General features: G+C 34.4%; 2 protein-coding genes across 6 annotated transcripts; both read left to right on the top strand.

Moving 5' to 3' along the window:
- The first annotated feature begins 9249 nt into the window (after window positions 1-9249).
- On the top strand, window positions 9250-48374 carry foxn2b (forkhead box N2b). 3 transcript variants are annotated; one of them, NM_001017555.2, is given in 6 exon segments: window positions 9250-9474; window positions 33240-33817; window positions 41948-42072; window positions 43623-43678; window positions 44005-44073; window positions 46242-48370. In NM_001017555.2, coding segments are annotated over 6 exon segments (1191 nt in total). In that variant the 5' UTR covers window positions 9250-9464; the 3' UTR covers window positions 46595-48370.
- A 4640-nt stretch (window positions 48375-53014) lies between these two features.
- Window positions 53015-55937, top strand: LOC108191718 (uncharacterized). Of its 3 annotated transcripts, none has more exons than XM_087276362.1 (5): window positions 53015-53421; window positions 53599-54221; window positions 54705-54833; window positions 54999-55090; window positions 55235-55937. In XM_087276362.1, exons 2-5 carry the CDS (start codon window positions 54056-54058, stop codon window positions 55880-55882), a joined length of 1035 nt encoding a protein of 344 aa, XP_087132488.1. In that variant the 5' UTR covers window positions 53015-53421; window positions 53599-54055; the 3' UTR covers window positions 55883-55937. The 3 variants fall into 3 exon arrangements, with proteins under 3 accessions (XP_087132488.1, XP_087132487.1, XP_087132489.1); XM_087276361.1 differs by having other exon boundaries at window positions 54996-55090; XM_087276363.1 differs by having other exon boundaries at window positions 53171-54221.
- Window positions 55938-59371: the final 3434 nt, after the last annotated feature.

The raw sequence follows: 59371 nt of genomic DNA, 5'->3' as shown, positions 1-59371 counted from the left end.
AAGCCCCAAGACGTCTTAGTTTAAAGTGAATTTATATTAGGGTGTCCTTGGTGTACAACCAGCTTAGCTGTTATAAATTCACTGTAAACAACAGTTTCACAGAGCTTACTGCTTTTATCAAACGGATCCATTTTGCATATGCATAGCAAGCTTTCACAAAATAAAGCAAATAGTTTCTTTGACTCAGTACAGATAGTAGTATGGTTGCCAAGCAACAGTCACAGGTATATGTAGAGTATTTTACTACAGCTTCAAATGCGGCTCAACCTGAATCAGAGGTGTGAAAGTCTAATGTCACTAAAAGAGTAACGTCTTTTAATGATAAAATACAATTATTAGATCATCTGTGAACCTTTTCAAAAATACTAGCAGTTCTGCTGGTATGGGTTTTTCTGTGCTATAAATGTTAGCGACTTTTTTTTTTTCTCATTCTCTCAATTAGTTCACTTCAAAGTCATCATGTCTTTGGGACAAGAAATCCCCTTCATGTTTACAAATAATACTGAGAAGCACAGCTGTTTAAAGGTCATTTTTGGTAATCATATCAGAATTGATCAATATTTTGTAAACATCATCGTGTTAAGAGCTTGTTTTTGTAGGCCTATGACTGGTAAAGTTGATCTGGTAATTTGACAGTAATTTATTTTTACTGTTTAAAAGGGGCTTTGTCACACTAGTGTAAAACTCTTGAATACTTTAATATACACTACCTGACAAAAGTGTTGTCACCTATCCAAGTTTTAGTAACAACAAATAATGACTTCTAGTTGATCATTTGGTTTCAGAAGTGGCTTATATGAAAGGCAAATGCCTCTAGATTACGCTTATTTTACCAAAATAGTTATTATTGTTAATTATTTATTAGGACAGTAAAGTCTGATTTACTTAGTCAAAAATCTTGTCATTTAAAAGAATTCATGTACTGTATAGAATGTAAAGTCATGGTGCAGTGGAGAAAGAATGAATATTGTGTACGAGTCCAGTGAGTTTGTAGGACTGCATCCATACATCTCTGCAATGACTCAAGTCAAGTCATCTTTAAAGGCAAAGAAAGCGTTCTGGCGGGATTCCCAGAGTTCATCAAGATTCTTTGGATTCATCTTTAGTGACACCCCAGACATGCTCAATAATGTTCACACTGGGGACTGGGCTGGCCCAGTCTTGGTACCTCAGGTCTTGATACCTCAGGCTGTTGATGTTGCCATCCACTCTGCATATCCCTCGCACACCCCCATACTGAAAGTATCCCCAAACCATGATTTTTTCAAACTTGACTGATTTCTGTGAGAGTCTTGGGTACATGGGGGTTCCAGTAGGTTTTCTGCAGTATTGGTGATGATTGGGACGCAGTTCAACAGATGATTCATCGGAAAAATGTATCTTCTGCCACTTTTCCAAATAATTAAGTCAAGTTATTATTTGTTGCTCTCATGACTGGGATCGACGACAAGACTTTTGTCAGGTAGTGTATTCTGAAACCCCCTTATTTGATGGGATTTATCAAAACTTTCAATGCAACCGTTACCTCAAAATGTCTGTAGTGACTATAGCTTTGTTTTTAGATGGAGTGTTAAATAATGTAACACTAATCTCTGAGAAATCCTGTATAATTCATCCAGTCAGGTGATGACTTTGAAATTTCTCAAGTATTTCTTGTTTTTTATGGGTCGGTTGTGAGGTCTGAGGTATACTTGAGTCCAAACAATACATTTAACACAATGTAAAAAAAATCTGTTAATGAACAGTTTTTGTGTTTTGTGATTCACAAGTGTTTTTCGCTCATTTATGGTTGTGAATTGCATTATGGAACGTTGATTTCTTTTTTTTGTCGACTTTTAATCTGTGAGAATCAACTCTAAAGTTGAACAAAGTGGCCTTTATTGCCATTTGAATTAATATTATGTTTAAGAAATAATATATAGAGAAGGGAGTCTGTAAAATAACAGAACATGTACTTGCAGTTTAATACAAGGTTTTAGTAGTGTAATATACAACAACACAGAGAATGTCTCACTTTAAACTAAAAAATGTTAATAAAAGTCCCTTTTTCCAACTTTTCCAGGCTAAAAGTTACTGGAAGAAAAATCAAGGTCCCATAATTAATTTCAAAAGCATAAATAAAAAATAAAACATGAATCAAAATACAGAAAACTGCTCATTTACGGATATTTTTTACAGTGTATGTTGCTTTAAACATCTGCTTATTGGTAGCGCAACCTTTTGATTACACTCTAACCTGTCCATAAAGCCGTGAAAACACTAACATCCGTCACTACGTCTGAACAGATACTACCTTCAAGAGCTTGTTAAACATGACTGGATTACAGTTATTATAAGGCAAAACCACCTTAATTGCAGGTGTCGCCTTCCTGTAATAACCTAATGCGGATACTCCACTTGTGCAAATAACCCAAGCATATCCTCAAAGCAGCCCCTTGGAGATTTTACAGCAGTGTGCTTTATCTAGTCTGATAAGAAGAAGTTGTTATTGACTAAATTCATAAACCTTTTGCTTTCTATGATTCGTAGGCAAATATGTGCCATCTATTGGCAAGCAATCTAAACAAGAGGCTTTTAAAGTCAGAAATCTGCAATGATTTAAAGGCCCTGTTTATGTCTGCTATTAAGAGGTGCTTCTGTCAATTGAATCACAAGTGATATATAAACAGGGATGCATGAATGAATCTAATAACTGTATTATATTTGTAATTAAAATTGTATCTAAATAAATGCAACCCAGGCTCATTATTGATATGTACCCCTATATACATTTCTGGAGATTGCAAAATACATCCAAGGAGGTACGATTTTATGTAGTTTTTTGTTTTTGGAAACCCACCAGAAGCTTTCTGGAACCGTTCTTCGCCGGACTTGAAGCCCGTCGTTGCGGTTAACCTCTCACTGTGTTTTAAGTCCACCAATGTATATGGCGAGCTACTGGGCAAACTGGAAACAGCGGAAAAGCTGTCCACAGGAAGGTAAGCGATGAGCTCTTAGCGGGGAAAGAAACAGAAGCCATCGGCAACGTCATACCGCCCCGTAGCATTTGCTTTAATGACAAAATGCTGCCAAATGTAGCTCTGGCTACATAATTTGTGCTCTCCAGAAATGAATACAGGGGTACGTTTTTACAATGAACCTGTGATGCAACAACAGTTGGCTTTATCCTCATTTTTTTTTTTTTACCCAACTTTGATCTCATTTATAAACATGTTGTATGCACAAAACAGGGGTGGAACTTTACCATGCAAAACTTTTGACACCAAAACAAGTTTGATTTGAGAGTATGCACAGTGGTCAGTAAAATCTAAATAAAAACTTTTATCTTAAATACATGACTTGAAACTATCCTACCAAGAAAAATTGTTTTGGATTGCATTTCTTAACTCCTAATGTTGCTAGTTAACACACTCAATGCATTTTTTAACACACGATTTCAGCCTCTATCAAATGGTTGATATGTCAGTTTGACGTAAAAGTTCCAGAATTAATAAATCTGAAAATATGAAGTGTAAGACCTATTTTTTTTATATATATATTTAAAATAAAACACTTTTGAATACTAAATCCCCTTTATTGATTTTTTAAGTATGACATAAAACATTTCAAATTCTTGTTGTTGTTGTTGTTGTTGTTGTTGTTGTTGTTGTTGTTGTTTTTACAATAAAACCAAAATCAAGTGTAGTGGTGCAACAGGATTATGTTTGTTTGCATTTGTTTTTTAAACCAACAGTGCTGTGTGTAAAGCATTATTTAAAGCAGTCATTATTAAACATAGTCAAAACATGGTCAATCGTTTGGTAGAGCAGCAGTCAAAGGGTTAATTTAATCACTTTTATTCCTCATATGAGCCATAATCACTATTAAATAGATTAACGTTTATTCTGTCATACTTTTCTGGTCTTTTAGGAACAATAATTTATTGAATTTACTTAATTTTACTCCGTTTTACTCAATTACTTAAGTTCAACGTTACTCAATTTAATTTGTTTGTTTAAATTCAGCCCATATAAATTGTTTGCAACAGTTTTGCAAAAATTAGTGAAGGTTTCTATGCAACGATTTACAAATGCAACCCCCCTGGTGTTTAATTCATCTCTGTTGCCCATATTCAATCAATTTGGTGATTTATAGGGGATGATCTACGCAATTAAATATATTTTCAAAAACCTCTGTTCAGAAAAGGACAAGCTGAAAACTTGTTATACTTTGAATTTAGCAATATCCAATTGTGACAGGACTATCAAAAGCTAAAAATAATCAATACCAGGTCTGTAATGTTAGCACAATATCTTTATATAAGGTGTAAACAGGGTTCTTTACTTTTTATTTTGCAAGCTGTTGCACTACTACACAAGATAATACATCATCCATAACTCTAAAAAAGGACTCATCTAAGTTCAAAGGTTGTCTGTTTAACTTTTAAAGACTTTTTTTTTGTAAAACAGTTCTCTTTGGTCTGTCATAAAATGCATATTAGATGCAGGAATTCATTCAATAAATTCAGGAATACAACACTTAAACAGAGAGATCTTATTATAATTTTATATCCATTATTTTAGCCTAAAGATTTGTGTAAATTAAACTGGCATTTAATACAAAACATTCGTTCTTACATTAACCAGAGAAGCTAAAGCTTGAATTCTTGCTAAAGGAATTTCAGGCACATGACTGGTAGGGAGTTCGGACTTTTAAGGCCAAATAAATGGAAACATGCAGTGTTTACACATACTTACGGCCTTGAACTGCTTATCTGTGGAAATGAGTGGAACTGGATTGTATATTAAACTGGACGGCCCATTTTAAGACAGAGAACAAGAAAACTGCACCTAGAATACAACTGAAATGACCAACATCTGCATCTTTAAACAAAAAATGTTAATTGTGAGAAATCAGATACAAGTAAAATCTAAATTGTAGCTATCTGGGATCACAATAAAATATATTCGTAGTACGATTTAAATTTTTTAAAAATATTTAATAAAAGCATTAAAGTTCATCCAAAAGAAAAAAAGAAATTGTGTCATTATTTACTCATACTCCACTTGTTTCTTCTATTGTACACAGAGAACGATGAAGAATACTAAAAGAAATACTAGTCATTGATATCCATAATTATTTATTTTTTTTTTTATCATTATACCGATGTCTATGGCTGTTTTTTTCCCCCCAATGTTCTTCAGAATATCTTGTTTTGTGTTCAACAGAAGAAAGAAAATCTAACTTAATGTAAGTAAATGGTTAGGAAATGTCAATTTTTGGTTGAACTATATTAGTTTAATGCAATATAACGATCTGTTAAACTATGATTACCATTTAATTCTTATAAGCTAACAGCTTCCTCTTGCTTAACAGTGTTAATTTTTGGAAGTCATCTTCTGAAGTCATTATAAATATTAATATTCATACATGTGCATTCATACAAGTGCTGTTCTCTTAAAAGAAGATTTTTTCAAAACATTTTTAAACATGAGTTTTAATGAGAATTGTCTTAATAACTTATTTATTGTTTTTCATGATGATGGTAGATACACTTTACTAGTTATTTTGCAAGATACAAGTATTTAGCCTTTAGCCTAAAGTGAAATTTAAAGACCTAACTAGGTTAATTGGTTTAACTAGGCAAGTTATTAGACAAATTGACTGTAAATTGTTTTTAACTATAGTCAAAAAAAAAAAAAAAACTAAGAAAAAGAATTTTAAGGGGGCTAATAATATTAACCTTAAAATGCTTTTATTCCAGTCAAACTAACAGAAATATGACTTTCACCTGAAAAAATAGACACTCAAAAAAATTGCTTTTTGTTCAAATTGCTTATTTAAATTGAGTTGTATGAAGTCAATCTAGGGCCACATATACTGGCAAAATAAAGCTTTGCAAACAAAAAATAAAGTATTTACCAAAATAATTTGAAATAAATGCAAATCTCCAAAAATCACAAAGCGAAAATTTATTTTTGAGCAATAAAAATTTATTTTGCTAACAAAAATAAAGAACAGCAACTGGAAAATTATGTTTTGAGAAATAAAAATAAAATTTGCAAACAAAAAAAGAACTACAAATAAAAATCCAGCAGTGCAAAAAAAAAAAGGGGGGGTATGGGGGCGGGCGGAGTCAAGGGAACTTTTGACTCCAGAAACATTTAAGCGACATTATCACATGTATGAGTGTGTATGAATGTTTCCCAGTGATGGGTTGCAGCTGAAAGGGTATCCGCTGCGTAAAACATAGGCTGGATAAGTTGGCGGTTCATTCCGCTGTGGCGACCCCGGATTAATAAAGGGACTAAGCTGGAAAAAAATATTTAATTTTTGAAAAATTTATTTTCGCTTTATGATGTTTGGAGGTTTGCATTTATTTATTTATTTATTTTTTGCTCAATACTTTATCTTTTGTTTGCAAAACTTTTTTTTATTTTGCAAGTATATATATGGCTCCATAGAGCTGAAACAACTCAATTCTTGAAGTGTTTTTGCGGACAACTTAATTGTTTTGTGTTCATCTATTAAAATTGGTCAGAAATAATAAGGTAACTTAATCGCTTTATGTTCCTCAACACAAATCGATTGTGTGGAACCCAGCATTTTTGCAGTGTAGAAAATAGTATGAAAAGTTGCACTGGTAAACATTGCTTGGGAAATATTTGAAAAATAAATCAATTTTCACACGCATAATTCTGCCTTCAACTGTATATCTATGGCCATATCCATACGTTAAAAAGTACATAACAGTTTAGGGGTTTCAATTACTTTATCTTGCATTTGTCCACACTTAGTCTTCAATGCTTTCACTCTTATCTTGGATTAACATGAGGCACAAAATAACAGCCCATGTGTTGTCACTGGACACATTACAACCCAAAAACAGTTGAAGAATGTTCTGGGGTGCAAAACTAACAGATAATAACAATAAAAGTTTGATAGTTTCATAAATTTCAGTAGTTGATTAATTAGAGTTGTAGAAAAAATGTTGGGGACATAAAAACAAAACATAAAACTTAATTGTGTAGGTCATATTTTAGAGCTAAGTTTTTATAGCTATAAGGTCTACAATATTTTGCACCAAATCTTAACCTCTGAGATTTATGTTGTGTCACAAACCTTAACGTAGTAGCATGCTGAATGTCCTCTTAACATTGTCCTCAGTGTCCTCTGAAGATGTAGACAGACCCCTCTGCCGGCCCACCATAAATCAATCCTGTGATAAGAAAGCAACACACAGGGTTACATTAACAACTCGCATAATGAGGCTGCAGTTGACACTCTTTTACCTTTTCTGTGTAATTTAATAACGCAAGCCTGCTGACTTGCATTTTAGTTTTATTCTATTTTGGTTTTTGATTTGTACTTTGTGCTATTGGTCTTCAATCATTCAATCTTTAATTATTACATTTTACTTATCATAATACCATTTATTTAATTTTTTTTTTTACATATTCATGTACTTATTTATTTAATCAAATTTAAATTTTACTCAACTTATGTATTTGAAACTTAATTTTAATTTCTTCATGGCATTAATCATTAAAATGTTATAATTATTTGATTATTTCTTCTTGTACACTAATGCATCCACTAATTAAAAATGTGCTGATTTTGTTGTTGACTGCTTATATTTAGTTTTTCATGTACAACACAAATTTAGTCTGATAATAGTTACTTGGTTTCGCAAAAAAAAAAAAAAAAAAAAAACTCACTCTTTTACTTGTTTCAAACCTTTATGAGTTCCTCTTTTTTCTAAGAAGAAATTTTGCTAATTGTTGAAAAGCTGTAACCAATGATTTCCATATTACAACTTTTCAGCTTTCTTGAAAATATCTTCTTTTGTGTTTAACAGAAGAAAGAAAATCATAAAGGTGAGTAAATAGTGACCAAATTCAACATTTTAGATAAACTATGCCTTTATTTGTACCCAGTATGATAATAATGATCACTTTTGATTAGATTAACATTATCAAAAAAGGAGGAGCATTTTTAATTTTTGTTTGGTTGCATGTTTTTTTTGTTTAGCTTTTAATACACAGTTGAAGTCAGTATTATTAGGCCACCTTTTATTTATTTTTTTACTTATTTAAATAGTTTCCAAATGATGTTTAACAGAGCAAGAAAGTTTTCAGAGTGTCTGATAATATTTTTTCTTCCGGAGAAAGTCTTATGTTTTATTTCGGCTTCAATAAAAGCCGTTTTACATTTTTTAAAAAACATTTTAAGGTCAAAAGTATTAGCTCTTTTAAGCAATTTTTATTCCGAATGTCTACAAAACAAACCATCGCTATACAAAAACTTACCTAATTACCCTAATGTGCCTATAACCTAATTAACCAAGTTAAGCCTTAAAATGTCACTTTAAGGTGTATAGAAGTGTCTTATAAAATATCTAATCAAATAATATTTACGGTCATCATGGAAAAGATCAAATAAATCAGTCATTAAAACTATTATGTTTACAAATGTGTTGAAAAAAAATCTTCTCTTCGTTAAACAGAAATTGGGGAAAAATAAACAGGGGGGCTGATTATTCTGACTTTAACTATAGCCTATATACATATTATGTATGTATATGTATGTATATATATGTATGTAAAATATAAATATAATGGCACAAAAAAGCTATGCCTTTATAAAAAATAAAGATGACAGTATAAAATGCAGTCACACTCCTGACTTCTCAGAGTCGAACATGTTTGGAGAGCACTCAAAAGAGTATTTTTGCTGCTTGTTTAAACTACTTATTTAAAATGAGCTGATTCAACACAATTTTGTGTTTTTGTTTTGGGATAACAATTGTTTTGTTCAATCCACTTAAATTTGTAAAAACCATTAAAGTAGCATAATCGATTTGTGTTGGGACAACATGAAGGAATAATGTGGAACCCAGCATATTTTACAGTGTGCCCAATTCTTATATAAGTTCGCCTGGTTAGTTTAGTTAAGAACCTCAAGACTTCACATCGCGATATAGCCTGGGATTGGCTCACGAGCTCCAGGACTCCCCCGCTGATGACGACACAACATCTGACCTCGTTTCCAACGTAAACCGGTCAAACACCCAAGTCACTAAAGCCTCAGAAAATGAAGCAAATTCTCAATGAACAAATGACGTCAGAATGACTCTCCCTAAAACAACAACAACCAATGTTTTCGCCACAAATCTCTTAAGAATGAATGAATGAGGTGCTGCGACGCGGAGCGCATGCTGAACGCGACTGCTTAGGTTTGCTAAAAAAGTGCCAATGCGATGCGGCAGTTGTCAGGGGGAGATCGGAGAGGAGGGGGTCTGATTGGCTGAAGCGGTGCTGTTGCCCCGGCGACGGCAGGGGGGGTACGGAAGCGTTGCCGTGCGGCGTGATCTCCTCCGCGCTGCGTGGATGGAGGAAGCAGCTGCTGATCTTTTGACACAGCGCGAGCGAAAGGCTACTGCATGAAAAAGCACGGCAGCTTTTGTCGTCGGACGCCACAGTAGAATGCACGAATGTAAGTAAACGTTTTACTTTATGATTTATATAACACCGAGGGGAAGCAGTAATGTTCGCCGCGCTTTTAACTGCGAAACGTGGCTCGTGAACGCATTATAGCCAATAACAAGCTATCGCTCTTTCTAGTTTTTGCTGTGTACGTTCTTTATTATTTTAACAAATGTATCTGAGTGTGTTGAAATATACACGCGTATTCCTTACGCGAATGATCTATTTCTAAACATTTTACACCATGTGATCCTTGCTAGCTAACTTAGTTGAGTGAAATGCGTGCGTTTGGCGTCGAGCTGACTCGAGATATTAAACCGACCACATTCCAGTCATATTTAGATACTTTTAAATGAATAAATACACCAACTAAAACATATCTCGCGACACTTTCTGACGTGTTTATACGCTTGCTTGCTTTAAAAGCCACGCATTAGCTCGGACGCTAACTGAAGATCCTCGTTGATATATAGGAGGCTCGCCAGTGATTCTTGTGACATTATCTGCGGAAGTTTCAGAACGCTCGACAAGACAAAAACCAATATTTGTTAACGCAATATTAGAACAATAACTCCATCTCTCACGTTATTAGCCGCGAATTTGCCCATTTAAATTCGAACACCGAACATTCGAATAGAACGTTAATCAAACGCGCGTGACAGAAAACGAGAGTGGTGCTAAAGGTTACAGTTGAAGGTTACTAATATGTGTATTCGGTTTGTGTCTAGTAGTGAGAATCTAGGACAACTATGTAACACGAGATGTGAGGGTGGGGGCTGTTATTTACTCTTGTTTTGTTTTGTATCTTATGTGTTGTTGTTGTTGTACATAAGCAGTGGTTGAGATCGAAAGCAAAGGGACTGGTTGCTTTGCTCGTGACTTGTTGATGAAATGGGATGTTCTGACGCGGACGTGCACTCATTATTTCCGGCGGTAGATAAACGTCTGAGTGACATTGACACGTGGTCAGAGTTGAACGCATAGCTGTGCTTGTGGAAGAGCAGGGAACGAGTACACAACTCCCGAGCTGCATGTCACATGAGCACATTATTTAGTTCTGCTGTCTGCTTTTGCACTTTAGACTGTAGACTCATTCAGGTCAGGTTGCGTAGGCAGTGAACAGGGTTGACATGCGTTTGCTTTTATTTGCAGGATGACCACATTAGCTGCAGGACTCTCAGATGCATGGCTAGGTGGATGCAAAAGGGCACAACTGCCTAAAGAGACTTCATTAGTAGCGAATCCTTTGCTAATGTAGTGTGCGGCAATAGTGTCTGTGCTGTGCTGTTTTCTCTGGAGGGCTTTTGTAGGACACAGCAAATGATCCCTTGCTTATTGCTTCTCTCCTGGCATTAAACGGGAAATTAATTAGTCTCATTATGACTCTCACAATGATAGATAAGATCTGGCTCTTGGCTGTGTGCACTTGCTGTCCCACAAATGCTGGAGAAATGCAGAGTGTACAAGTTTAAATCCCTGTTTTGGTTGCAGGGTTCAGTTAGGTTTGGATGATGTAGAATGTGTGCATCGTTTGTAGGTAATTTTTATTAAAAGTTTGTTAATAAATGTGGGTTAAATATTTATAAGTGTTTTACATGCGTGTTAGTTAAAGACATTTTGGGTAAGTTAAATTCACAAAATGGAAAAATAAAATGGAAAAAGTAAGAAATGCAACTGAAGTGTCAACTTTAACAGGTAAATTGTAAAATATTGGTGAAATAATTTTTCATTGTTGTCATACTGAACAGATGCAGTTATTAAAAATGAAACATTATACTTATTCTGACCTGTACATATAAAGATATAGAACATTTTTGACAAGTGTGTGAAATATTTGAAGACGTAAAATGACAATTATTTAGTATTTTGCGGCTGCAAGACTTTATATGTAATAAGATGTTCTTGTTGTAAACAGTCCAATATTTTTTTTCTTGTATGTAGACAACTTTTTTACAGATTTCAAATAAACTTTTGTGCAAAAAATGTAAGATGATAGTCGATATGTTTACTCAGGGAAGAACAGTTCAATTCGACATTTTAATACATGTAGAAATTCAAGCTGAATGACACTTGTATTGTTTTATGTACTTATGTTTTTGATCCATATTTATATTTATTTATGATCACCGTCAAGCTCTTAACCTATTTTACAAGATAAAGTTTGAGTGTTTGACAGAGTTAAAGCGTCAACAATAGTTTAATCAGTAGTCAAAAACTGGCTTCAACTACAAGAAAAAAAGAAAAAACAAATATCCACCACAGTTTGAGTACGTTTTCGCTACAAAAAAGGATGTCTTCATAAAACCACAAATTTGCATTTAGAAAACTTCTTGGTTGAGTGGCAAATTAAGTAAATGAACATGCAGTTGTTTTCTTCCAAACACTATTATATGCTTTATACAGCTATTGAAAAGTGTTTCAGTGCATTCACTAGATTTTTTAAGTATAAAAAAATGTTTCGAGTCTTGTTTTATTCCTTTTTACGCTGCACAAAATAATTTTTTAATGAAGTTTTAGAAAAAGTTTAAGAGTTAATTAATATTTGGTGGAATAACTCTGATGATAATATAATTAAATGGATAAATACAACAGGCTTCAAACACAAGAAAAGAGCAATTATCCACCACAGTCTGAGTACATTGATTTTTTTCTGTCTTCATAATATCATTGTTTTAAGAAATTTTAAGAAGTTTAAGAGTTAAGAGAAATTAATATTTGGTGGAATAACCCTAATGAAAATATTTGTTGAAAAATGCTTTAAATGACCATATATTCCAAATGTTATGACACTTTTATAAAATAAATTGAATATTAACATTTTTGTTAAACTTGTATTCAAAAAATTCAGAGACTGAGAACTTTCAATGAGTCCTAAACTCTTAAAACCGATCAGCTGTTCTGAACTTTAAACAGCAAATCAAACTTTCGTCCAAGTGTTTAAATGTGCTGTAACGACAGTGTCTTTGTTTGCTGGCCCCTCCTCTTTCAGTCCTCTCATTATTCCTCCAGCTGCATATATTTCTCATCTGCTGTTAGCCTCTTTTTGTTCCTCCATGCCCTCAACGTTAGACCAGGAGGCACAACTCTCATCCCCAGGAGGCTGTAACGCTGTGGTTGCCATGGCTACATGGTGTCACCGGGGCGTGGTAATCAAATATAGGCGACTGCTCTGGATTTCAGTTGCAAATGTGCACTCCCCCCCCCTCTTCATTTGCCTGGACCGTGTCGCACTTCGTGCCCACCCCAACCCCCAACTCAACCCTGTATTCTTAGACTTGGTCTGTCACACTTCTTCTTTTGGTTTCATGCCCCTGGCCTCTTTTCTGAAAGATTTAAGTCCATGCAGCAGCCGGCCGACAGTTAGGGCCCCTCTGTCCATTGACAGTGATGCTAATGTCAGGCAGTGCCTTGATGAGGAGAGCTTGCTCCCCAGTACCATAGGCTGTGTCATTCTGATCACAATGGACGCCATTGTGTTGGTCACTCCTGTGTGAATAAACAGGGTGTGTTTAATTGAGACTGTAGGGTGTGACAATGGCACGGGACGAAGTCCAGACAGCATGCTGTGATGATTGTGGGGTGGCTTGTATATGAATGACTGTATGATACTACCATATGAAAATGAAAGAAATGGAAACCCTGCTGATATTTTAGTGAGTTGTTGGCCTGTTTGATCACAATATTTTGGTCAAAAAGATGTTTTTTTATTAAATGTGTCATATCATTTAATGGTTTTTATGTTCTCTTTTGTTTTTGAGGCTTAAAGTTATTACTCTCAAAAATGATTTTTGCTGATTGTACAAACAACTTATTTAAAATGAGTTGAATACACAATTCTTAAGTTTTTTGGGACAACTTAAATGTTTTATGTTCATTCAACTAAAATTTGTAAAAACGATTATGTTAACTTAATCTATATGTGTTTGGACAACATGTAGGAATAGTGTGGAACCCAGCATTCTTTTTTTTTTTTACAGTTTACATGCCTTCGTAAAAATGCCCTGTTCAAGCACTCCCCTTCCAAATTTACTTCAGTCAATGAGAAGATCGTCAAAATTAGGGCGGCACGATTTGGGAAAAATATCACAAATTAAAACAAAATTGTTCAAAATTAAATAACAGTAACATCTTTACCTTACTGAATTAAGTTACATGAATTTAACTTTAAAATAAAATTAAAAAGTCAAATGTACTGATAAATAAAACAAATACACATTTTTTAAATTTTATATTACTACTCTTGGCTTTTATCGCCATGCATTCATCATACTTTTTCTCTGTGTTGCTTCAGGTGCTGATATAAATTTGTTGTGTTGCCACGTGATGTAGCAATTTTAGTTTGGAAAATTTTGCACATTACCTCTTTCTGCTCAGCGTATGATATCTTGAAGCCTGTTTCACACTGCAAGCGTCAGCAGCGCGTGAGCAGAGCTTGAGCAGAGGATGAGCAGTGCGTGTTTTTTCGGCGTCCGTCTTAACAGATTAGAACTGTCATACCGCACCCAGCAGCACGTCAGAGCGAGGAGTGAGCGTCGCTGAAGCAGCAGTGCCGCGATAGTTTTGGCGCTGGGTCTATTTTTTTCTGCGCTACTCATGCTCAGTTAAAGTGACAATGCATTGATAATGACCAAAACACATTAAATGACAGATAAAAGTAGCTATTTTACCCAATAAATACGTTAATCATATTAACTGACTTGTATATAGTCAATCAAATAAACTTAAACGATTAAAAACTACAACAAACATTTATTTAGGCCCGAACTACAAAACCAAATGTAAAACAATTTTAGTATCAGTTTTGCTTAATTTGCACGCTAGTGTTGCAGGAGAGGGGAAATAGAATATTTACGGGAGTTGTAGTCCATTGCGAAGTATATTGTGGGTAGTGTAGCTTGACACGCATGCTGGATGAGATGAGAGCGCTGTGTGCTGTGTAGCTGAAGTAGAGGAAGAAAGTTTTATTCGGCTGTTTTATGTTCACTCAAGTTATTCCACCGGGTGCTGTTTGAACTGTGAACCTGACAACACGAAAATAAGTAAAAGAAGGGCATTTATTAATTACTTTTGTCCGTCTCATCCTTTGCACGAGCTGTTCCTCTGCCGCTGGACATTACTGAAACGGAGAAAGTAACACTAGTTTGATCATGTATATCATTATAACTATATTGTATAAATTTTATTATAACTAGGCCTAAAACATGCTGACAATCTAAAACCAAATGACATGATGTCACAGGCGATTGTCTTCTGAGTGCACCAGACATGAATGACGCTCCTGATAGAGCTTGAGAAGCATACAGTACTGTATGATCTATATACTTTCTAAAATAAAGACTTGCAGGTTAAAGAAGCAGCATAGGAGGAGGTTGCCCCGGGCCTTAATGCAGATAAAAAGTTTTTTTTTAAAGGTGTATTTGTATATATATAGAGAGATATGTAACTAGATAGAATAGACAGAGATAAGTTGATCTCTGCAGCAGCTGCTGAAGAGCTGCGTGCTGCAGACACAGCTGGTGTGAAAGGTAAACGCCTGCGTGCTGCTTCTGCTCTCCATACATGCTGCGCACGCGCTGCTCACGCACTACTTTCGATTGCGTTATAAAACTGGCGTTAATGAATGCCTTGTTACGTCCACAAATGCATTTGTTTATTTAATATAATCACAAGATTTGCTGTAATGTAATGGCATAGGCTGACATCGCGATTGCCATATGATTAATCGTGCAGCAATAGTCGAAATGTAGCTCAAAATTATTAAGTGTTGTTGCTGCTGCCCCAAAGTGTCTTAAATATACTTAAATGTTACCTTGTGATAGGAAAACCAGATATGCTGGTTACAAAGTGAATCAATTATTTTTTTGAGCAAATTCAGCCTCAAATTGATATGATAGTAAGGTTTGTAATATTTACATCACACACTTGAGGTATTTGTTCAATCACAACACACTGGATAGATAGTCAATCAGCATGCACATCGCTTTTGTAAACATGGGTATGTTTCAATAAGGTGAAATGGAGTTGAGCAACAATAATGCACAGTAATTAAAGTGTAAATTACAATACAGTACAATACAAATCAGTTATTTCAGTATTTTATTTTCAATTCTATGAGTTTTGCAGTATTTTTAATCAAATGTATGCTGCTTTTGTATTTGTGCAAACAAAAAAAAAACACACCATCCGATCAACAAGTACTGATAATGAGAGCAAAATTATAATCACAAGTGCTTGTAATGGAATTTTAATTTATCATTCCAAACTGACGCTTTCATGCATTGCAGATGGAGAGTAAAAAACTTTTTAATTAATGTATTCACAGATTCATTTGCACATTTCAATTCACATTTCTCTTGTAATATATTTGAAGCAGACCATAAGGATATAGAATTGCGGTTCCTTAATTGCTGCACAGATGAATGTTGTTTAACTACAAAATTTTTAAATTAAAAATATAGTATTTGATATAGTTTGTTTCTAAACTCCTGCATCCAATTATAGATATATTTGTTTGGTGTGTGTTAGGGGTATTAGGTATATAAAATGTTTTGCACAAAGTAAGATGGAAACCAATAAGAACAAGTTGCATTGAAATGTTTATTGTTTTAAATGGAAGGTAATATGAAACAAACTCTGGAATTGTTCGTGTGGATGTCTTTACTGCTGTGGATTAAGGCTTGCAGGCTTCCAGAACCTTTGCAGCATATGAATGTGTTTAAGAAGCTTTAGCTTTGAAACGTGATTCAGAATGGTGGAGAAAACTAGCTCCAAACTTACTAACAACAAGAGGCTCTTTGTACTGTTTGGTTTGTTCTGAATTATCTTAGAGCTTTTCTGAAAGGACGTCTGTTAGTCTTTGTCAGATGTCTTCTTGACATCAAGCAGGATACCTGCATTCTGTATTAAACAGAGAAAAATAAAAAAGCAGTTAATCTCCAGCAGTTTTATAATATGGTTATGTGACCTTCCTGCTGGGCTTTTAGATCTACTCTCTCATACAGTGACGGAGATGCGCTGGGAGCCCTCGAGTCAGCAATGATACTTGATAGACCAATAGCATCCACTACAGGAATCAGGACGGAAAAGCGTTCTGCTTGGTTTTCAGCAGAGACCTCCAATTCAAACGGCTGTTTAAGCATGCTTAAACACGTAAAAGACCCCTTGATCTCCATCTCCAACTGTTTTATTACAGATGCACACTCTCTTCCCAGTACTCTGTTCTGCAAACATCAGCGGTTCAATACTGAATAAATCCTCCTTCAAACTTTGGTGGAAATTAGCTAGTGAATGGTAAAAATTAAAAGCAAAAGCAGGTTTTTCTTAGTAAAATCTATTAGATTATTTGATTCTCCTTTTGTGAGGAAAATATAATCAGTGCTTGCTGAAGTTGCTGCCAAAAAGTTACACCTAATTGTTTTTGTTGTTTTAAAGCGCATACATTTTGCTAAGTTTATGTCTGACATCCGCACTAGTTCAGCATCATTGATCTATGCTAAAGACAATGTTTTCGTTTGGAAATGCTGGTGATTTGTTTCAGAGTAGATGGACTGAAATGGACTACTTTTGAAAACAGAGGTGTGGCTAACATTTTCATTCTAAAACGCACTTCAACAAAAACCCACTGGTGTAAAATGAGGGTGTAGTCACAATTACTGATCAGTATAAGTGAGATACATGTCCTGTAGCAGATCTCGGCTAGTGTGCGCTAAACAAACATCTTTACATTTTTTTTTTTCTAAGCGGTTCAAGATTTTTGAGCTGATAAAAATACCATCACATGTACTTTCAACAGCAGTTTAGCCTAGTACACAGCGTTTTAGATGTTCAGTAAGTTCTGCTGCAAAATATCAAAGACATTTTTACATTCTTTCTTAAATATGACAGTGTGAACAAGCAAAATTAAAGTCTTTTTTCCCCCAAGTGATTTTCTGGTTTAGGTGTTCATTTCAAATAATAAAAAAGCCTTTTTTAAATCTATAAGATAAATGTCCAAATGCATCTTTTGTAAATCCGCTAGATGTAAATCATAGATTTGTTTAAAGTTGCACAGTTACACATCCTCTAATGGTTGTTATACCTCATATATTGTTATTAATGTCAGTTTTAGAAATTGTAACCCATTCATTAATTTTTTTTAGCCTCCTAAATTTGAATCAAAATATGACAACATAAAAGCATATTTTTATCCAAAAATAAACATTTTGTCACTAGTTACTTACTTTTTACTTTTTTCAAACCGGTTTGAGTTGCTTTCTGCTTTTTATTCGTAATGGAAGATATTATGAAAAATGTTGGTAAAAAAGCAACAATTGACTTCCATAGTATTTTTTGTTCTTGCTATGGATGTCAATGGTTGTTTATTTCAAACATTCTTCAAAATATTTCATTTTGTTTTCAACTGAAAATAGAAATTCATAAAAGTTTTAACAACTTGACTGTCAGTAAATTGTGAGTACATTTTCATTTATGTGTGAACTGTCCTATTATTCGTTTGGTGGAAGGCGAGGCGTGGGCGAGTAGGCTACTGGATGGGAGGAAAAAAACTGAAAAAAAAAAACTAAATCTGCAAAATTTTTTAACACGAGAGCGCAGTTATGGATGTTAATCTCTAAAACTGGATATGCAAGCTCTTGAATAGGCTTTTTCAAATGAACTGCAAGTCCTCTCATGATCTCATCATTGCGCGTGTGCTTAGACTGTATACAATCGCGATCTCTTAGAGGTAGAAATTATTTATCTTTGCTCCTTGACTAAACTTAGTCAAAAACTATCAAGTATTTAGAATTAGATTGATGCATGACCTGTGACAATACTAACAGACTTATTTGGCTGTATTGTGAAGTGAAACTTAGCCTACTAAAACTTTTAGCAAAGGTGGAACTTTTTTTCTCTTTACAACAAAAGAATTATGCTAGAAATGTTTCTGGATTAGGTATTTATGTGATTTATACATATTTTTAATTGTACAGGCATTACAGGTCTAAGCAATCTGTTACATTGATCTAAATGAACAATATTAAAGCACTGCATTGCGAAATGTAGTGTTGTCAGAAATGATGTAATTTGTTTTACTATTTACTACTGACAGTGTTCTTGTCTTTTTTTGTAAAATTATTTCAGTTTAAGATCAAGCATAAAATAAAGTATGGTTTAGACAAAAATTAGCAATTAAGAAAAATTGTGTAAAATATGTAACTAAACCCCCCCCAACCCCCCCCCCCCCCCCCCCAAAAAAAAAAAATCATCATATACTTTAATTAAACATTTCAAAGCTTGAAAGTATTGTTTAAAAATGAACAAAAAGTGTCTCTATGGCCTTAAAAGGATGTGGTAGTTTTGCCAGTGCTATTGAAAATGATTCATTGTCATGTACGAAAAAATGAACCATACTTTGTTAGTGCAAATTCTTATATGTAGCCTTGTGATTTAAGCAATTAAACCATTTAAATCATTTTATACTCAAAAAGGGCCATAATGAAAATCAGATTTTTTTGACTAGTAGTAGTTTTAGTAGTAGTAGTTTTTTAAAAGAAAATTTTGTAAAATATAAGTATTATTTATTAAAACTTGTAATATTTTAGCAGTGTAATTGTATTATAACTTGAGTACAAATATTTTGTTCTCTTTCCATCTGTGAGAGAACATCAACAAATAAAATAAAAAATAATAATTTAACAAGCACATTTACTGCAGGAGAGGTTTATTATATTGTTAATATTTGATTAATTATTATTATTATTATTATTATTATTATTATTATTATTATTATTATTAATAATAGATAGATAGATATTTCCTATGCAGTATTTTTAGGAATTGCTGAGTTGACATTTCAGGTGTTCAACACATTGCGTGTCAGTCTTGGTTTATTATATTCTTAATTATTAATATATTATTAATTAATGATTCTATTTTATTAATGTTTATTTTTGTATAAATCAATATATAATTCCTATGCAATGTTTTTATGGGATGCTGAGAATATATTTCAGGTGTTGAATATGTTGCGTCACGTGTCAGTTTCAAAGATAAAAGTAGGTGCTGGAAAAAGTGCGTAAAAATGCTTGATTTTTATTAGGCTGTGTCTGTATGAACCCTGTATGAAATCAGTGTTACATTTTCAATCGTGAGGTGATGGTAAATTAAGTGATGGTCAATTGTCTCTCTTGGTTATCAGGTCGTGTGATGTATGTTGCTGAACTGTATTCAAATGTTATAAATATAAAAACACCACATTTTGCAATTTTTTCCAACTGCAATGAACCAGCTTTGGGAGGGCCCAGCTTGCAAAAGGTTGAGAACCCCTGCTTTAGATAATCCCTAACATGCAAATATATCATCATATTCATTTATTCATTTTCCTTCGGCTTAAACTCTTTATTCATTAGGGGTCACCACAGCAGAATGAACCACCAACTTATCCAGCATATGTTTTGCACAGCGGATGCCCTTTCAGCTGCAACCCAGTACTGGGAAACATCCATACACCCTCATTCACACATATACTACGGACAATTTAATTTATTTAATTCACCTAAAGCGCATGTCTTTAGACTGTGGGAGAAACCGGAGCACACAGAAGAAAACCATGCGAACATGGGGAGAACATGCAAACACTCAGAAATGCCAATTAACCCTGCTGGGACTCGAACCAACGACGTTCTTGCTGTAAGGTGACAAAGCTAACCACTGAGCCACTGTGTCCCACTGCATATCATAATATGCATGATACACTTTTAAATAAATTTTTACTTTGGCTTTAGATAGTATATCTATCATAAACATTAAATAAATTAATTCCATAGTATTCCCGATAAGTAATACGATAACTAGCTTTCTTTATGTTTATGCAGCCCCTCCTATTGGCTAAGGCTTATATGCAGTGGCTTTGTTTTGGCGTATGTCTGTTTGTTAAGAGTGTCACCATTAGCATTGTCTGTCTGTGTGGACGGATGGTTATGTGGTGGGCTGATGAGCTTGATGGAGAGAGTTGGATTTGTCTTGCTAATGAGAGCCATTGTGAGTGTAGAGACGGGTCTCAGTAGTGGTGAAGGATGGGAAGCAGACACCACTAAATGTGCTATGAAGGACATGCTGCTGTCGTACCTGCCCTTGAGTGTTCACAAAGAAAGACATCCAGTGATGATTCTGTTGGAAAACAAAGCAGCCTATGGATATTTGATTTCAGGGATGCGTGATATTAGAACTTACTCTGTGGGTATTTTTTCTATTTATGTCTTGAATAGCTATAAAAAGAAACAAAGTATATTTCTATAGATATCGTCAATCATTTTGATGTGAATGGGCTTATTTAGTTGACGAGTGAATCGGAATTGGAAACCAAAATTATTTTCAAAAGTACTTTTATGATTTAATGGTTGATTTGAGAACCTCTTTAAAGCTACACTGTAAAAAATCTTATGTGCTATTTACTAAAAAATAGTGGTAACTATTGCATGTATTATTTTTAAGTAAATTTCAAGACTTGAGTTTTTTTTAGCAAAAACCACTTGAAAAAATCATGTGAAAATTACAAAAAAATTTTTTGAGTGTTAGATGTGCTTTTATAATGTAAGCAAATCCACCACCATTTACTCATATTTATTTATTTATTTATTTTTTCAGCAAAAAACACTTAAATGAATCATGGGAAAATTACTAGTTTTTTTGAGTGATATATGATGATTTTAATATTATTAGTGAAATGTGCTTTTATGAAATATGCAAATAAATCACCATTTACTCAAATTTATTAATAAAAAAATACTCATTCATAAAATGTAAAATATATAATGTATAATGAAATACACAATGGGGCGAAGCAGTGGCGCAGTAGGTAGTGCTGTCGCCTCACAGCAAGAAAGTCGCTGGGTTGCTGGTTCGATCCTCGGCTCAGTTGGCGGTTCTGTAGAGTTTGCATGTTCTCCCTGTGTTCATGTGGGTTTTCTCCGGGTGCTCCGGTTTCCCCCACAGTCCAAAGACATGCGCAACAGGTGAATTGGGTAGGCTAAATTGTCCATAGTGTATGAGTGTGTGAGAAAGTGTGTGTAGATGTTTCCCAGAGATGGGTTGCGGCTGGAAGGGCATCCGCTGCGTAAAAAACATGCTGGATGGGTTGGCGGTTCATTCTGCTGTGGCGACCCCGGATTAATAAAGGGGCTAAGCCGACAAGAAAATGAATGAATAAATGAAAGAAATACACAATGCGTTTTTGCCAAATATCATTTTATTAGATGTTCTACTGATAAAAAATGGCACAAGATGTTAAACAAATCTATATAAAATTTACAGCAATGTTAATCTCTGATAAAAATTCCTTTATCCATGTCATGGAAAAAATGTTCTGTCAAATTTCTTTGTAGGAATAGTCACATTTTAGACATAATGTGACAGAATTTGTGTTTTGCACAACATATAATACCAGTATAAAAGCTGTCAATGCAGTGAAATGTCCCCAAAAGTGTGTAGCAGTGAATTTGTGTCAGAAACTTAATATACATTTCTTTGTAGGTGATTTTAATTTGTGGAATACTTGTATCAATTCAGTTCAGCAATTCTAGATTTTCCAAGCTAGGCATGAATCGCTCATCCTCCAAGACAATGCCGAAGTCCTCATGGTTGGTCATCCCTCTGGCAGACATCAATTCTCTGTGCAGTGCCACATTGTAAAATTAACATTACGTTTAGAGACACATTGCACTCCTGCATGAGCTCTTCCTCTTATTCACACAGATAGACCAACAACAGAGGACGACTTTTCTCGTCTCATCCATAATTTAATGTGAGGTCTGTTGCAAATAAATGTTCAAATTAATAATATTGCCTAAAAATAATAATAATAATAATAATACCCAAATAACATTATTAAAAATACCTGATGTATGACACCCATTCTCTCTATCAAAATCTGCCTGAATAAACTGCTCCTCTTTAGTGGGAAAATACTGCGAACATTTTCTTCATTAATCTGAAAAATGAAGCAAACAAATATAAGTATTTATGTACAGTATTATATATAAACAAAGTTCATTACATTACATAATCAATACTGTAAAAGTAATCTTATAAAATTGAAAAGGACTAGCTGTGCATAAACCCCATTAACTAGCTAGCTAACTTAGCTTAGCTTAGACTTACCACTTAACAAGCTCACTGTTGTTCGTCTACACTGCTTAACGGTTGCCTGATCATGTTAAATATTACAATGCAAATAATTTGTTCAATTTCTTTATATAATTCAGATTGAACATTGAAGCAAATCAATTTCAAATAGGAATGGATGGTTAAAAAAACTTGTGTATTCCTAAACACATCATATGGCAAAAACTAAGCTCCTGAACAAGCTTGAAAGGCATGTGTTTTTTCTGAAGGAGCTTATTTAACACAAAAAAATGATAAACTGTTAATGCTTACCTCTTAACATGCTCGCTGTTGATCTGCTCCTTCAAAATGTCATCTGGTCACTGCCGTTGTTGAGATTCAAATGCAAACATCTCAGTCAAATCCGCATAATTGAGTGAATTCTCCTAAAATAAACGTGAAGCCATCTTTCCTCAATATTATTAGCATAATTGGTTTATCAAATTAAGCTTAATCATTGCACTAGTTAGTTTACTTAAAACAATAAGTTAAATTTAAATCTTATTTATATAAGCGAAATCTTCTCAAATTTTATAATAAATCCACAATATCAATTTTTTTTAAGAAAATATGAATATTATAACAATAAATATTATTTTTAATTACCACATACATTTTTAAATAAAAATTACAAGCCTCAAAATTCATTTTTACAGTGTACAGTGAAGTATAAAAATAAAGACATTTGTGCACTAGACTTTTTAAAAGTATTTGAATTGAATAAAGTTAGTTTTCTGGTGTTAATGAAGGGTCTATATCAAGCACTGGACTGCACTGTATGTTCCAGAACTCTACCCTGGATGGCCTCAGCCCTATTTAAACCATGATCCACGTCAAGGAATTAACTCTTGAATGAAATGTGAGGTTCCTGATGTTTGAATATCTTCTCCTCTCAGTGTTTCTTCTCTCAAACACCGTAATCTGTTGTTATACACGACAGATACCAACGGTTGTGAAAAGTTACTTTTGAAAGTAATCTATAGCAATATTGAATTACTCCCCAAAAAAGTAACTAGTTTTGTTACTTAGTTACTTTTCATAGTAAGTAATGCGTTACGTTACTTTTGAGTTATTTTTAAATGACTTTTTCTTACTTTTTCTTTTTTACATTGAGGAGCTCTGCAATTAACCACAAGGTATAACCTACTCCTTTATCTACCTTTCAAAAAAAAAAGTATAATTTCTGATGTTAGCTTAATCGCAAGCAATCACTGCCTTTTTTTAAACAGATTTTTTAAATTAAGGAAACTTCTTTTAAAGAAAAAAAGGAGTTCAACTAAAAAAAATCATTGCCAATTACTTACTCTCTTATCCGTCAAAACAATGTATGCTTTCATTTATTTTCAGTAAAGAATATTCGCCGTCTGAGCTCCAGGCAGTCAGTGGGTGCTCAGCGGGATGAGAGCAGTGCACATTAGACAGTTCATCAAGGATCTACCGCTGGATCTCATCTTATTATAGTTGTTAAATTTGATATTTAATTCATGTTGTCCTTATCTAATGACTCTTTGGTCTTTTGAATCTATTACTTGTTCTCAGGTAACGTGTTTTGTCAAAGTGGAAAGATAAGTTAATATATTAATTTATGTAACCACGTACACTGATTCTGCATATTGACTGATTGTTTGCCTTTATTTATTATATTGCATGAACCTTTTGTACGTTATACTTTTATAATGGCCTTTATTGATTATTAAAACTGATATTCAGCAAAAGATATTTCGGTATTTTTCGGATTTTTTTAAGAAAATGAAAGGATGCAAGGGATGTCCCGATCCAATATTAATATCGGAAATAGGTCCGATATCAGTCCAAAAACTATATCATACTGCATTAAAAATCTTCGATATAAGCAGTCTGATTTGCTCTAAACTCTGTTACAGCTATTCTGTCCAGCAGCGTGCAAAGCCCATGTGGTTACAACACTACTTGCTAGCAAAGTCCCTTTAATATTTAATGTGCTCTTCACACTTAGTTATGGTGTATTACAATAGAAATCTATTGTGACGGGAGCATACGCTGACGCGATCAACAACGGCTAATCTCTAACGTTACTGTTTTATTTACTTCACGTCAAGAGATTTTTAAGTTACATTGTTTTGTATACGCTGCTAACTCAAGGCACCGAATGGCGACGAACCGCACATCATGCGAGCCTCGTTTAAAATGTTTACGTTACATGTCGGTCATGGCATATCGTGGTTTTTCCAGTGTGATACCCAATTCAACACCAGCGCTTCCCACACATAAGACTTTACCTCGGCGGCCCGGTTCTGTGTGCGTGAGAAACTCCACAAACTCAGATGCTCTGCTGCTTCAGACTTCAGAGACGCACTGGACATCTGACTTTGGTAGTAGCGTTGAGATAAGTGCAAGGACACGCAAAGAAAAGCTTTTTACTAAATGGACTAACCCAGCTCATCATTTAAGGTGACAATACATACTCTTTTTCCCGTACATGTCCTCTATTTTAGACTTAAAAATGCATTCAGACAGGATTTCTAAATCGCCTAACATGTCCCGGATTCTGCTTTCGTTTTCTATAGCTGTCATGTTAAGGTGTTACATGCTAAACATTTTTGTTGTTTTAATTGTCTGTTAAATAAGAATAAGAAATCATTCTGTTGCTGAGGGCCATTACAGTTTAAAAGAAAAAATGGTATTACTTTCGGGCAGAAGGAAAATTTAATTAGAGGTATTCCCATGTTTAACTCTTCTTTAAAAAGCCCAGAAAGATAAAGTGCTCTGATAAACATTGTCAGCTTTGCACATGAGTTAGCAGTTCTGTCTTTATTTACATTGTCGTACTTTTCCCATGTGGGAAGTAGGGTGGAATCTGAGCAATCTATTATGCAAATAAAATGAATTTTGATAAATAAAATTATTTTTAAAAGTCAGATTATTGCATGTGCTCTGAAGAAAAGGTGTGTTTTAATCCTGGTACTGCAAGTATATTTATGTTAAAGATAATATCTGAATATATATTATTATGAAATTAATAATGTTTTGTTTGGGAACATTGATACAGCCATAATTTTCTTATGATACAAACACAGATTAAATAGATCTGATCATGTAAATGTTTGCACTAACCATACTGCACATTTTTATTAACTTAACAATAATTTATAACAATAACTCCTTATTTCTGCTGCCCAGTGTGAAAGATATTTTTCAGCTCGAAACTGGATCTAATATTCATCAAAAAGCTGTGCGTGAAATTGAAACTTTAGACACTTTAGCAGTTGGTCAGTTAACAATTTAGTTTTCTTATGTTTCTGCTCCCAGCTGTTTTTAGAATAGTTTATATAATTATATTTTATAATAATTAATAAATTGCTTTTTTTTTCCATACTTACTGTAGCTGACTTTTGTTCTTAGTTTGATCTAGCCATTCATACATTCCACTCAATGAAATAGGAAAATGTATTAATGATTTGTGCAGGTATCGGATTTGAATCGGTATTGGTTCGTACTGAAGGTTGCAATATTGGTATCGTATCGGAAGTTAAAATGTTGTATCGGGACATCCCTAACAGTTGGTATAGGCTCCGTTTTATTTTAAAAATTCATTTAGTGAAGATAACTGGCACATAAATATGTAGCTACACGACACCTCAACATACCAGACACTAAATAAGTTAATATCAAAATGAAAATAGGCAGTTTCTTATATCTTTTTTTTTTTTGTTAAAATAAAAGGTGATCTGAATGAGATTATAAAGTACACTGTTCCCTAGGAAATATTTACCCGACGTGTATTTCGATATCAAACTTGCGAAGTCTGAACTTAGGTAAAGGGTGCAAGACTGAATTTTGTGCACTTAATATTGAGGAATAAGCTTCAATCAGATGTGATAGCTGAATGTCTGAAGCCACACCTCTGTTTTCAGATATCTCTGTTTTCCCCCATCCACACTGACACGGAGAAGCAGTGTTTTAAAACCAAACGGCCTCTTCTACGCTCCGTAAACTTCGAAGTAGTGGATGAAAGGCGTAACTGTGGGAAAAGTTATGCGTTTTTAAACTAAAACATATTAGTGTAAATAGGGCCTTAAATTGCCATCTGAAGTCAAACAAGGAATTGTCTTTGGAAGTTTCTCTGCAAAAGCTTCATCCCCCAGTTTTGTAGTTGAAGAGATGCTGATTCAAATAAAGTTTCACTGAATGCTTAAATAGAACAGCGCAAACATTTTTCAAAGTATCTCTTCTGTGTTTCACTGATTAAAAGACTGGTTCCAAACTGGTTTGGAGTGACACAGAGGTTTTAAAATGATGACTAATTTTGGTGCGACTGATCCCTAAAACTTTGTGTAAGAGCTGTTTTTTGTCAGTTCCCATGTGCAGAGGAAGATGTTTATTTGTGTCTTAGGTGTTTTGAACGGTCTGAAAGAGGAAGTGGATCCCCCTCCCTGTGCCCTCCACTCTATTCTCCAGAGTGGGAGAGGGAATGATTCAGAGCAGCACTTTATGTGATTATTTATTTATTGATGTGCTGTATGGTTTCCATGGCACTGGGTATAATAGTGGGCAGAGAAACATTCACTCTCCTAGGCACTCAACCCTCTTTTACTTGAGCTGATGATTTATTTATAAATATTCTGTGCGCTTTCCATGGCTGTCCATTAAAGCCAGTGGCAGGAAGCTTTTTGATTGGAGTTTTTTTTTTTTTTTTCCTCCTCTGTGTGTCTTTTTAGACTTCAGTTTGGAACTGGATATCGCTTATCCTCTCCATCCTTGTTTGATTTATTGCATGAGCTGATAACAGTCTTCAGTGATTGTTTGAGAACCCTAGAGTACCCAGTCTAGTTGTTCTTGTGCGGTTTTGTCTTGAAGATGAGGGTCATGGTTCTCGCGGGCACTTGAGTAGACACCTAAGAGGCCCTTAACTCTGTCCTGAAGGGCCTCTTAATTCCTTCAAGAGAAATGGCGCAGGCATAGAGATGACAGTGTATTAAAAGAAGCTGGAAACATAAAGATATCCAGTTCTTTGACCACTTTTAAAATTATAAATATTACAATTTAACTTAAAAATGTATGGTTTAATTGCCTGATAGGTGTCAGTTGTATGCTAGTGTATTAAGAAGTGCCTGTTTTCTTTTCTTTTTTTTCTTTAAAAAAAGGTTATACTTTGGAAACATCTGGCAAAATGCACACATTAATAATGATGCACCCAAAATCTTTTAACAACAATATTTGGCCAAAACAAAAAATAAATTACATACATTTATCATTTTTAAGGGTTAAAATCCTTGAACAAACAAGGGTAAGGCTTCTCCAATTAAGCATGTAGACTTTGTCAGCATATTTCTGTGAAGTGAGCGCATACATAACTGAACTGAAAAGAATACAGTTGTAATGCTGATGTTTTTAGGTTATATTTTAAATCGTCATGCAATTTGAATAGTTCTAAACTTGAACAGTTTTAGAAAAAAATTTATTAAAAAATTGGATAAAACTAGTTTAATTAAATTTAACAGTCAGTTAGCATGTGTTGTTTGCAAAAAAACAGAATTTTTTCTGCTTTGACTTATCTAAACTTATCTGATTGGCTACTGTGCTAAAAAGAATTGCAGATATGTGTGATTTGGTTATTAATTTCTTTGTTAAAGTAAGTTTTTGACTCTTCTCAAACATAAAAATACCATAATATGTTTGCAGATATTTAGGAAACATGCCAAGTGAACATTCTTGTTTATCAGAAAAACAATGCTGAAGTCAGATATTCTGCTTTGAAAATATATATTCTGTGCCGGATCGCTGTTTTTGTTTTGGTTCTTTTAACACACCCAATGCCAGTTTAGCCAATTATATTTCCATGACCGAAATGGGACCTCCGGTGGACGGTAGCAGACTCTGAAATCAGATGCAGATTCAGTTCCACATGAGGTAGTTATTAATTAGCAAATAATATAAATATTACCACCAGTGTAAACATTTGGTGAGCAGATTGCATTGTAACCCTGTGTCCTTACAACACGCTACATGATGAGATTTGCAGTGATAAGCAATTTGGCTGTTTGCATTAGACGAAACGCCACAGAAACTTAAATACAGCCATTCAGAAGCACAGAATATGCACTCACTAACGAAATGGTAGAGTTTATAAACAAATTAATACATATTAACATTACTTTAACATTAATTAATGTACATACTGAATGTGTTGGTTTGCATTATTTCAGAGTTCTAAAGTTCAATTTCAGACGGTTTATTTTATTTTTATGATCTGAGGTGAACTATCTGCTGCTGCATTCAGTAGTGTGGCAATAAATGTCATGTTAAATGGCATTTAAACTCGCATTGTTCGCATTTAACACTCAAAGCACATGTTTATCCTGTTGTTCAGCTGCAAGAATAGGAAGCGATTTATAAAATGTCAATTTGAGGTGTTGGGTAGAACAAAAACTCCTTTTAATATGAAAAATATTCCTTCTGTCGTGTGCCGTTGCTTTTATTTAGAACCCGAATTAAATCAGCCTTTAAGCAGGTCGCACACCAGAAGCGCCGCTCGGCGCCGCGACACGGCGCGTACATGACAGTTTAAAGTATCACACACCAGACGCGCACATTCGAATGATATTTAACATGAAACTAATCAGATGGCGCTCTGTGGCGCGGCTGAAAAATGAACTGCGTCCTGAGCCGTCGCCGGGCGCCGCCGACAGCCGCCGACTTGCGGCGCCGGTGTGTGTATCCTGATAGAAACCTATGTTTAGAATTCTAAAATACATGGCAGTACGTGGCACTGCGCGGCGCGCCGCCGAGCGGCGCTTCTGGTGTGTGACCTGCTTTAGGCTCGATAGTCAGAATCTGGCAACCTGCACTTGCGCTTTTTTTTGATCTAGGAATGTAATACCTAGTTCAACCACTGGGTGTCAAACTTGCATACCGCATTTTTAATGTTCACTTTAGTTATGACAGCTGTAATAGTTCAGTTTAGCAGGGTTTTTGGCACTCTTATCCAGAGATGTATAAAGTACTAGAGACCCATACTTAAGTAAAAGTACAAGAACTCTATCAAAAATAACTTAAGTAGAAGTAGAAGTGCTCTTTAAGCACCATACTTAAGTGGAAGTACTAAAGTATTCAACATTTTTAGTACTTAAGTATTGCAAGTAGTTTATTTCAAAATTTACTACTCAAGTACTGAAATTAAAAGTTTTGTGTAATGTAGTTATTAAAGAAAGTCAAAGTCAAAAGACATCATATTGTTTTGTTTATTTTAAATATCTTTTTTGGGGCACTTGATTAAGCAGAATGAAAATAAACATGTCTTATGATACTGTTTTTCTTTGTAAATAGTTTCTATGGTACAAGAACTCACAACGTCAGGCCCTTTTACCAGAAAATCCCTTCACTGATGAGAATATTCAGCATGTTCAATCGCATACATTCTCTCTCTCTCTCTCTCTCTCTCTCTCTCTCTCTCTCTCTCTCTCTCTCTCTCTCTCTCTCTCTCTCTCTCTCTCTCTCTCACACACACACACACACACACACACACACACACACACACACACACAGTTCTCTCTCTATCTCTCTCTCACTCACACACACACACACACACACACACACACACACACACACACATTTTTGTGAATTGTGGGGACATTACATAGGTTACAATTGTTTTTATACTCTACAAACTGTACTTTCGATGGCTCTAACCCCAAATCCAACCTCTAAATCCAACCCTTACAGGAAATTATGTGTATTTTTACTTTCTAAAAGTAAAAAAAAAACATTTAGTGTGATTGAATTTTACAAATAATGTCCACATAATTCACCATTTCCTCATAACATCTGTGTAATACCGATGTTATTATACATATACATGGGCACACACACACACACAAACCCATATAAATACACTCTTTTACACTCTTATACACTCTCTCTTACACACACATAGACGCACACACAGGTACAATCACACAGTTTCTCTCTTACACACATTATTCACTCTCACTCGCACACAAACACACACTCACACTTTGGGAGATTTGAAGTTTGATTGGTTAATATCACAATAAACAGGAGTTCTTTCTTCTGGAAGCACTCGTGAAACTAAACTAAACAAGCAAACTAAATCCTGTTGCACTAATTCACTTGATTTTGATTTTGTTGTAAAAAAAAAAACAGGAAAGTGTGTATATTACTGTGTTAAATGAAAATCTGAAATATTTTATGGCTTATGGCTATGATTTAGTTAAAAAAAAATTTTTGATTGTTTTTAATTAAATTTGTCTTACACTTCATATTTTCTGTAGTATAATTATTAATTCTGGTACTTTTACCATAAACCAACATCTTAACCATTTGGTAGAGGCTGATATTTTAGAAATTATGGGATGTGTTGAGAAAAAAATGCATTGATTGTTTTAACTAGCGACATTAGGAGAAATGCAATCAAAAAAAATTCTATTGCTTTTGTCTTGATGTGACAGTTAAAGGGTTTTTTGTAATACATTTTTGTTCTTTAATACAGCAGTCAGATATATGAACCGTACCTATAATTTGACCTGCTCAAAGAAAACACTTTCTGAAGGTATCAAACAAAACTCATGCAGAGAAGACTGCATGAGCATTTACAGCTAATAAACTAATGTCTATATTATCCCGCCTGCTTTTTGAGCGCTGGTCTTATGATTGGTTACTTTTCACCTGCTCAACAGAAAGGGCTTTAGAAATGAAGCGCTGTACAGCCATGGCGGGAAGAATACGCGGTTATCACAGGTAATAGACACAGTGGAGAAAACTTGCACATCAGACACGCTCGTGTCTGGATGGATCCACAGCTTTAACAGCCAAGAAGAGAGGACAAGTTACCTTACAAACAGGCCAGCGGGTCAAATGTCCAAAGTGAGAAAGAGAGAGGCAGAGGCGAAGTTTTACAACATTTCTCCCTAATAGTGAAATAGCGGCTTGTGTGCTGTGCCGCCTCACCCTCGCGCCTCCGTCCTCCGCCATAGTATTGCGACATCGCGCATAGGAGATAAATGACGTCATCAGGTAATAACCGGTTATGATCTATTACTGAAATGATATCGATCACGATGCAGCACATAAAAAAATCTATCGGAGTAAAAGTATTAAACTCATGGAAAATATGTTCTTAAGTAAAAGTGGAAGTACGAGAAAAAAACAATACTCCAGTAAAGTACAGATACTGCCTTTTTGTACTTAAGTACAGTAGTGAAGTAGTTCTACTTCGTTACTATACATCTCCGCTCTTATCTTGAATTTGTTGAACGGTTCTGTTTATTTTAGTTGTATTTCCACTACAAGCCCCCATTAGTTTCTGATTCTCGCAGATAATCTTAACATGCAAGTGGCAGCATGCTTTGGACTTTATAATACTTTGTTGTCGTTTAATTTGCACATATGATGTAATTCATTTAATTGATATTTTTACAGATGCATTAGGCCATTGACTGCTAATATTTGATTAGTATTAGTGATTAGAACTGTATTTGATCACTTTTAAATAACTGGAATATCAACTATAGCATTTAAGGACTGATATAACAAATCAGCAGTTGTGAAATGAAATAAAAAATATAAAAATATATATATTTTTATATAAATATATTATATATGTTTATATATAGAAATAAATACATTGCCTAAGCGTAATAATGTTTAAAATTGTTGCTATAACAAAATATCTTATTAAGTTAATTTTTAAAAAAATCTTATGTCAACCTCAATAAACACTGATGCTTGCTGACAACTAGGCTATATTATTTAAGGGCATTTATTATGGCATTGATAAGATCAAATGTATATTTTATTTTAAATCTAAATGTACTGCTTCAAAACCATTACGCTATATGCTTCAGCATCAAAGCACAAACTGGTTTATTAAATAAAATAAAATCTAGCCTAAATAAAATGAAAATTCACAGTTTTAGGAAAAATTATATTTAACTTTTTTCATTTTTAATGACAAAATCATCCATTGAGCGAGTCAGTTTCAATTTAATTAGTTTAGTTAGTAAAGTATGTATTCGCCGAACTGAACTTTCCTGATTAACTCGAAAAAAGGAACTTGGTTGGAAGGCTGAGAGAACTCAGAAACTTGTTCTGAGAATGAAGATGTCTGCATATTTGTGCCAGTCTGTCAAATAAAATGAATTAAAACACTTAATTATTTTAGAGAAAGTAGTTAAAGTTTGCTTAAGCAAGAATTGAGCTTGATTGATTCATTTTTAATGAACTTTGATTACATGACCGATGAATTAATGGTAGCACCCACAGATATAACTGAGAAATTATGTGCTCCTTTTGTCCAGTGTCACCCATGTGATGGAACTCGTTGTGAAGATCGGGGAAAAAATTCAACATGCTAAACTTTCTGCGATGGTGTCATGAGGTGTCACAGACATGATATTGGTTGACGTTAACTATGCCACAATACACGAGAAGAAACTATTGAATCTTGTGTCATAACGCCCATTTGTCATTCACGAGTCCCTACGACACATTACATCAAGTTAATCGTGCCAGAATTGTGTGATCTGACCAAGGCTTTAATTGCATTTACCTTTTTTATTTGTAAACTCTCACAGCACCATTTATTCACCATTGATCACTATAAAAACCTGTTTTCACCAATCTTCTTTTCTTCCGCAGACCCTCCTGGTTTGATGGGTCCGATAATCGGCATGTCTCCAGATAAGAAAGCCGAATCTCCTGGAGCACAGGGAGCGTGTGGAGCTGGGACTCTCCCTGAAGCAGAGAGTGCTTCCAGTCCAATGGCCACCAGTCTAGATCAAATTGGTCGATCTGTCAGTGTTGTGGCAGGCGAGTCTGAAGACGACGAGCTCACAAACCTGAACTGGCTTCATGAGAACTTGCTACAGAACTTCTCTCTTGGAGGGCCCGAGGCACAACCCATCAACAGCCCACTGTTTGACATTGAGGGTGGCATCGGGTCGCCACATAGCAACACCAATTCATCCGCCTCCTCTGTTTCGACAGGAAGCGAAAGAGATCCTTACAAGTCCAAGCCTCCCTTCTCTTTCTCTTTATTGATATACATGGCCATCGAGCATTCACCTAGCAAATCTCTCCCAGTGAAGGACATCTACGGCTGGATCCTCAAGCATTTTCCATATTTCTCCAGTGCCCCTACTGGCTGGAAGAACTCAGTGCGCCACAACCTGTCTCTTAACAAGTGCTTCCGCAAAGTAGAGAGAAGCATAGGAAAGGTAAGAGCCTTTTCATATGCTGTGTGTGTAATGGTTAATGTTGGCCATGTGATACAAAAAAAACAAAAACAACCGATTACTTAATATTCATTCAAAAGCGAGTGATGTTGTTATTTGATCAGGTGTAGTGATTAGCTTATTCTAAAATGCTGATAAAGAAATAATTGGTCTCATTATGTGATTAAAACCCCCATTTGATTTTGCCGTTTTTGGCGATGTCGACCAATTTGGCATTGTACGACGTCTAATGTGAAACATCGCGATGAATGATGGCATCATCGTCGTAGGTGGCAGTGAATTGACTATTTATGAATAGTTAAATCATAATGAATTTATTATTTGTAGCATGCAGTTTCAACGACCTGACCCGCATGGTCTTTGTTTTACCCTTAACCAAATCATAAATAAATAAAGATAAGTTACTTACAAATTACCACCTGTCAATCACTTTTTCCACGGGACTTTGGCATGAATAGGCAGATTGATCTGTGTCGTTATATTGGCGTTGACAAACTTGGTAAAAAAGGTGCACAACCAACAGGAACCAACCAACAGAATCTAAGTGTTCGCTAAAATTACTAGGTACATGCGTGAAAGCGAAAGATTGAAGCAGTGTACTGACGCTGTGACACATTACCTGGTAGATTCAAAAGACAGAAGAGCCGTTAGATAGAGACAAGATTAATTAAATATCACGTTTAACAGCTGTAGTGCGACGCGATGCAGTGTTACATCCTTGATGAACTGTCCGATGTGCACTGCTCTCTGGAGTTTTGTGCTCAAAAGCACCCGCTGACTGCAAGGAGCTCAGACGTGTACATGACAGAGTGTGTGTGTGTGTGTCTGTCTGTGTGTGGTCACATAATGTGCTTTTTCAGCAGTACGTAATCCGTAATTGTTTTTGTTCTAAAATGCCAACTTAACACCAAGACCTATTAGTGTAAACAGGGCCTAAGTGTGTATTTTTCGTGAGTGGGTTGCTGCTGAGATAGGGGCGGCATGGAGGATCGCGCTGCAGGCTCAGCGTCGTGATGGACATCGGCGATGGACGATTGCAATGTCTATCACCCCAACCCTAGTTGGACTGTTGGTTTTCAAGTTAGTTGGGGTTAAGGCAACAGACGTAATGTAACAAGCTAATTTATGAATACTATGTGTAATATTATTACTGATATCTACTTTAAAATTTTTTACAGTAGTGTTATTAAATGCAAGTATTGTACTGTAATACAAGTAACATGTTGCTGCCCAACTTATAAAAGAGAAAAGTCAGCCAGTCATTAACAAAAAAACAAGTACGTTAATTGAAAGCATACAGTGCTCAGCATAATTGAGTACACCCCCTTTTGAAAATGTATAGTTTTATCCATTTCTCTGAATATGGGTAATATATTTTGGTGCATTTGAACAAAACCGATTTATTAAACATATATTTATTAAAGTAGTATTTTAGTTACCAAACATCTTTGAAAATAGAAAGATAATACATGTAAATTCATGTGAAATACTGCACAAAATTACAAACTTAAAACAATTATATACATATTTTTTGCTTCTTGATTTATTTTTTTTCCCCTTGTTTTATTTTCCTTTTTTTTAAAAATATTTTTCTCTAACATAAATTTGGGCTTAAAATTTTTGAACTGCTATTAGAAGTTATTTTGTTAGATTAGCTCCAGATTTAGATTTAGTGCTGACTAATACAATGTATTTGCACAAATACACAATATTATAAAGCATCTTAAAGAAAATATTAATTTAAAAGAGACATTTGTGCGGGGTGTAATCATCTATTCTGAGCACTGTTTAAAGAGTAGTCGTATTAGACTGTTATGATGTTTATTTTTATTTATCTCCTTATTTTTTTATATATTTTTTTATTATTTATTGCATGAGTAAATATTGGATATTTCATCTTAAGCTAATCTTGCTACTTTTAGCTTAGTCAAATGTACTGCTAATGTGCAATTTCTTAGCCTTCAAAATAGGGTTGCGCGATACCGGAATTCGGTACCAATCGATACTTAAGCTACAATATTTTTGGTTTGAATCGAAATTTTAAATATGTCCATTTGCTGTTAACATTTGAGCGATGTGGAGAGCGTTTTAAACAGCACTGATTTGTGATTGTGTTCATTTGCTCAACAAAAATGACTGTGATTGGCTGTGAAGGTCATCGGGTAACTGCTCTTACCACTGTTTAATGAGTGTAAGCACAAATACAGGGACACTGGTGCATTTCAGTCACCTTGATCAGCTGGTTTGTTTGTCTATAAGCTGACATACAAGCAATCCACTGATATATCGGGCCTTATAAAGCTCCAGTGTCCTTGTATCTGAGTTTACACTCAGTAAACAGTGATGAGTTCTATAAAATGATGACCTTTACAGCCAGTCACAGTATTTTATGTTGAGCATGTGAACACAATGGCAATTCAGTGGTGTTTAAGAACGTGCTGAACAGCGATCAAATGTACTAAATACTAAACTCCAGTATCGTTACAACTACAGCTTTTGTACAGTACTTTATGAATATTCACATTTAAATTTGGAGTTCTTTGTTTATCATGATGCAAACAAAAAGTGGGTACACACTTTGGAATAACTCTGTCATGATCTGCACTTCTTATAAAAAATGGTCCAACTCATTGAACTCCACTCATCCCTTAGTGTGTCATCAGTTCACACACTGAGGAAGGGGTTAAGCTGAAACATTTGTGGTTATACAGTTGTGCTCGAAAGTTTACATACCCCTTGAAGAATTAGTTTCAATGTGAATAGTTTTAATAAAATCAGAAAGGTCATACAAAATCCATGTGGCTTTTATTTAGTACTGTTCTGATTAAGATATTGTACATAATATGTTTACATATAGTTTACTAGACAAAAATCTAGCTGAAATTATTAAAATAACCCCCTGCAAAAGTTTACACACCCCTTGGTTTTCAATAGTGTGTGGTTTCCTGATGATCGACGAGTGCTTTTTCTGCTTTGTGATGGTTGTTCACCAGTCTCTTGTTTGTTCTGAATAGTTAAACTGATTGCTACTCTTCAGAAAAATCCTCCATCTCCTGCAGATTCTTCAGTTTTCCAACATCTTCTGCAGATTTGATCTTTTATGTACAATATTACTCAGGACAGTGCTAAATAAATACACATTACGTTACATTACTAAATAAATAAGAACAAGCAGTTTGTAAGATCTCTCTTATTTTGTTAAAATTATTCACATTTTAGCTAATTCTTTCAGGGGTAAGTAAACTTTTAAGCACAACTGTATTTTCTGAAGAAAGTGAAATAAAAAAAAAATCAATTACTCAATCAAGTTTATAATAGTTTTGGATTTTTCATTAGTTTTAGTTTTTTGTTTTGACGTAGTTTTAAAATTCAGCTAGTTTTAATTAGTTTTTAGAGGGAGATTTATTAGTTTTTAAATTTTGAAATTGCTTAGTTTAGTTTTTATTAGTTTCAGTATTAGTTTTAGTTTTTTTGTGTGTAAACTAGGATATTTTTTGTGCGAAATTCAAAGTCAGCATAATAAATATTCTAAAAAAATAAATAAAAAAAAACTTAACCAAAGATTGGCTACATTTGACATAAGAACACTAATGTTACCATCTACCACTAATGTTAGCATCTACCCATGCTCAAATTCAAATACAACAGCCCACAAGATAGCAGCCTTAGGTAAAATATGTGTGCAAGGCTGCTTCTGAGATTAGATACACAGTAGTGATGAGAAGTTCAGATCTTTAACACGAACCAGATCTTCAGTGACAATCTTCCCAGGTTAGGACTCAACATATCAAAAACATAATCAGCAATCATAATTGCAGTCAGTAAAAACATCAGCATGATCTGAAAAGTTTCTTACAATTATGTTTTGCAACCCAACTGAAGCATTATTCACTTTCTGTTATGACGTAAACTTGTGTTTCACTAGAACCTCTAATTTTAGCCCTTGGTTTACCTGCGCTGCAGTTGTTCAAGTTTAGTTCAGAAACAGCAGTCTGTCATGTTTCTGTTCGGTTCGCTTCATCACGCATGCGCAGAATTATCGGCTCACCACTTGTGTGTTGTTCTAATAACTGAATAACTCTGTATATATTGATTATGTATTTCAAGTCAGAGGGGGGTTTTACACATGTTAAAAAGTTGTTTGTGGATAAGTGCTTAACGTTAATGGAGATGTGAATTGTTTCAAATGATTCAGTTTGACTTGTTGCGATCACGATCACTAATATATAAATAAAACCCACTATTGGGCACAATTGTGTAAAAAGTATTAATTTAAGTCTTATTTAAAGCTGTCACCGTGCTGCTGTCATGTCCAGTCGTTGTTTTTGTCACGGGAGCAACGGCGAAGCCTGACTGGAGGAGCACTGGCTTGACCTGGCCAATATGCATCAGGATTACAGACTGGCAGCGTGAAGTAAATAGATTTACTTCTTAAAGGCTTACAGTCTGTATTATTACATTTACAAAGACGAAAACAAAGGATGTTTTTGCTGTAATTTTAGTTAGTTTCAGTTAGTTTTGTATGTACACAATACAGTTTTAGTTGTTTCTATTTTTTTTAAACTCTTGTTTTTAATTTTTATTTCAGTTAACAAATGTGTTCTAGGAGTAGTTTATTAGATTTAAGCTGTTGTATAATTGTTTCTTTGTCCTGGAGATCACATATCGCCTGTAAAATATTAAGTCTGGACACTGTGGATGCAATTTCATCAGTTGTTTTTTACTTTAAGCATGATTTCACACTATTAGCAATATTTTTGTGATTTTTTATTTTATTTTATTTATTTTCAATTATTTATTTTTTGTTAATAGAAAATTTATTTGAATACATTAAAATATTATGTCATACATGTATAAATAATAAAGACAAAATGTAAATTAAAAAAATAAATTAATTAAAAGCTGAATAAGTATACTGAGCAAAAACTCACATCAAATCAATAAAATTATAATTAAACATATAACCAGACCCCAAAATATAATAAATACCATTAATTATATATGAATAATGCAAAAGCATCACTGTCATGGACATGTATTTCTGTTTAGCAGAATTTGCACTGTACTTTATAATGGTGTGATGCCTAAATTCACTTGTACCTATAATGGATAAATGCAACTAATAATTTAATAATTCCTGGCTGGCTGGCCCTATCATAAAGAGCTATATTTTGCAAGAATAAACTTTCCGCTGCACAGTATCTCCCAAATTAAATAGACTTAAAACATTAATGAAGGTGGAAATAATTTTTATTATGCATGACAGCATAATGCTACAGGAGACCTGAAACTAGCACAGTGAAAACGGTTGCCAGGGACAACGCTCAAATATAAACATTTGACCTCAGTATTCTGTGACTGGCCAATCAAAATCAAGTATTCTAGTGAGCCTTATAATAAATTAGCATAAAATCTCTTTTTCAAGACCGGTTGACGGCACACTGCAGCATAGCCAGCCGTTTCACTAACTGGGTCAGTGTATAAAGTAGTGCAGCGCTGACTGCAGTCTGCTAACAGGCTTGTCAAAAGGGATATTGGTTTAGGGCTTTTTGAAAACCAGTGAGGCAGATGTTTTCATTTCTTCTACAGGAACCCTGGATTCAATTCAAATTTATCTGTATAGCCCCTTTTACAATGCATATCATTTCTGAGCAGCTTTACAGAAAGCAAGCATGATTCGATTTATTACAGTAAATTAAAAGAGCATGCCACTTTCTTGCAAATAGGGTTTAAAAATTTTTTAATCCATTCACCAGAACTGGCGGGAGCACTTTTAGATTAGCTTAGCATAAATCATTGAATCAAATTAGACCGTTAGCATCTCGCTCAATTTAAAAATTAGTTCAGACAATTTTCTTGTTTAAAGCTTGACTCTTCTATATATACAGTGTGTACTAGGAAGGGATGCACCGATCCCGATACCTGGATTGGATATTGGTTCGATACCGCATATTTTTTCAGCTGGTATCGATCCAAATCCAAACTTGCGCATGCGCTATATTCATTGTAATTTATAAGCCAACAAAAGCCACAAAGGTATTCTACTAAAAGGCACTAGAAAGTTGTCATGTAGGCCTACTATATCCAAAATGTTTTAAAGCCGTTTCGTAGTTTAACGTGAAGCACAGATGAATATTCAAGTGGTTAAACTCATGTTCAGATCAGCGCTTCCCTCCGCTGCGCCTGTCAATCATTCTCCATTCATTCACAATTCAAACAGTGTGTATGTGTATATATATATATATATATATATATATATATATATATATATATATATATATATATATATATATATAAATATATAAATATTTTATTTAACCGACCTGTTTGTAAAACAAAATATTGGAATGTACTTGCATGTATATAGGCCATTTTATATATATATATATATATATATATATATATATATATATATATATATATATATATATATATTTCAATATATATATATATACATGGACACATTTAATCTGACATGTCCATACCTAAATGGTTAAATGAGACATGTTTAAAGAGTCCCTATTATGTATTAAAAAGGCTAATATTTTGGCTTTGGGGTCTCCAACAACAATCTGATATGCATGCACGGTCAAAAAACACATTTATTGTCTTAAAATATGCATTTATTTTTACCTTATTATCCCAACGACTCTCAAATGATTCGTTCAGCGATACATTTGTTCCCAAACCCCTCCTTAGAGCGATGCTAATCTGCGCTGATTTGTCTGTTGTGATTGGTCGACTGCGTTCAGCAGGAGACAGAGAGAAATGCCCACTACGGCTTTTCAACAATTTTGAGGTAGTCAGAGTGCAAAGTGTATGTTTGAGCCCAGTGCAGTAATGCATTAAAGCAATGCAGTTTAACACCAGCATATTGCTCCATTCTCAACCATAAGTAAAAACAGTGGCACAAGTTCAGTTTTAAATCCACACAGCAGCAAAAGGCTAAAGACTCGATACTGCAACTATTCATTCAAACTACTATGATTCAACTCTTTTATAGATTAATCTGTAGTTTTTAACATAGTGTATTTTCAGATTTAAGCCTTTACTGGATATTTCACTTCACTTAGAGCTGTGTTACACCCTACATGGAGGGTAATTTTCAAAAACCCATACTAGAGGCTCTTTAAGTCGTTACATGCAACATCCTTCATTAATTCTCTTAGACAAGGAGAGATCTCCTGTTAAGTATCATACTTAAACGGGAAAATCATTTATGCAATGGAAAAGTTATAGAAAGCTTGAAGCATCAGAATTGGTACTTGCTATCGGCCAATCACCATGACAAGGAATTGGTACTTGGTATCGGCTGCAAAAATCCTGATCAGAGCATCTTTAGTAGAAGTCTAAAATTTCATTCATAAAGGTGTTAAAATGTCTTAAATTCTTATATTTAACATGGGTGTAACCTGCAGAAACCATGTGTTTTTAAAATGAAATAAATATAACCTTGTTTGCACTACTTTGTAACAAGTGAAAATCCTGATCTCAAACCTTTGGACTGGCAGTGTAGATCTAAATTAGGACAGCTATGGAGCCAAGTGTAAAAACACTCGACCTTCTTTGGTGGACTTTGCTAGGTACTTCCAGAAGACACACACACACACACACACACACACACACACACGTGTGTGTGTGTGTGTGTGTGTGTGTGTGTGTGTGTGTGAGGGCAAGCCATAATGGAGCGGTGCGGACTGTATGTTTCATCAGCGTGTGACATTGTGTGTGAATCTGTGGGTTTCATATGTCTCAGCCTGGTGTCTGTTGCCATGGCGATGTTTCCTCTTTCCTGTTTATGAACACGGCTAGTGAAGTGAGTCAAGGTCATGTTCCCCCTGCAGGACCACACCTCACACAAAGACTGACGACGAGTCCTTTATTCACACATGCTAATGCAAACACAGGAGGAGCCAACATTACACACACACACTCTCCTTGTGCTCGCTATTGTTTCATATTTCATTAGGATCATTTTGTGTGATGTGATTTTGAATGCACGGTGTCAGATCAGAAGGACAGATGGTCCTGTTGTCTTTTAACCTGAGTCTTGCTCTCACACCATCATGCTGATAATACATGCTTGACTCCTCCCCTCTCTGTTCTTTCTAGACCAATGGGAAAGGCTCTCTGTGGTGCGTTCATCCTGAGTTTCGGCCCATGCTGATGCAGGCCCTGAAGAAGCAGCACTTCCCCAATGCTCATGCCTTCTGCACCCCGCCTGCCTCCCCTCCTAGGTATCAACACTGGCCTCGGTGTACAACATACAGTTCATCTAGGCTTATGTCTCTTACTCTGTCGTTCCTTCTATCAGTCAATGTGCTGTTATATATTTCTATTGTTTTATCATTGTCAATTATTTTATTGTTGTCTGTCATTCTATTGTTCTTTATTTTATCCTTGTCTGTTTGTCTATCTATTATTCTATCAATAATTCTATCTATTGTTCTAACTTTTTATTGTTCTTTTCTGTAGTTCTATAGTACTAAATTTCTAAAGTTTTTGTCCATCCGTCTGTCTGTCTGTTCATTCGTTCTATCGTTCCAACCATCCATTCTACTGTTCTATCTATCCATTTATCCATCTATTTGTCTGTCTGTCCGTTTGTTCTATTGTTCCATCCATCCATCCATCCATCCATCCATCCATCCATCCATCCAACAGTCAGTCAGTCAGTCAGTCATCTGTCTGTCTGTTCATTTGTTCTATCGTATATCTTATATATTATTCACATATTTTTCTATCCATCTGTTCTACTGTTTTTTTTAATAATTTATACTACTGTTCCATTCATGTGTTCTATCCATCAATTCTATTGCTTTATCCATTGCATTCTATTGCTCTTTCCATCCATTCTATCGCTCTTTCCAGCCCTAGTATCATTCTATCCCTCCGTTCTACTATTCTAACCATCCGTTTCATCATTTGTACTATCATTTAACCCATGCATTTTGTCAGTCCCTTCTATCGCTATATCCATCCTACTATCATTCTATTGTCTGTTCTACTGTTCCATCCATCCATTTAATCATTTATACTATCAATCTATCCATGCCTTCCATCCATCCATTCTATGTCTCTATCCGTCTGTTCAATCTATCTGTTCTACCATTCTTTCCATCAGTTATTCCATTCTATTCATCATTCTAATGTTCTATTTAACATTCTGTCTGTTCTATTTTTCTGCTGTTCTGTCATTCTTTCTACCGTTCCATTAATTTATATTTCTATTGTTTTAGTAGTTGATCATTTTATTATTATCTTAATTTCAATTCAAGTTTATTTGTATAGCCCTTTTCACAATAATTATGGTTCCAATCATTCTATCCATCATTCTGTCATTGTGTTCCATTTTGTAGTTCTTTATTTTATTTTTCTCCATACATCTCTCTTTTGTTAATCCCATCATTCTAATATTTCTTTTTTTCTATTGTTCTGTCATTATATTGCTGTTTATCAATCCAACTATCATTCTGTTTTTCTCTTATTCTATCTTTCTGTCTGTCATTTCTATTCTTCTGTGTTGTTCTTTCTATTGTTTTATTATTCGATCGCTCCGTGGTTTCAAAGTTTTATCTAAAGATTCTGAGTATTGAGGGTTTAATTAGTCTTGATATTCAAACCTTTATTTTGATTGGTCTAATTCATCTGTTTTTCTGTCATTCCTTTTATATTTCTGTACATCTAATGTTATGTCTGTCATTCTTTCTATAATTGTAATGGTCTGTTTTATTACATAGGACTTGAAGTGTTGTAATATTTTTGACTTTTTCTCTCTGCCGTGTAGTGCCTCATCTCCTCCTCATCACCTCTTCACTTCGGAGCAGGGCTGTGCCCTAAAAGGTTAGTAGACTTCTTCATTACAGGTCTGTACAGAAAGTCCATGATCTAGTCACATCTGTCACACACACCATTTTCAGACATGTCATTATACATTGAGGTCTATCACTCATCTCAGCTCTTTGTGTTCCACTCACCCTCTATTTGGTACAGTCGAAACTGCACATCTCTTTCCTGTGTTTGGTAACCAAGGCACTGGTACTTTGAAATTAGAGCGAGAGACTGTTTTGCTCCTGGGTGGAAGTGACTCATTCATTTAAACACACACACACACACACACACCACACAGTCAATACTTGTGTGCATCACACATTTCTTTCTCTTTGCAGAATGTGATTTTGATGCTGCCACTGCCATGATGCTGTTAAAGTCTGCCTCTGAGCAGAACATTGACTCATGTAAGAGACCACCATACACCATCATATACATCTTTTTTCTCCTCACTTTTTGTTTGTCTCTTTTTTGTTTTACATCAGGTTTATTTTCATCAGGACATGCATCTATTTACCTGTTTGCATAATCTCAGCAATCATGTGTGTGAGGGAACATGTGTGACAGTGAAGACTGGAGGAATGACTGATTGTTTAGCTTTGCCACTGAAACTCAACTGTTCTGTTTTGGTTTTATCAGTCAATAAATTATGTTCAGATAAAGTATTTGAAGAGAAAAAAGTATAATAAAATGGCTGATGAAATATTCAAATTAAATTAGAAATGAGATGTATTTAAATTATCCTGAAATTGTTATACTTTAATTTCCATTGCAATAAATATATTTCAGTTAATATAACCACAGCAACATTTTAACAGTTTAATAATGAATAGTAGCTTATTACCTGCTTATTAAGATTTTAACAATTTATTTGTGCTTATGAAGTTTACAAGCACTTTATATATGCACAAGTACTTACATTGTTTTATATACGTTATTCAGCAACATGGGCAAATAATGTTGAACGAGTCACATACTGTATTTATAAGGAATACATTTTTCCCAAAAATGTAATTTCTGTCCTAATGTAATTAATGTCATTTCTGTTCTAACGTTTGAGAACCACGCAAGAAGTATGATTTGCATGCATGTTTTTTCCTCAAAGAGACGACAGCCATGACAGGAGCCGCACCCGCACATCCTTTAAATGATCATAACGCATTTTACAGTTATGATTACGACACGCATTTGATATGATTTTTCTTTCATAGAGAACACAAAGTGTTGCACATGAAAATAAATGTCAATAATAATAAATTTCAATAATGATTCCTTGCATTTACAATTTTTAAAAAAAGTTAAATTGAAATTGTTTGTTTAAATTCAACACCTAAATTGTTGGCAACAAATTTGCAGACATCATTTTTTTCAGTGTACACTAGCCTATATAATATTGAATAAAATGCAAGAGGGAACCTGATAATGACAAATGTCTGATTTTACCAGTGAAAAATGGTCTAATAATGTTGTCTGACAGATTGCAAGCATATGTCTCACACATAATAATTTGGCTTTAGAATTATGAATAGTTGTATTCTGATGACATCACTTTTCTGTGATTTAACAACCAGGTCAAGATTTAGGTTTATTCAAGTCCACCATTCAAAGTCTATAAATAAAAATTTGTATTTTAACCAACAGTAGACCTGCACATAGGCATAATATTATTGTTGTTTTACCATATGTTTGAGCATAATAATAATAACCTATTGATATTAACCTTTATTTTACATCTACAGAATCATGAGAAAATCGTGATCTTTAATTCAAGCAAAAAAAAATAGTGATTAAAATTTTTGCCAGAATCAAGCAGCCCTACTACATTCCCAATCATACCCCATACCTACACCTAACTACTATATTAATAACCCTTAGCTGTTTTTCTGCCAGTGTTTTTTTTATCATTATTATTTTTTTTTGTCAGCCACTGCCAGCATTTTTTGATGATTGTCATGTAATTTGACAGCCTTCGGAATACTTTCGGCTTGGAATAAATGACATATTATATATCAAAATAAAGAACCAACCCTCCGTTTAAAAAACAAAAACAAAATCTTTTTAATTTGTCTTAATGTGTTCATATTTTGTACTACCTTAAATGCAGCTAGGTTCCATGAAAAATGTAAAGGTAAAATAGCAGGGAAAGCAACAAATTAGGAGTTTATTCGACTAAAAGTCTTATTCAATTCAGTTCTATTCATGTTTATTTATATAGCCCTTTTACATTGTAGATTGTGTCAAAGCAGCTTAATTTAAAAGTTCTAGTAAAGTCCAGATTTTAGTGTTGGACGGTTAATGGTATGTTAGTAGTGAGAATTGTACCTTCAAATAAAGTAAAATAAATGGATATCAATGTAAAATATGTAACAAAAATTAGTATATTTTTAGTTTTTGGGTTATTATATTATATTATATTATATTATGATATATTATAACTTTTTATTACTTTTTGTTTCTTATTTTTGTATTTCCTGCACATTTTCAAGTTTTAGTAAATTTGGTTTTATATTTATTAGTTCACGCAGTTCTGTATAAAATCATCTCTCCTCATCATTTACTACTCCAATTTTTTCAGACCCAGAAGAACAAGAAGGACCCATCGATCTCTCCAGAAGGGACTTGGTGGTGGTGAGTCGGGATCCAAAGCAGGATCACAACTACAGCAGCACCCCTGCCCCTCCCTGCCCTCGCCAGATGCCTCTTTCACAGCCGCTCAACTTCAGCCTAGGTTTGCACCACGATCAGGAGAGACGATGGCCACACAATCCACTGCAGGGTCAGCTTTTAGGGAAACGCAGCCGAAGAGATTCACGTCCCGATGTGGATGAGGAGCTCAAGGAGGCGGCTGGATCGCTATTACACCTAGCCGGTATTCGCACCAGTTTAGTCGCCTCAAGACGCAAGAGCAGGAAACTCAGTAGGAAATGAACCCAATTCTGTAACTTCATCCTGTGGCCTGCCCAACCTCTCTATCTCGCTCTCTCCTCTGGTTTGGTGTTTCTTCCTTTTCATTTCTAGTTTTTGGGGTGTTTTCTTTTCGTCTTTTTAACCGGGATTACATCCCCGGTCCACTCATCAAAACATGGCAATACAAACACAGGAGAGAAAAGCCATACTGACATGTTTTATGTACAGAAAACAAACAGCCCACGTCATTTTGAGTTCATACGAAGAGGATTTGAAGATGTTAATCATTACAAAAAAAGACACTGGTTAAAGAAAAAAAGATTTGCATGCTTCCACCTCTAAATCAACACAAAACTTATTTATATGAAGAAAAAAAACGAATGCATGGATTGTACAAGCTCCCACGCTTCTTCACCATAGAAGGAAACAAAAAAAGCTTAAGAAAACATCAATTTGAAAGTGCCATTGATTTTTGGATCATACTATAAACATGATACAAAGAAGAAATGCAATAATTAGTCCACCTAAATACCTGTAGTTCTTTTATTTTTGTACTGCTGGTTTATATCTCATGTGTTGTGACGGCATGCCCCTGGGAGCCTTTCGCTGCCGCAGTTATGATGTCAAAGTCACATGACTCTTCTCGTGCATCCTGATTGGATCATTTGTGTGTCCCCGCCCCCCGATCCTGATCATTATGACTGGAGGACAGCTCGAAAGAATCAGCTTGCATGCACCTCCACCTCAGTGTTTCCCAGACGCCAGCGATCTCAATAATCAGGTTTTGGACTTGATTCATATGTGTACTGCTTGCTTTTGGAGCAGCCAATGACAAAACAAGAACCTCTTTAGCTCCTCTATAAGATTCAAATCAACTCAAAAAGTCATCTCCACCCAAAGCAGGCTTTTGTTTTGGTAGAAAACGTGAGGAATTGTCCAGCAGGGGGAGCTCCATGAAACGCCACTTTCCCACTGCTGCTTTTGAGGCCTCCAGAGTCGTGAGGAAACCAGAAACAATGTGAATTGCACTATAAACGCGCCTGCAAACAGGAGAGAGACGTTCTCCCATCACTGCGGCTCACAGATGGTGCTGACTTTGGGAGAAATAATCAATGGGAGAGCCAAACGGACGTAAAGTGTGCTCCTAAGATGTTTGATTTTTTTTTTTTTTTTTTTTTTTTCGCCAAAGCTGCTGCTCACAAAACTTTGCCTGGCTGTGTGTGACCTTCGGTTTGTTCCTGATTGGGTTTTTAAGTGTTTGTTTGAGACTACATTAGGATTTTATATACCCACGCATGTGAAATTGTGAACTATAACTGCCACTTGCCCCATTACACTGGCAAAACCTGAACTTCCTGAATGAGTTGATTATTTAAAAAACTGCCTATCCTCGTGAAGCTCTTTCGCTGTCACTTTAATCATCGCTGCCAATCCTTCTCCTCCCGGCTGTACATAGTGCTAATACAGAATGCAAGTATTAACGCAGGGAGGGGAGCCGAGCAGTAGTTTTAGAATTTGAGGCCAATTTTGAAAACCGCTGCCTATTATTATTATTATTATTATTATTATTATTATATTATTATTATTATTATTGAGATATGGTCCACTAACTGAGTTGCCACTTCCCCATCAGTTTTGTCATGTTCGTCTGCTATGAAGGCGGCAGGCTGAACCTGATTTTTGATTTTGTAAGCTAACCTCTGTTAATAAAAGGTTTATAAAGTTTATTTTTGCCAAAGATATGCAACTGTTGCATTATATATGGTATTAAAGAATAAAAGAGTTTTTTTTCTTTTACTGATTTAGTGTTTGTTGTTCACTGACTCCTCAGATAATTAGTTACAAAAAGACAAGAAAGCCTAATAGACAGTTCCTCTTCACAAAACATGTCATTGGTTAATTATAGACCATTTCAATGTGGTGATGTTCATGGACCAATGACATTTCCTGCTTGTCATCAAACAAGAGGCGATTCAATCATAACCTAATGTTAAAACAGCTATCATAACATTATTTATCAATATGTGGCTCTTTTTGGCTCTGTTTACATCCTTCAAAATGGTCTATAGTAAAAGTTATTTCTTTTTTGACATTTTTGCATTCACTTGTGTTTTACTGCTAAACTTTCATCATTATTTCAGTTTATTATGGTTTAGCCTCTGACTGCTGAATGCAACATCATTAGGATGCAAAATAAAACATCATATGAGTCTACAGGTTGTTATTTAAAGGCCCAGTCCCATTAAAGAACACTAGCTCTGACACTAATGTGTGCTATAAGTAGGGCCAGACGGAATATGCGGACATGTTTGGCTATTTCTGCGGAGAATATTAGTAAAAATTATTATTAATTATTGAAAAGTTATTTTGGGAGTGTCATACTTAAAACCTTAATATATAAAATAAAAAATAATATATTTTTATCTTTTATTTATTGTTAAAAATTCAAATCCAATTAGATTCACTTCATTTGGTAAATAAAGCAAGTTTGTCATATATCTAGTAAAAGACAGAAAAAAATATTGTACACACTGCATTGTACATAAATCAGATGAACATTTTCACAGTCAATAACATTACTGAAATTAATTTTAAAAAGCTGAATAAATATAGATTTACACACATTTACTCAAGTAAAGAAACACAATTGATGATAGGCTAAAAATCTGCGGAACATCTGCGGAATTCTGCGCGCTCAGTTTCCGGGTGGGCCTAGTTATAAGCACACTGCAGTAACGTAGAATGTAAATGGTAGTTGAAGTAATATGTAAATACATCAATTAGTTTTATTATAATTATTAGCCCCCCTTGATTTTTTTTTAATTTATTTATTATTATTTTTTTATTTCCCAAATGATGCTTAACAGAGCAAGAACATTTTCACGGTATGTCTGAAAATATATATTTTTTTCTTCTGGAGAAAGTCTTATTTTTATTTCAGCTAGAATAAAAACAGTTAATGTTTTTTTTAACCATTTTAAGGTCAATGTCATTAGCCACTTTTAGCTATATATATTTTTCCACAGTCTACAGAACAAACCATCTTTATACAATAACTTGCCTAATTACCCTAACTTGCCTAGTTAACCTAATTAACATAGTTAAGCCTTTAAGTGTCACTTAAAGCTGTATAGATTTGTCTTGAAAATATCTGGTAAAATAGTATGTACTGTCATCATGGCAAGGATAAAATAAATTAGTTATTATAGATGAGTTATTAAAATTATCATGTTTAGAAATGTATTGAAAAAAATCTCTCCGTTAAACAGAAATTGTGGAAAAAAATAAATGGAGCAAATAATTCAGAGGGTTTAATAATTCTGACTTCAACTGTGCGTTGGCTGTTGGCATATACAATTGCATGGAAGATGTATGAAATTAAAAACTTGCCACTTTTAATAAATAATTATTATAGTATTTGAAATTAAGCTATATTACGTAACAACATTTGTTAGACCGATCAAACAGTTCAACTGATAGTTCATTCAAAATTGAACACTCTGAAAAGTCATTTACTAACACTTCACCTTTTCTATGCTACTTTGATTCATTTTGGCATAGTTTACCCAAAGATAAACATTCTGTCATTATATACTCACATTTACTTTAACTTGACTTGATTTAGATCTTTTTATATGCTGAAGAATGTTGGAAACCAGGAACTATTGACTTCCATCATGTTTGATTTTCCCTCTATGGATGTCTATAGTTACCGGTTTTCAACAGTCTTCAAAATATCCCTTTTTATGTTCAACAGAAAAACTTAAACTGGTCTAGAACAAGTCAAGAGTAATTAAATATGCCAGTATGTTTTTTTGGGGGGGACAAAATGAACAATTCCGTTAAGACCGCTTTCTTAAAGGGATAGTTCACCCTATCATTTACGCACTATTTTCCGTCAAGATTTTTCCAAACCGTTATAAGCTTCTTTTTGTTCCTGTTAAGCTCAAAAGAAGATTTTGAAGAATGCTGGGAACTGGTAACCATTGACTTTCATGTTTTTTTGATATTCCTACAATGGATGTCAATTGTTACCTGTTTTTAGTTTTCTTTAAATTATATGCTTGTGTACTCAACAGAAAACAAGAAGCTTATAAAGGTTTGGAAACTCTAGAGGGAGAGTAAACGGTGAGTAAATGTTTGGGCGAACTATCCTTTAAAAAAAGTGGAGTTAATGCAATTGTTTATGTTCACCCACCAAAAAATACTATCCTGCCATATTTAATCACTCTTGACTTGTTCCAGAGCAGTGTGAGTTTTTCTGTTGAACACAAAAGGAGATATATTGAAGAATGTTAAAAACTATTGACATTGATAAAAAGAAAATCAAATACTTCAGAAATCAATGGTTACATGGTTTCCAACATTCTTCAGCATATAAAAAGGTCTGAATCAAGTGAATGACCTTGTTAATAAATGTGATGAGTAAATGACAGAAAGTTCATCTTTGAGTTGCCACTTTTAACAATGATGATATAATTTCAAGATTATCCATCTTTTTTTTTTTAACTAAGCTATCATGTCAAGCACCTCGCTTTGTCAGATGCAGTCATTCACGCTCAAGCTCAGTTTGGAGAATGCAGATAGAATACTTGATGTGTACTATTCAGTAGTAATAGAAATCAAGTATGCAGTGTTGATATTCAAGATGTGCTTCAGACTTTTGTTTGATTATACCACCATCTAGTGGACAGTAACAGCCACAGACTGTTTTGAAATGCACTTTTTGTAACAATTAACCTTAGCGCTGTTTAAATAATTACGATTTATTGTAAAAGCATGTTTTATTTGAAAGATTTCTGCTAATATTAAAAGCAGTGTTTATATTATAGTATCCATCCGCATGTTTACAGACTATTTTAAAGGACACCTATGATGCGAAATCAGCTTTTGTAAGCAGTTTGAACAGAACTGTGTGTTGATATAGTGTCTCCACTGTCACATTGGAGAGATATAAACACGACAAGTCTCTTTTTTATTTCCTGACTAATAGTTGTAATATAATAATAATAAATAATATCAAGGTCAATGATAAATCTTAAATGAAAACTCTGAACTAAGATCTTCTGCTCGTGGCCGTTCAGAGATTTAAGAATGCACATGTTGTAAATTAGTATTAAATTTACTTTTGTTTTTAAAAATGAAATAAGTGCTGAGAATTGTGTAAAACATTACCTTAAAAGCCGCAAAAGATCTTGTGTGTGTGTCTACTTTCTGAATGACTCGTTTTAAACAGTCCAGACAGCGCTTTACTTCTTTGTTGAATGATTCAGTTGTTTGAACCAGTCGTCTCACTCATTACAGTACATTACTACCACCTACTGGAAGATTTAAACTTTTTTTTTTGAAGATTATTTTCATTTAAAAAAACATATTTTCATATTAAAATGCAAAAAAAAAAGTACAATAAAATTCAATCTGTGAAATAAATGGATAATTCACACATGCATAATTAATTATGTCATAATTTACACACTTTTGTGCCGTTTAAATCAGTATAAGTTTCTTTCTGTAATAGATTATTTTTGTTAATGTTTACTTGCTTCTTTTCACATTTACAGTAATGATAATTGATCAATCATTCTTTTGTGGTAATTTTTGAGTCAATTTTATCATTTTAAACATGGAATTTTCTTAATAATTTGCTTAACTCAATTCAGGATAACCAATAATAACTTTTTAATGGGCATATTTTTATTTTTCCACATGATCGTAAGTATTACTATATTATAAGTATTACTGAGTGTTATTATTTTTTCATTATTTATCATGTTAAATTTTTTTTTAGAGAAGAGCTAACAGCTTGCATTGATCCATCTGTGAGCAGTAATTTTGAAGTTTCTTCTGGTCATTCAGGTGATATATTCTGTCTGTAGCATCAGGCCAACCTTCTGCTGTCTAGAATCGGGTGATTTGTCTGTACAAATCCATAAATTTCTGCATAAATAAAACAATAAATATCTATCTGCACATTTGTTTAATTGTTTTATTTATGCAGAAATGTTTGTATTTGTTTACTTGACTTATTTGCCTATTTATTTTATTTATGCAGAAAATTGTGGAAATTATTTAATAGTTAATTGATTTATTTGCGTATTTATTTACTTATTTATTTATTGTTTTTTGCAGGTTTCGTCCTCCATACATACGTTTCATTTTAACAAAATAGTTTTAAACAGATTAAAGTTGTTCACTGAACAGCTTTAGAAATGGCAATTGGTAAATGGTCAAATGAGATATTGCAAAAAGAAATGACAAACTACAAAAATATATTTTATATTTTATTTTTATGTTTCTTTGGATTTTTCCTGTTTATTACATCTTATTAAATTGTTTCCCCCAGTGTTAACCTGGGTGTGTTAATTTTTGAACTGTGAAGGTCTATTTTTTGTTTAAATAGTTTCAGTGTTGGCTTTGATGCTGTAAATTAATGTAGGGCCTATGCTTCAGTGTGCAAAGAGCAAATGTTTGCCTGCATGACAATGGCCAGATCTGGTCGGTTTAATTATTATTATTATTATTATTATTATTAAAGCATTATTAGAATTAAATAGTTATTGGTAGTTAATGAGTTAACATGAATTAACAGTGAAACTTTATTTTCATTAACTAACGTTAACAAAGACGAATAAATACTCTAGTAAATGTAGCCTATATTGTTCAGTGTTTGTTGATGTTTGTAAATTCATTAACAAACAAATAAATAAATAAAGCTATGTACCAAAAAGTACCAGATAAGTTCAAATATTGTTTTTGTAAAAAAATGAAACGGAATCACTAAACTCAAACTTCATTCTTCTTCAATAAAGTCCAAATTTTAACGCTGTCAATATTAACACTGAAAAAAAGTGTTGCATGCAGAACTGTTGCAAACAATTTATTTGTGTTGAATTTAAACAATCAAATTAAATTGAATAATGTTCAACTTGATGTGTTTGTTTAAATTCAACACAATTACATTGTTTACAACCAACATAATAAAATTGACTAAATCCAAGGAATCATCTTTGAATATTTTTTTTCAGTAAATAAATAGCCTACGACTTTTCCGGAGGAAAAAAAAATAGAAATAGAAAATACTGTGATAAATGTCCTTGCTCTGTTGGTAATTATTTGCAAAAGAATTAAACATTATTTTTAAGGACTTCAAATTGTATTTGTAATTGAATTTGTCTTCAATTGTATATAATTCGAATACATTTAACCTGAAAATTCTATTTAAAACAACTTGTATATCACCATTTAGATTATTGAGCTAAGATTGTTTTTATGTTATTTGCATTTATGCTTACTCCATTTAATTCAAAAGTAAACACACGCGAATTAACCTTTCGAACATGTAGAATCTCGTGACGCGTAGAACGTTTAGAATCTCTTCAAACGTCACCGGTGACCCTGCAGCACAAACGCAATTAACTTTGTTGGTTTGCAGTTGGTTTGCAAAAACGATCTCTGATTTTGTTAAAGTGAACACATTGTTGAATGATGGCGGATGGATTCAGTATCAACGAGTTGACTGTGATGGAGAAGCCAAAGCAAAAACGGCGCTTTAAATTTCCCTCTTTCCTAAAGGCTGCCCGGAAAATCAAAATCTTCCGGAGCCAGAAACAGACGCAGTTCAAGCAAGCGCCTGAAAGAGGCAGTGATGGTAAGTCATATTTATAAAGTGATATGAGTCTTCGTATTCAGGAGTTTCACTGATTATTGAGTGCCGTTTTCGTCCAGTTTCAGCAGGCAGACTCCTAATTAACAGACCTTAAACCGGCCTTAATTTAGGCTGAAGCTCCTGAAATCAGGCCCAAAACATTTTTAAGTTGTCCCAATGAAATCTCAAGAATTGTGTTGTTTCAGCTTACTTTAATTAGTTTGAACAAGTAAAAAGTGTATAGAATATTACAAACATATTAATTTGCTTAGATATGTAATATGAACATAATTTTAAAGTTTTTGGTGCATTGACCAATTGTGTAAGCAGATTTTGAATTTGTGGTAACAAAAGCTTAGCTACGGTAATCATTTGCGTTTTTCTTTTAGTTTAATTTGTTGTGAAACTTTGGTAATGTGAATGTTCTACAAATTGTATTTTAATTAAATTTTAAAATGTGTTATCTACATTCATTTCTCTTAATAGGTGAGGAGGAGGAAGTGAAAACTAAGAAGAGTAAGGTAGCAAATTTCTTCAAAGCTACCACAAAACTCTTTGGGATGTACTGCTTTCGTCAGGCTGAGGAGCAGCTCTCTGACTCTGAAGGCTCTGATGGTAAATCATCATATTTATTTGTTGCTATATAAGTTTATAATGTTATAAATAATTTGTATATATAATAATTTGTATGTTTAAATAATTTGTATTAATTTCCCTTTACCCAAAGTTTAACATCGCCTTGAGTGTAAAATTGACTAACTGCAGTCATTTCTCTAGCAGATGACTTTCTGTGCCAATCCCAGTCTGATCAGAGTCTGGAGGTTGCTCCGGACATCGTTCATGAAGTGAGCTGTGTGATGGACGACCTAAAGGTGAGTATGTAAAGATGAGCAACTGTTTTAATCCATGTTCTCCTGATGCTTTCACTAATATGTCAAGAATCTGTTTCAGGATTTTGAGAGGAAATTTATGATATCATAACATGTGAATTGACTTAGTTTGGTTTTGTTTATTAGGTGGACGAGACAAATGACTTGACACTCAACGTAGAGTACGTCAAAAAAGAGGAGGAGGAGGAGGAGGAGATGAGAATGAATGATGCGAAGAACACAGAGGAGGACAAGATCAAAAAGAGAAAGAGGAGGAGGAGGAATAGGATGAAAGAGGAGAAGGAGATGAAGATGAAAGAGGAGAGGTTGACAGAAAACGAAGAAAAGGAGGAGAAGAATGAGGAGATGGTGAAGACGAACAAGAACAGAATGAAAGAAAATGAAGAGAAAGAGGAGAAGAATGAGGAGATGGTGAAGATGAACAAGGACAGAATGAAAGAAAAGGAAGAGAAAGAGGAGAAGAATGAGGAGATGGTGAAGATGAACAAGGACAGAATGAAAGAAAAGGAAGAGAAAGAGGAGAAGAATGAGGAGATGGTGAAGATGAACAAGGACAGAATGAAAGAAAATGAAGAGGAGGAGGAGATTAAGGAGATGGTGATAAAAGAGGAGATGATAACAGACAATGATGAGGTGGAGGAGGAGAATGAGGAAGAGAGGGAAAAGACAAAGAAGGAGAAAGAGAAGAGAAAGGGACAAAAGAAAAGAAACAGCAAGATAATCAGACGGATGATGAGGAGGAGAAGCAAGAGAAGGAGAATGAGGAGAGTTTGAATCAAAATAATAATTAAAAAAAAAAAATAAAAAAAACTGGATGGACAACTCTTAATTTATGGTCTAAAATATTAATATGCAAAAAAATTGCATGTCAAAAGAGTGCATGAACTGCTCTATCCTTCTGGCCTAGTTAATGTGCACAAATAGTTGTACACAAAAGGGCAAGCACAACACAAGTTCTACTGAGAAAAGAAAACACTAAGGGCACATTAACTTGATCAAAACAGTAATAAAAGTGAATTAATCAATGAGGACATGAAGAGCACACTGTTAACAATTTCCTGTAGAATCTACAGTAACTCACTGGCAGCAGTTCAACAGTAATTTACTGCAAATCAGCAAGAATACTGATATTTATCTGCAATATGTGTATTTATAGTATTGTATTTCTTTATTGTAAAATCTACAGTCATTTTCACAATGCTTTAAAATAATACAGGAAATTAAAATGCAGGAACATACTGCATAACTGTCCTACAGTAAAAGACATTTAATTTTACAGTAAATACAATTACTGTAAATCATTAACAGCATTTATGAATGATCATGTGACAATAAAGAAAATTCAGCTTTGCATCACATAAAAACGTACATTTAAATACATATTCAAACAACACATTTACTTTAAACTGAAATTAAAATGGCAGAATTTTGATTAATTGTTATATTAAATGATTTGTGCCTCAGAAGATGAAGACGAAATGCATTGAATGCTAGGTGGGTTTTGGAGGTAAGACCACTCTTTGAGGGCGCAAATTACACTTCTGAGAAGTAATAATTCTTAAAATTAGACTCAACTTTGTCATTACACATGTACAGGTACAAGATAACACAATGCAGTTATAGGTCTATGACCAGGAGTGCAATAGCAGTAAGTGCAGGATATAAGATATGTAAATACCAAACACCAAACCACTTTCATGACAGACTTTGGCTGAGGGATTTTAGAATGACCAAACCAACATTTCAGATGTTTTACAATGTGGTGGTCAGTGCGCTGGTTTGTCCATGCCGTCCCATTGTGTCATTTTTTTGTGGTCACATGCTCTGGTGAAGCAAAATCTAATCACTTTTTTTGGTGTGCATGCCAAAATTTATTCAGTAAATCTGTTTCCTGTGTAGATAATGCACATTTATTATTATCAAATATATATTATAATATTAAAAAAAAAAAATTAGCAGTAGACAATTAGGAAAATGATCATGTTGCCTTAGTTAATTTGATCCCCTGATTGACCAAATAATGGACTCAAAAAGACAGAGTCTCACTGATTCGCCTTCTGCAGCTAAAAGTAATAATAATAATAATTGCTTACATTTATATGACGCGAGGGCAGCCGTATTGCGCCAGACTGCACACCACACACCAGCTGATTGGTGGAGTGGAGACAGAGTGATGAAGCCAATTATGATATGGGGATGGTTAGGAGGCCATGATAGACAGAGGCCTGTGGGCCAGGATGCCGTGGTTAAACCCCCACTTTTTTTTTTTAAAGGACATCTTGGTTTTTTTTTTCAACAACCACAGAGAGTTATGATCTTGGTTTAACATCTCATCCAAAAGACGGCACTTACTGAGCAGTATAGATGAATCACCATGTTTGTAAACATTCAGGATGCGCACGCAGGGAGGTGGCGGAAAAAATCCAGGAGCTCTAGCATTTACTGCGAGGGACTGACATACGATGTGGTACAATTTGTTGTTGTCTTAGAAATAAGATTGATTACATGTTATATATATATATATATATATATATATATATATATATATATATATATATATATATATATATATATATATATATATTTACATAATGCTTTCAGAGTATTATAACAGCTCGTCACCCAGTGATAAGCACAGTGATTCGGCAAAATTAACGTGTTAAAGTGAGCGGCGTTCATCTGACAGGTTCATTTGCGATAGCACTCTCCCAATTAGTATTGGAAAAGACGAAATGACCAAGCATCCAGCCTGAAATATACAATCTCATTGAAGCTCCAATGAGAGAAGTTAAAGACCTACAAGTCTTTGGATGCCAACAATGTTGTTCTTTGTGGTCATGTGCAAGAAATGATGTTCCATGATTACAAAACTTTAAGTGCTAAAAACCAAGAATTCCTTAATAATATAATTTTATAAAAGTATTATAAGTAAACTCTAAACAGCAAAATCATATTAGCAGCCAATGACTATCAAAGTACAACATTGTTCACAGTCAAATAAACAGTCAAATAATGTTGTTTTCAAGTCACACTTGCAGGTTATTTCAGACCGAATATTCAAAGTGCCGTGGTAAACATTATAGGGAGTGTGTCACAAGTTGTCACTGAATGAATGTGTGAATATAAAACCAAGTTTACCTTAATAAGTTACACTTTCACATTTCATTCTTAGCATTCAGTGTCGGCAGTTTAATTCACCATATGTAACAAAAGCTGCAATCAAAAACCAGCAATGTGTATGATTCAGCATAGCATGAACTTACCTGATATAACGTGAGAACTGCAACATCGAGCATTTCTAATTAGTTTGTCACTTCATTCAGCTCCCTTTTAGCCAAAGACGTTTGCAGTTGGCATTAAAGCAGTGTGGTGTACGATAAAAGTTAAGTTTTCTATTTTTGGAAATTTGGCATCCTACCGCACAACATGACATGTTTGCTATTGCAGCCAGTATTTTATTTTTTTGCAACCGGGGACCCATGTGACGTAGGTTGGTAATTCATCTATATAGTCCCCCTCACTTTACTGCAGCATTAGAGCCCACACAGACCGCAGGTTGAGCGCCCCCTGCTGGTATCACTAACACCACTTCTGTCAACAGCCTAGCTTTCCCATGTGGTCTACCATCTAGGTACTGACTGGGTGCAGCCCTGCTTAGCTAGCTTCAGTGGGCAACCATGTGACAGTTGCAGAGAGCTAAACGCTGACGTACCAAGCATACTGGACCCAAGTGAGGAAGTAATGATCAAAGCATACTAGACCCAGGTGAGGAAGTCCCAAATATTTTGAGTTGCAGCGCTAGCAATGGAAACATGAAACACCAAGATAGTTACCAGAACTATGGTTTTATTCCATTTTCTTAAAGCAAAGAGTTTGTGACCCAGCCACAGTGCATTATCTGTGCCAAAGTTCTTGCTAAGTAATGCATGAGGCCATCAAAATTAATGAGACATTTGCAGACGACTCATTCTCAATACAGTGACAAGCCCAGAGCATTTTTTGAGTGCAAGGCGAAAGAATTGACATACACCCAAAATTAGATGAGGGATGTCACAGCTACTGTAAAGAAACTTTTACAAATATTGTAATCTATCACAGTTGCTGGAAAAAAAATGCCAAAGCAAAGAGAGGGCACACAATTGCAGAAACTTTTGCCATTTTGCTGTATTTTCTGAGGGAAAATGAGGTCTCAGGCAAAAAAAAACAAAAAAAAATAAATAAAAAGGTTGGGAACCACTGGTGTAGATAATGGTGATGGCATGC

Source organism: Danio rerio, chromosome 12, assembly GCF_052040795.2.
Source record: "Danio rerio strain M-AB ecotype USA chromosome 12, GRCz13ab, whole genome shotgun sequence".
NCBI lineage: Eukaryota > Metazoa > Chordata > Actinopteri > Cypriniformes > Danionidae > Danio > Danio rerio.
Note: the sequence above shows the minus strand (reverse complement) of the source record. Positions and strands in the feature narration are given on the sequence as shown.

Bases quoted from the DNA above. Each gene is read 5' to 3' on its own strand.
- LOC108191718 (XM_087276361.1), top strand. From the start codon at position 54,056: ATGATGGCGGATGGATTCAGTATCAACGAGTTGACTGTGATGGAGAAG. The intron at 54,222-54,704 runs GTAAGTCATATT...TTCTCTTAATAG, and splicing joins GCCTGAAAGAGGCAGTGATG to GTGAGGAGGAGGAAGTGAAA. The intron at 54,834-54,995 runs GTAAATCATCAT...TCATTTCTCTAG, and splicing joins TGACTCTGAAGGCTCTGATG to CAGATGACTTTCTGTGCCAA.
- foxn2b (XM_087275069.1), top strand. The intron at 42,073-43,622 runs GTATCAACACTG...TCTGCCGTGTAG, and splicing joins CCGCCTGCCTCCCCTCCTAG to TGCCTCATCTCCTCCTCATC. The intron at 43,679-46,241 runs GTTAGTAGACTT...CAATTTTTTCAG, and splicing joins GCAGGGCTGTGCCCTAAAAG to ACCCAGAAGAACAAGAAGGA.